Source organism: Pristiophorus japonicus, chromosome 13, assembly GCF_044704955.1.
Source record: "Pristiophorus japonicus isolate sPriJap1 chromosome 13, sPriJap1.hap1, whole genome shotgun sequence".
Lineage (NCBI taxonomy): Eukaryota > Metazoa > Chordata > Chondrichthyes > Pristiophoridae > Pristiophorus > Pristiophorus japonicus.
In genome coordinates, this window is record NC_091989.1 from 195,398,897 (window position 1) to 195,462,349 (window position 63,453).

General features: G+C 52.1%; 1 protein-coding gene across 3 annotated transcripts; it reads right to left on the bottom strand.

Moving 5' to 3' along the window:
* Positions 1-7,612: 7,612 nt before the first annotated feature.
* On the bottom strand, positions 7,613-52,097 carry LOC139279020 (low-density lipoprotein receptor-related protein 3-like). Of its 3 annotated transcripts, none has more exons than XM_070898342.1 (7): positions 51,801-52,097; positions 35,314-35,355; positions 30,724-30,862; positions 22,402-22,610; positions 17,446-18,532; positions 16,235-16,367; positions 7,613-13,057 (listed from the first exon to the last, which is right to left on the bottom strand). In XM_070898342.1, exons 1-7 carry the CDS (start codon positions 51,859-51,861, stop codon positions 12,164-12,166), a joined length of 2,565 nt encoding a protein of 854 aa, XP_070754443.1. In that variant the 5' UTR covers positions 51,862-52,097; the 3' UTR covers positions 7,613-12,163. The 3 variants fall into 3 exon arrangements, with proteins under 3 accessions (XP_070754443.1, XP_070754444.1, XP_070754445.1); XM_070898343.1 differs by lacking the exon at positions 51,801-52,097 and adding an exon at positions 39,531-39,617; XM_070898344.1 differs by lacking the exons at positions 35,314-35,355; positions 51,801-52,097 and adding an exon at positions 25,730-25,973 and having other exon boundaries at positions 30,724-30,783.
* Between the last annotated feature and the right edge of the window lie 11,356 nt (positions 52,098-63,453).

Here is a 63,453-nt window from a genome sequence, read left to right on the forward strand (position 1 = left end):
GCCTTACCAATACCTTATACAGTTGCAGCAACACCTCCCTGCTTTTGTACTCCATCCCTTTCGCAATGAAGGCCAACATTCCATTTGCCTTCCTGATTATCTGCTGCACCTGCAAACTAACTTTTTGGGTTTCTAAAAGAGTTTCATGCACAAGGACCCCCAGGTCCCTCTGCACCACAGCATGTTGTAATTTCTCCCCATTCAAATAATATTCCCTTTTACTGTTTTTTTTCCCCAAGGTGGATGACCTCACACTTTCCGACATTGTATTCTATCTGCCAAACCTTAGCCCATTCGCTTAACCTATCCAAATCTCCTTGTAGCCTCTGAGTCCTCTACACAACCCGCTTTCCCACTAATCTTAGTGTCATCTGCAAATTTTGTTGCACTACACTCTGTCCCCTCCTCTAGGTCATCTATGTATATTGTAAACAGTTGTGGTCCCAGCACTGATCCCTGTGGCACACCACTAACCACTGATTTCCAACCGGAAAAGGACCCATTATCCCGACTCTCTGCTTTCTGTTCGCCAGCCAATTCTCTATCCATGCTAATACATTTCCTCTGACTCCGCGTACCTTTATCTTCTGCAGTAACCTTTTGTGTGGCACCTTATCGAATGCCTTTTGGAAATCTAAATACACCACATCCATCGGTACACCTCTATCCACCATGCTCGTTATATCCTCAAAGAATTCCAGTAAATTAGTTAAACATGATTTCCCCTTCATGAATCCATGTTGCGTCTGCTTGATTGCACTATTCCTATCTAGATGTCCCGCTATTTCTTCCTTAATGATAGTTTCAAGCATTTTCCCCACTACAGATGTTAAACTAACCGGCCTATAGTTACCTGCCTTTTGCCTGCCCCCTTTTTTAAACAGAGGCGTTACATTAGCTGCTTTCCAATCCACTGGTACCTCCCCAGAGTCCAGAGAATTTTGGTAGATTATATCAAATGCATCTGCTATAACTTCCACCATCTCTTTTAATACCCTGGGATGCATTTCATCAGGACCAGGGGACTTGTCTACCTTCAGTCCCATTAGTCTGTCCAGCACTACCTCCCTAGTGATAGTGATCATCTCAAGGTCCTCCCTTCCCACATTCCCGTGACCAGCAATTTTTGGCATGGTTTTTGTGTCTTCCACTGTGAAGACGGAAGCAAAATAATTGTTTAAGGTCTCAGCCATTTCCACATTTCCCATTATTAAATCCCCCTTTTCATCTTCTAAGGGACCAACATTTACTTTAGTCACTCTTTTCCGTTTTATATATCTGTAAAAGCTTTTACTATCTGTTTTTATGTTTTGCGCAAGTTTACCTTCGTAATCTATCTTCCCTTTCTTTATTGCTTTTTTAGTCATTCTTTGCTGTTGCTTAAATTCTTCCCAATCCTCTAGTTTCCCACTAACCTTGGCCACCTTATACGCATTGGTCTTTGATTTGATACTTTCCTTTATTTCCTTGGTTATCCACGGCTTGTCGCATCAAACACTCCAGGGCAGGTACAGCACGGGGTTAGATACAGAGTAAAGTACCCTCTACACTGTCCCATCAAACACTCAGGGCAGGTACAGCACGGGGTTAGATACAGAGTAAAGTACCCTCTACACTGTACCATCAAACACTCTCAGGGCAGGTACAGCACGGGGTTAGATACAGAGTAAAGCTCCCTCTACACTGTCCCATCAAACACTCCCAGGGCAGGTACAGCACGGGGTTAGATACAGAGTAAAGTACCCTCTACACTGTCGCATCAAACACTCCCAGGGCAGGTACAGCACGTGGTTAGACACAGAGTAAAGCTCCCTCTACACTGCCCCATCAAACACTCCCAGGGCAGGTACAGGGGGTTAGATACAGAGTAAAGCTCCCTCTACACTGTCCCATCAAACACTCCCAGGGCAGGTACAGCACGGGGTTAGATACAGATTAAAGCTCCCTCTACACTGTCCCATCAAACACTCTCAGGGCAGGTACAGCACGGGGTTAGATACAGATTAAAGCTCCCTCTACACTGTCCCATCAAACACTCTCAGGGCAGGTATGGCATGGGTTAGATTTGAATCCGTGAGCCAGAGATGAAAGGTCAGTTTCGAACGCAATTTCAGCCCCTGCCTTTGCTGTTTCTGAGAATATCCAATTGAATACTTTAAAGTGGGATCCATAGAATCACACAAGGGAATACAAGCCCCGGCTTTGCAAACTGTCCTCATAATTTAACCCTTTAGCCCCGGTATTATGCTGGTGCCGCACCCCGCCAAGGCTAATGTATCCTGAATTGATGTGGCGCCCAGAACGGAATACGGTGTGCCCAATGGAGTCTAATCACAGCTCTGTACAGCTGTAACTTCTGCACCTTTCTCCAATACACCCTCCTCCCTTCACCACACCCCTAACTTCAAACACCAAGACAAGCAGGGAAGTTGCGAGAATGCCACAGCTTCAAGTCACACACCACGCTGACTTGAACATATATCGCTGCTCTTTCATCGTTCCTTGAGTGAACACCATTACACGGTTCCCGCGGTTTAAGACGGTATGGGTAATAAACACATCACCTACATCCAAATATACAAAACCCATCCAGAACTCTGCTGCCCGCGCCCTATTGCGTACGGGCTCTTCAATCGCCCTTCCTTGCTGACCGACATTGGCTCCTCCTCCAACATGCAAATATAACGCTGTCATTGTCGTGTTTAAATAACTCCGTATGCTCACCCCTCCTGTCTCTGGAACCCCTACCAGTCCTCCAAACTCCCCTCAGCTCTTTCGGATGAGACGTTAAACCGAGGTACAGTCTGTGCTCTCAGGTAGACGTGAAACATCCCATGGCCACTATTTAAAGGAGCGGGGGAGTTATTCCTGGTGCCCTGGGCCAATATTTATCCCTCAATCAACATCACTAAAACAGATTAGATGTTCTTTATCATTGCTGTTTGTGAAAGCTTGCTGTGCGCAAATTGGCTACCACATTTCCTACATTACAATAGTGACTACTTCAAAAGTACTTAACTGGCTGTAAAGCACCTTGGGACATCTTGAGGTTGCGTAGGGCTGCTTTAGAAATTCAAGTTTTTTCTTTCGAGCTTCTCGTGCAACACCTCTCCCCTACTCCTACCACAGATAACTGCACTTTCAGCCCCCTATATCCCAACCAAAGGAATTCCCTCACTAAAACCCTCCACCTCACTCTTCCGTTAAGGCCCATCTTTGACTTGGCTTTGGCTCGGGCTCCTTTTTATTGCCTGGTTCCATTCTTATCCGTTAGCCAGAAAATCACCCGCAATAGCCATAGTTTTCGGTCCCCGCCACAAACTCCGCTCCCTAGACACCGACTCCATCCCTCTCCCCAACATCTGTCTGAGACTGAACCAGACTGTTCGATACCTTGGTGTCATAGAAACATAGAAAATAGGTGCAGGAGCAGGCCATTCAGCCCTTCTAGCCTGCACCGCCATTCAATGAGTTCATGGCTGAACATGAAACTTCAGTACCCCCTTCCTGCTTTCTCACCATAACCCTTGATCCCCCGAGTAGTAAGGACTTCATCTAACTCCCTTTTGAATATATTTAGTGAATTGGCCTCAACTACTTTCTGTGGTAGAGAATTCCACAGGTTCACCACTCTCTGGGTGAAGAAGTTTCTCCTCATCTCGGTCCTAAATGGCTTACCCCTTATCCTTAGACTGTGACCCCTTGTTCTGGACTTCCCCAACATTGGGAACATTCTTCCTGCATCTAACCTGTCTAAACCCGTCAGAATTTTAAACGTTTCTATGAGGTCCCCTCTCATTCTTCTGAACTCCAGTGAATACAAGCCCAGTTGATCCAGTCTTTCTTGATAGGTCAGTCCCGCCATCCCGGGAATCAGTCTGGTGAATCTTCGCTGCACTCCCTCAATAGCAAGAATGTCCTTCCTCAAGTTAGGAGACCAAAACTGTACACAATACTCCAGGTGTGGCCTCACCAAGGCCTTGTACAACTGTAGCAACACCTCCCTGCCCCTGTATTCAAATCCCCTCGCTATGAAGGCCAACATGCCATTTGCTTTCTTAACCGCCTGCTGTACCTGCATGCTAACCTTCAATGACTGATGTACCATGACACCCAGGTCTCGTTGCATAGTCTGTCTCTCTGTTTTTACCACCAAAGTGGATAACCTCACATTTATCCACATTATACTTCATCTGCCATGCATTTGCCCACTCACCTAGCCTATCCAAGTCACTCTGCAGCCTAATAGCATCCTCCTGGCACCTCACACTGCCACCCAACTTAGTGTCATCCGCAAATTTGGAGATACTACTTTTAATCCCCTCGTCTAAATCATTAATGTACAATGTAAACAGCTGGGGCCCCAGCACAGAACCTTGCGGCACCCCACTAGTCACTGCCTGCCATTCTGAAAAGTACCCGTTTACTCCTACTCTTTGCTTCCTGTCTGACAACCAGTTCTCAATCCACGTCAGCACACTACCCCCAATCCCATGTGCTTTAACTTTGCACATTAATCTCGTGTCGGACCTTGTCGAAAGCCTTCTGAAAGTCCAAATATACCACATCAACTGGTTCTCCCTTGTCCACTTTACTGGAAACATCCTCAAAAAATTCCAGAAGATTGGTCAAGCATGATTTCCCTTTCACAAATCCATGCTGACTTGGACCAATCATGTCACCATTTTCCAGATGCACTGCTATGACATCCTTAATAATTGATTCCATCATTTTACCCACTACCGATGTCAGGCTGACCGGTCTATAATTCCGTTTTCTCTCTCCCTCCTTTTTTAAAAAGTGGGGTTACATTAGCTACCCTCCACTTCATAGGAACTGATCCAGAGTCAATGGAATGTTGGAAAATGACTGTCAATGCATCCGCTATTTCCAAGGCCACCTCCTTAAGTACTCTGGGATGCAGTCCATGAGGCCCTGGGGATTTATCGGCCTTCAATCCCATCAATTTCCCCAACACAATTTCCCGACTAATAAAGATTTCCTTCAGTTCCCCCTCCTTACTAGACCCTCTGACCTCTTTTATATCTGGAAGGTTGTTTGTATCCTCCTTAGTGAATACCGAACCAAAGTACTTGTTCAATTGGTCTGCCATTTCTTTGTTCCCCGTTATGACTTCCCCTGATTCTGACTGCAGGGGACCTACGTTTGTCTTTAGTAACCTTTTTCTCTTTACATACCTATAGAAACTTCTGCAATCCACCTTAATGTTCCCTGCAAGCTTCTTCTCGTACTCCATTTTCCCTGCCCTAATCAAACCCTTTGTCCTCCTCTGCTGAGTTCTAAATTTCTCCCAGTCCCCAGGTTCGCTGCTATTTCTGGCCAATTTGTATGCCACTTCCTTGGCTTTAATACTATCCCTGATTTCCCTTGATAGCCACGGTTGAGCCACCTTCCCTTTTTTATTTTTACGCCAGACAGGAATGTACAATTGTTGTACTTCATCCATGCGGTCTCTAAATGTCTGCCATTGCCCATCCACAGTCAACCCCCTAAGTATCATTCGCCAATCTATCCTAGCCAATTCACGCCTCATACCTTCAAAGTTACCCTTCTTTAAGTTCTGGACCATGGTCTCTGAAATTACTGTTTCATTCTCCATCCTAATGCAGAATTCCACCATATTATGGTCACTCTTCCCCAAGGGGCCTCGCACAATGAGATTGCTAATTAATCCTCTCTCATTACACAACACCCAGTCTAAGATGGCCTCCCCCTTAGTTGGTTCCTCAACATATTGGTCTAGAAAACCATCCCTTATGCACTCCAGGAAATCCTCCTCCACCGTATTGCTTCCAGTTTGGCTAGCCCAATCTATGTGCATATTAAAGTCACCCATTATAACTGCTACACCTTTATTGCATGCACCCCTAATTTCCTGTTTGATGCCCTCCCAAGCATCCCTATTACTGTTTGGAGGTCTGTACACAACTCCTACTAACGTTTTTTGCCCTTTGGTGTTCTGCAGCTCTACCCATATAGATTCCACATCATCCAAGCTAATGTCTTTCCTAACTATTGCATTAATCTCCTCTTTAACCAACAATGCTACCCCACCTCCTTTTCCTTTTATTCTATCCTTCCTGAATGTTGAATACCCCTGAATGTTGAGTTCCCAGCCCTGATCATCCTGGAGCCACGTCTCCGTAATCCCAATCACATCATATTTATTAACATCTATTTGCACAATTAATTCATCCACCTTATTGCGGATACTCCTTGCATTAAGACACAAAGCCTTCAGGCTTGTTTTTTTAACACCCTTTGTCCTTTTAGAATTTTGCTGTACAGTGGCCCTTTTTGTTCTTTGCCTTGGGTTTCTCCGCCCTCCACTTTTCCTCATCTCCTTTCTGTCTTTTGCTTTTGCCTCCTTTTTGTTTCCCTCTGTCTCCCTGCATTGATTCCCATCCCCCTGCCATATCAGTTTAAATCCTCCCCAACAGCACTAGCAAACACTCCCCCTAGGACATTGGTTCCGGTCCTGCCCAGGTGCAGACCGTCCGGTTTGTACTGGTCCCACCTCCCCCAGAACCGGTTCCAATGCCCCAGGAATTTGAATCCCTCCCTGTTGCACCACTGCTCAAGCCACGCATTCATCTGCACTATCCTGCGATTCCTACTCTGACTATCACGTGGCACTGGTAGCAATCCCGAGATTACTACTTTTGAGGTCCTACTTTTTAATTTAGCTCCTAGCTCCTTAAATTCGTTTCGTAGGACCTCATCTCTTTTTTTTACCTATGTCATTGGTACCAATGTGCACCACGACAACTGGCTGTTCTCCCTCCCATTTCAGAATGTCCTGCAATGATCTTCCGACCACATATCCACGGCATAACTAAAACCGTCTATTTCCACCTCCGGTACATCGCCCGTCTCCACCCCTGCCTCAGCTCTTCCGCTGCGGAAACTCTCATCCATGCCTTTGTTACCTCTAGACTTGACTATTCCAACACACTCCCACAATCTACCCTAAACTTGAGGTCATCCAAAACTCAGCTGCCCATGTCCTAACTCACACCAAGTCCCATTCACCCATCACCCGTGTTCGCCGACCTACACTGGCTCCTGGTTAAAGCATCGTATCAATTTTAAAATTCTCATCCTGGTTTTCAAATCCCTCCATGGCCTCACCCCTCCCTATCTCGGCAATCTCCTCCAGCCCCACAAGATATCTACGCTCCTCTAACTCTGCCCTCTTGAGCATTCGATTATAACCGCTCAACCATTGGTGGCCGTGCCTTCTGTTGCCTAGGCCCTAAGCTCTGGAATTTCCGGTCTAAACCTCTCCATTCCTTTAAGACGCTCCTAAAAAACCTACCTCTCTGACCAAGCGTTTGGCCATCTGACCCAGTTTCTCCTTATGTAGCTGGTGTCAAACTTTTGTCTATAACACTCCTGTGAAGCACCTTGGGACCTTCTATATAAATACAAGTAGTCGTTGGTGTGTCTTGGTGAGGCATCTTGGGACGTTTCACTACATTGTAAAGAGCAATACCAATGCCGAGAATTGTTGTATCTGTAAGGAGATTGGAATTGGTAACCCAATCACCACTCGCCACTCTTGGAAGGTCATTGAAGCTCCACACGAAAATTTGTGAAGTTGAAATATTAAGCAATTTATTGATCCATTGCCACAATAAAACTTGTTTTCAGGGGTCAACCCCACTTTTGGCACTTCCCTATTTCACAATTCCAGTGCTGTCACGAGGCATGTTTAGTGTACTGGTCGATCACAGGGTTATCACACACACCAATTTAACACGCTAATCGTGTGACATTCTTATTTAATTCACTCAGATTAGTCCCACCCCCAATGACAGACCTGTACCCACCAGTACTGTACCCCAGTGTTATACAGTGACAGACCTGTACCCACCAGTACTGTACCCCAGTGTTATACAGTGACAGACCTGTACCCACCAGTACTGTACCCCAGTGTTATACAGTGACAGACCTGTACCCACCAGTACTGTACCCCAGTGTTATACAGTGACAGACCTGTACCCACCAGTACTGTACCCCAGTGTTATACAGGGACAGACCTGTACCCACCTGTACTGTACCCGTGTTATACAGTGACAGACCTGTACCCACCAGTACTGTACCCCAGTGTTATAGTGACACACCTGTACCCACCAGTACTGTACCCCAGTGTTATACAGCGACAGACCTGTACCCACCAGTATTGTACCCCAGTGTTATACAGTGACAGACCTGTACCCACCAGTACTGTACCCCAGTGTTATACAGTGACAGACCTGTACCCACCAGTACTGTACCCCAGTGTTATACAGGGACAGACCTGTACCCACCAGTATTGTACCCGTTATACAGTGACAGACCTGTACCCACCAGTACTGTACCCTAGTGTTATACAGGGACAGACCTGTACCCACCTGTACTGTACCCCAGTGTTATACAGGGACCTATACCCCCGGTGTTAGTGACAGACCTGTATCCACCAGTACTGTACCCCAGTGTTATACAGCGACAGACCTGTACCCACCAGTACTGTACCCCAGTGTTATACAGTGACAGACCTGTACCCACCTGTACTGTACCCCAGTGTTAGTGACAGACCTGTACCCACCAGTACTGTACCCCAGTGTTATACAGTGACAGACCTGTACCCACCAGTACTGTACCCCAGTGTTATACAGTGACAGACCTGTATCCACCAGTACTGTACCCCAGTGTTATACAGTGACAGACCTGTACCCACCAGTACTGTACCCCAGTGTTATACAGTGACAGACCTGTATCCACCAGTACTGTACCCCAGTGTTATACAGTGACAGACCTGTATCCACCAGTACTGTACCCCAGTGTTATAGTGACAGACCTGTACCCACCAGTACTGTACCCCAGTGTTATAGTGACAGACCTGTACCCACCAGTACTGTACCCCAGTGTTATACAGTGACAGACCTGTACCCACCAGTACTGTACCCCAGTGTTATACAGTGACAGACCTGTACCCACCAGTACTGTACCCCAGTGTTATACAGTGACAGACCTGTACCCACCAGTACTGTACCCCAGGGTTATTCAGTGACAGACCTGTACCCACCAGTACTGTACCTCAGTGTTATACAGCGACAGACCTGTACCCACCAGTACTGTACCCCAGTGTTATACAGGGACAGACCTGTACCCACCAGTACTGTACCCCAGGGTTATTCAGTGACAGACCTGTACCCACCAGTACTGTACCTCAGTTATACAGCGACAGACCTGTACCCACCAGTACTGTACCCCAGTGTTATACAGTGACAGACCTGTACCCACCAGTACTGTACCCCAGTATTATACACTGACAGACCTGTACCCCAGTGTTATACAGTGACAGACCTGTACCCACCAGTACTGTACCCCAGTGTTATTCAGTGACATACCTATACCCACCAGTACTGTACCCCAGTGTTATACAGTGACAGACCTGTACCCACCAGTACTGTACCCCAGTTATACAGTGACAGACCTGTACCCACCAGTACTGTACCTCAGTGTTATTCAGTGACATACCTATACCCACCAGTACTGTACCCCAGTGTTATACAGTGACAGACCTGTACCCACCAGTACTGTACCCCAGTTATACAGTGACAGACCTGTACCCACCAGTACTGTACCTCAGTGTTATACAGGGACAGACCCTGTCCCCACCAGTACTGTACCCGTGTTATACAGTAACAGACCTGTACCCAATAGTACTGTACTGCAGTGTTATACAGTGATAGGCCTGTACCCACCAGTACTATATCCCGGGGTTGTACAGTGACACACCTGTACCCATCTGTACTGTACTCGTTATACAGTGACAGACCTGTACCCACTGGTACTGTACCCCAGAGCTATACTGTGACAGACCTGTACCCACCAGTACTGTACCCCAGTGTTATACAGGGACAGACCTGTAACCACCAGTACTGTAGCCAGTTATATAGTGACAGACCTGTACTGTACCCCAGTGTTATAGTGACAGACCTGTACCCACCAGTACTGTACCCGTGTTATACAGTGACAGACCTGTACCCACCAGTACTGTACCCCAGTGTTATACAGGGACACACCTGTACCCCTCAGTACTGTACCCCAGTGTTATACTGCGACAGACCTGTACCCACCAGTATTGTACCCGTTATACAGTGACAGACCTGTACCCACCAGTACTGTACCCTAGTGTTATACAGGGACAGACCTGTACCCACCTGTACTGTACCCCAGTGTTATACAGGGACCTATACCCCCGGTGTTAGTGACAGACCTGTACCCACCAGTACTGTAATGCAGTGTTAGTGACAGACCTGTACCCACCAGTACTGTACCCCAGTGTTATAGTGACAGACCTGTACCCACCAGTACTGTACCCCAGTGTTATAGTGACAGACCTGTACCCACCAGTACTGTACCCCAGTGTTATAGTGACAGACCTGTACCCACCAGTACTGTACCCCAGTGTTATACAGTGACAGACCTGTACCCACCAATACTGTACCAGTGTTAGTGACTGCCTTGTACCCACCAGTACTGTACCCCAATATTATACAGTGACAGACCTGTACCCCCCAGTACTGTATCCGTGTTATACAGTACCCCAAGTGTTATACCGGGACAGACCTGTACCCCTCAGTAACTTTACGCCGGTGTGATTAAGCTGTAAATGCTCTCTCCGGGCCGAGCCCGGGTTTGGATGGGCTAAATCTAGAATCGTGGCACTGGGTGTTTGTCACAATTCACATGGACATGGTGGGATTTTGACTCCCCTTGTTGCACCTAACAGAAATGCCAATGACAACACATGGATTGGGTAGGGCACGTTGCTGGCGAGAGCGCTGCCACAGCTGCGAGTGACAACTGAGTGATTTAATGGTCAGTTAATGTGCCTGGATAGATCTCTGTCTTCTCGGTAGAAATCTACATCGGACAATTGTGTAAAGTTTAGCATCAAAAAGGGGAAGATTTGAATCAGAGAATGACACCGACAGGGCACAAGCTTCACATCCCCAATTCCACACAGCACCCTCCGAACCCGATCAGCACGGATGTGTGGGAGGAGGCTTCACTCAGTGACAGGTTCTGATCCTCACCGTCACGATGACACACTTCAGATCCTCTGACACAAACCCCACAAAACGGCATTTCAATTTGGCTTCTTCGTGTTTTTTGATTTACAGATTCATCGGCTGCGTAGCAAAGATTCAATCCAGCCAGGGGACGAGTAGAGGGGAACGGGAGAGATGAAGAGTTCCAAACACAGGCAGTGACGATGAGAAGCCGCTTTCAGTGGCCTCTCACACTGGACAGGCCGACAGACAGACAAGACAGATGGATAGACACCAGGCAGAGAGGCAGACAGAGTGGGACAGGCAGACATGCAAAAAGGGAGATGTATATAGACAGAACAGAGAGACACAAAGCAACAGATAGATAGAGAGATAGACACACAGTGAGACAGACAGTAGAGAGACAGATGAGGAGACGTATGGAGAAAGGCACCAGATAGAGGCACAGAGAGGGACCAGATAGAAAGATGGATAGAAGACAAAAAGATAGGGAGGAAAACAAACAAAGTGAGGGTCCGAACGAGTAGCCTGCAAGACTGCAGAGGGAACCTGGCTCCAAACCTGCCCGTGAAAAGGGACCTAAATATCTCATTACGGTGACAAGCTAGCTGGACTTCTTTGCAATCCTAGATTCATCGCATAAACACTTTGATACATTCTCCAAATATTGACCAAAAATTACATCTTTAGAGGTGAGCAAGTTAACAATGGCACGGCGCTATAGTCACAGCAACTTCTGGGAATCACTCACTCTTTTGGACGACGTGTTCGGCTGTATAAATAGTACATCTCAAATTCTCGTCTACACTTGCTGCCCTGTATTAAGCCACACAATGACCGAAGGTTTTAAATAACAGATTGTAAATGCCGGCGGTGTCCGGCAGGAGGGCTGAGCACAGACACCAGCCCCACGGCCCGGTTAATGTATCACCTTTAAAGCAGCTTTGTTGATATGTGGTTCTTTTTTTTTTTGGTTGAATGGAGAATGAAATAATCGGTTTTAAAAATACTGCAGCGATAAAAATACCGGACAGCGTTCAGCATTTGAATGTCTCTGTGGCGATCGGGACCATTCCTCAGCAGTCGAGCAGAGCTTCATCATCGCCCCTGTGGGTGGGCTGCCGGAAGGGGTTGGGGAAGGAAGGGTCTGACGGAGGGGTCTCTGCGGAGAAGTGTTTGTGACGAGGCACCGACAGGGAGCACGGTCTTTCCGTCACAGAGTCCGGGCGACGGCAGCACTGACTCCTGCGTGCGGGAGGAGCCGAGGTCAGTCTCTGCCGATTGGGATCGCGGCGACGGTCAGGAGGGGAGCACCCGGCCTGCCCTCTCTCGAGCGCCGTTACCTCCACCACCCCCGAGCTCCTGGCCCTGCTGCCCCCGGACCCCGAGGGGCGTGAGCACGGACGCTGTCGCGGGCTACCGAAGCCCCGCTCCGGGCTGCCGGACAGCGGGTGGCGGGGGAAGAGGTCTCGGGGACGGGCTTCTCCCGACGCCCACTCCAGGGGGAAGTCCAAGTCGCTGCTGCAGGTTTCCTCGGAACTCGAAGAGCAGAGCGGGCGGGCCGTCTGCAGCCCCGTCTGGCAGTCTGCGGCGGGGGACGGCGAGGGGGAGGATTTCAGCACCGGGTTTTCCAGGGGCGCCGTCGGCAGTCCGTCCCCTGCGGCCCCACGAGCCTCGCCGACCTGCCGATCGGTCTCCGTGTCGGTGTCCGAATCTGGCTCCTCGCGAGGTCCCGCGCTGCTCCGGCCGCCCTCCTCCCGCGGGCAGCCCCGTGCCGTCTCGCCACGGCCCAGCCGGGTGGACGAGGAGGCCGAGGTGGGGGTGAGCAGGGGGATAAGTCCCCAGCCCCGGGGTCGGTGGAAGAACCGGTTCCAAATCCTGCTGAGGCGGCCACGCGAGGTCATCCTGCGCGTAGAATGGCGGCGGATTTGGCGTCTCATAGCCGTGCGAATGTTCTGCAGGACGGAGGCCTGGAAACAGACAGAAAGCGTTAGAATCTCCGCAAGGGCTGGCTGGCCATTCATACTGGCGCTGACGCCTGCAGGTTCCGCAATCTATAGCAAGATAACCCCTTTGCCTCCCTTCAGGGCAACAACTTGCCGTGGGGGGCGAGTTACACAGGCCCTTGCCACCTCCGGTACCTCGAGCAAGCAGCCGGGCAGGGAATTGGACCCGAGTCCATGATCGGATCAGCCATGATCTTATTGAATGGCGGAGCAGGCTCGAGGGGCCGCGTGGCCGACTCCTGCTCCTATTTCTTATCTCACATCTCCATGCACAAGCTTAGTCTTTCGGGCTGAGAGTTTAAACCTCTCAGGCAGACGTAAAAGAACTCGCGGCATTATTAGCAGGGGAGGGAAGTTCTACTCAAGTGTCCTGGCCAATATTTATCGCTCAACCGACGTAACTAAAACAGATTATCTGCTCATTATCACATTGCTGTTTGTGGGAGCTTGCTGTGCGCAAATCGGCTGCCTTGTTTCCCACATTACAACAGTGACTACGCTCCAAAAAGCACTTAATTGGCTGTAAAGCGCTTTGGGACGTCCTGAGGTGGTGAAGGCGCTCTAGAAATACCGGTCTTTCTTTCAAGAGTAAATGTTAGTGGACTATTCAACTGTGGGTGGCACCACAGCCAATCCTGCCCTCACACACACACACACACCTGCTAGGGTTGATTGATGGGCAGTGATTAAGAGTGGGAAGGTCCACCTCACTATTCCGGAGGGGGTGGGGGGGGTTGACGTTAATGGCGGAGCCCCCGACTGTCCGGTAGACCTGGTCTGAACGGCTCAGTAACCACAACTTTCCCCCACTGGGACCCAGTGAGCCATCGGGGGAGCCACATCAGGATCAGTCGGGAAAGGTATTGGCCTGCCTCACCCGTAACAACAAGGGCACCTTTTTGGGAGAGATGTGGGCATCGCTGGTAAAGCCGCCATTTATTGCCCATTCCAGGAGCTGGCTGGCTCAGAGTGGTACTGGCAGAGCCCACACGATCGCTTAGCTTCACATCGTGCGGAGCCCAGGGGGATGGGGCAAAAAAAAAGGTTGGAAAGAAGATGAAGTTGCCATCTCTCACTCGCTCTCCATCTGTTAGTGTGTACTGAGTTAACTGTGTGAAGGGATATGGATCAGGGATTTTTTTTAATGTATTTATTCATGGAATATGGGCATCACTGGTGAGGTCAACATTTATTGCCCATCCCTAATTGCTCCTGGAGAAGGTGGTGGTGAGCCGCCTTCTTGAACCGCTGCAGTCCGTGTGGTGAAGGTGCTCCCACAGTGCTGTTAGGGAGGGAGTTCCAGGATTGTGACCCAGCGACGATGAAGGAACGGCCAATATATTTCCAAGTCGGGATGGTGTGTGACTGGGAGGGGAACGTGGAGGTGGTGGTGTTCCCATGCGCCTGCTGCCCTTGTCCTTCTAGGTGGTAGAGGTCGTGGGTTTGGGAGGTGCTGCCGAGGAAGCCTTGGCGAGTTGCCGCAGTGCATCTTGTAGATGGTGCACACTGCAGCCAGGGGGCGCCGGTGGTGGAGTGAGTGAGTGTTTAAAGTGGGGTACTGTGTGGCGGGGTCAGGTTGGTACAGGACCTTTGTCTTACGGGTGTTTAGTGTAAAGCCCATGCTCTCGTACGCCTCGGTGAAGGTGTTGACGATGGTTTGCAGTTCGGCCACCGAGTGTACCCAGTCACAAACGTTGTCTGCGTACTGCAGTTCGATGACAGAGGATGGGACGACCTTGGATCTGGCCTGGAGGCGACGGAAACGCAACAATTTCTCGTTTGTTCTGCAGATTAGCTCTACCCCAGCGGGGAGCTTATTGAGGGTGAGATGGAGCATTGCAGCAAGGAAGATCGAGAAATGCACTGGTGCGATGACACAGGCCAGCTTGACCCCAGTCCACACATGTATTGGGTATCCCCAGCATGGAAGCATTGGCCTCGCTCAACCAGCTCCAATGGATGGGCCACATCGTCCGCACGCCCGATACTGGACTCCCTGTCACAGGAGGGGCAGATAACTGTCCCACCTGTGACAGGGACTGTGGCTCTCGTATCGGACTGTTCAGCCACCTGAGGACTCATTTTTAGAGTGGAAGCAAGTCTTCCTCGATTCCGAGGGATCGCCTATGATGATGACTAGACTCCCAAAGAAAGCACTCTACTCAGAGCTCCGACACGGCAAGTGAGCCCCAGGTGGGCAGAGGAAATGCTTCAAGGACACGCTCGAAGCCTCCTTGAAAAAATGCAACATCCCCACCAGCCTGGGACCTGGGAGTCCCTGGCCCGCGATCGCCCAAAATGGAGGAGAAGCATCTGGGAAGGCGCCGAACACACGCAAACAGCAGAAGGAGCGCACGACCCACCCGTCCCTTCAACCACCGTCTGCCCCACCTGTGAGACACCGTAATTCCCGCATTGGACTCAGTCACCTGGGAACTCATTTAACTGTGGAAGCAAATGATCCTCGACTCCGAGGAACTGATGGGGTGCCAATCAAGCGGGGTAGGACGGTGTGTTGGGGCAGGGGGGGGGGGAGGAGGGGGGAGCGGGAGGGGGGAGAGGGGCGGGAGCAGGAGGGGGAGGGGAGCGCGGGGGCGGGAGGAGAGCGGGAGGGGGAGCAGAGGCTGGGAGCAGGGGGCAGGGACCGGGAGCGGAGAGGGGCCGGGGCAGGAGTGGGGGGGGCCTGGAGCGGGCCAGGTAGGGGGGGGGGGGGGGGTGGGGGGTGTGGTAAGGGGGGCCAGGTGCGGGAAAGGTGCCGGGGGCGGGCAGGGTCGGGTTCGTCCTTCAGGTAAGATGCGGCTCTATACTTCCAGCATTCTGGACTTTTATTTTAGAAACCAAAACAACCAGGAGTGAAGCGTTGTAAAAATCCCTTCAGACTGATAGAGCACAGGAGGAGGCCATTGGACCCATCGTACTTGTGCCAGCTCTGTGAAACAGCGATCCAATCAGTCCCACTCCTCCCGCTCTTTCCCCACAGCCCTGCACATTTCCCCCTTCAAGTATTTATCCAGTTCCCTTTTGAAAGTTACTACGGAGAGCATTCCAGATCTCAACAAGTCGCTGTGTAAAAGCATTGCCCCCCTCAGATCTCCCCGGGTGGTTTGCCCGCCCGTGGTCTGAACGGAGCAGCCGCTGTACCTGAGCCGGGTTGTAGACGGGGAAATCATCGACAGGTGGGATGAGGCCCTGGGCAATTAGCTGGCCGTAGGAGGGCGGAGCCTCACGCTGCACAAAGTCCGCCTCCAGGCGGGTCATCGGGGTGTCAAACGCTCTAAAACAAAAACACAAATTCATCTGTGAAAGTAGTTGTGTTTTAGGAATATCATTTCAAAATACATCTAACTCCAGATGTACACAATCCAAGCTGACACAGAGCGAGCGCCGCACTGTCGGAGGGGCAGTACTGAGGGAGCGCCGCACTGTCGGAGGGGCAGTACTGAGGGAGTGCTGCACTGTCGGAGGGGCAGTACTGAGGGAGTGCTGCACTGTCGGAGGGGCAGTACTGAGGGAGCGCCGCACTGTCGGAGGGGCAGTACTGAGGGAGCGCCGCACTGTCGGAGGGGCTGTACTGAGGGAGCGCCGCACTGTCGGAGGGGCTGTACTGAGGGAGCGCCGCACTGTCGGAGGGGCAGTACTGAGGGAGCGCCGCGCTGTCGGAGGGGCAGTACTGAGGGAGCGCCGCGCTGTCGGAGGGGCAGTACTGAGGGAGCGCCGCGCTGTTGGAGGGGCAGTACTGAGGGAGCGCCGCGCTGTCGGAGGGGCAGTACTGAGGGAGCGTCGCGCTGTCGGAGGGGCAGTACTGAGGGAGCGCCGCGCTGTCGGAGGGGCAGTACTGAGGGAGCGCCGCGCTGTCGGAGGGGCAGTACTGAGGGAGCGTCGCACTGTCGGAGGGGCAGTACTGAGGGAGCGCCGCACTGTCGGAGGGGCAGTACTGAGGGAGCGCCGCACTGTCGGAGGGGCAGTACTGAGGGAGAGCCGCACTGTCGGAGGGGCAGTACTGAGGGAGCGCCGCACTGTCGGAGGGGTAGTACTGAGGGAGCGCCGCACTGTCGGAGGGGCAGTACTGAGGGAGCGCCGCGCTGTCGGAGCGGCAGTACTGAGGGAGCGCCGCACTGCCGTTGGGGCAGTACTGAGGGAGCGCCGCGCTGTCGGAGGGGCCGTATTTCGGATGAGACGCTAACCCGAGGCCCCCCTGTCTGCCCTCCGGTGGATGCAAAGGCTCCCATGTTCTGACCCGCCATTGAACATCTGCCACAAATGTTCTAGCTGCAAACTTCGGGCGCTTTGACTTTTTCCCGCGCGCGTGGGACTGCGACCGAGCTGCGCGGACTGCGGCTCGCTGCGGTTACCTGTACTCGCGTGTTCGGAGGGAGTAGAGTTTAAACGCACAGCCCAAGGCGATGACGAGCAGGAGCCCGCAGATCAGGCTTCCGATCAGGGCGGCCGTGATCACCTTCCGCGGCACCACCACCAGGCAGTGGTGCTCGTCGCTGCCGTCCTGGCAATCCTCCTGCCCGTCACACCGCCACTGCTCGAAGATGCAGATCTTGGTGCCGCAGTGGAAGTTGCCCGGCTGGCAGGAGAAGCAGTTCTTCTCGTCGGAGCCGTCGGGGCAGTTCTTCTGGTTGTTGCAGCGGTCGGCCGGCGGGTAGCACATGCCGCTGGTGCCCCCGCACGGGTACTCGTCCTTCTGGCAGGCCGCGCAGCTCTCCTCGTCCTTGCCGTCCGGGCACTGCCACCACCCGTCGCAGCGCTGCGCGTCGGCGAAGCAGCCCCCGTCGTTGCCGCACGGTCGCTGCCGCGGCAGGCAGTAGCCCTTCACCTGGTAGGTGGCGTTGAAGCCGTGGCCGCTGCTGCCCGGCTCGGTGCGGTAGGAGACGGCGATCTGGCCCCGGGAGGACTCGAGGGTGACGGGCCGCCGGTTGTTGCGGAAGGAGAGGGTCTGGAGCAGCCGGCCCCGTTCCGGGGCCGCCCCGTCGTACACGCGCAGCCGGTCGCTGTAGCCCAGCTGCAGGCTGAGCTGCAGCACGATGCGCCGGCTGTCCTGCGTGTCCACCACCCAGGTGCAGTCCAGCTGAGCCGCGCCGCGCGCCGGCCGGAAGTAGTCGGGCGAGGCGAAGGAGCCGTAGAAGTTGCCCAGCCTCTTGCCGCAGCTGGTGTCGGGGCAGCTCTCCTCGTCCGCGCCCTCCTCGCAGTCGGCACTGCCGTCACACCGCACCGCCAGCGGGAGGCACAGGGGGGCGCGCTCCACCAGGCAGCCGAAGGTTCCGGCCGGGCACAGGCTGGCCTGGGGCACCGTCGCCGGGGCCTGGCACTCCTGCTCGTCGGAGTTATCGCCGCATTCGTCCATCTGGTTACACCGCCAGGCGCTCAGGATGCACTTCCCGTTCCCGCACAGGAACTCGTCCGCCTTGCAGCTGCTCTGTGCCAGCTTCCCTGTGTGAACAGCGAAAGATTCACAAGCTCAGACTCCCCGGGTACATCACACCCGCAGCACACACTCCCCGGGTACATCACACCCACAGACCGACTCCCCGGGTACATCACACCCACAGACCGACTCCCCGGGTACATCACACCCACAGACCGACTCCCCGGGTACATCACACCCACAGCTCACACTCCCCGGGTACATCACACCCACAGCACACACTCCCCGGGTACATCACACCCACAGCACACACTCCCCGGGTACATCACACCCACAGACCGACTCCCCGGGTACATCACACCCACAGCACACACTCCCCGGGTACATCACACCCACAGACCGACTCCCCGGGTACATCACACCCACAGCACACACTCCCCGGGTACATCACACCCACAGACCGACTCCCCGGGTACATCACACCCACAGCACACACTCCCCAGGTACATCACACCCACAGCACACACTCCCCGGGTACATCACACCCACAGACCGACTCCCCGGGTACATCACACCCACAGCACACACTCCCCGGGTACATCACACCCACAGACCGACTCCCCGGGTACATCACACCCACAGACCGACTCCCCGGGTACATCACACCCACAGCACACACTCCCCGGGTACATCACACCCACAGACCGACTCCCCGGGTACATCACACCCACAGCACACACTCCCCGGGTACATCACACCCACAGCACACACTCCCCGGGTAATCACACCCACAGCACACACTCCCCGGGTAATCACACCCACAGCACACACTCCCCGGGTACATCACACCCACAGACCGACTCCCCGGGTACATCACACCCACAGCACACACTCCCCGGGTACATCACACCCACAGACCGACTCCCCGGGTACATCACACCCACAGCACACACTCCCCGGGTACATCACACCCACAGCACACACTCCCCGGGTAATCACACCCACAGCACACACTCCCCGGGTAATCACACCCACAGCACACACTCCCCGGGTACATCACACCCACAGCTCACACTCCCCGGGTACATCACACCCACAGACCGACTCCCCGGGTACATCACACCCACAGCACACACTCCCCGGGTACATCACACCCACAGCACACACTCCCCGGGTACATCACACCCACAGACCGACTCCCCGGGTACATCACACCCACAGCTCACACTCCCCGGGTACATCACACCCACAGACCGACTCCCCGGGTACATCACACCCACAGCACACACTCCCCGGGTACATCACACCCACAGCACACACTCCCCGGGTAATCACACCCGCAGCACACACTCCCCGGGTACATCACACCCACAGCACACACTCCCCGGGTACATCACATCCACAGACCGACTCCCCGGGTACATCACACCCACAGCACACACTCCCCGGGTACATCACACCCACAGCACACACTCCCCGGGTAATCACACCCGCAGCTCACACTCCCCGGGTACATCACACCCACAGACCGACTCCCCGGGTACATCACACCCACAGCACACACTCCCCGGGTACATCACACCCACAGCACACACTCCCCAGGTAATCACACCCACAGCACACACTCCCCGGGTACATCACACCCACAGCACACACTCCCCGGGTACATCACACCCACAGACCGACTCCCCGGGTACATCACACCCACAGCACACACTCCCCGGGTACATCACATCCACAGCACACACTCCCCGGGTACATCACACCCACAGCACACACTCCCCGGGTACATCACACCCACAGCTCACACTCCCCGGGTACATCACACCCACAGCACACACTCCCCGGGTACATCACACCCACAGCACACACTCCCCGGGTACATCACATCCACAGCACACACTCCCCGGGTACATCACATCCACAACACACACTCCCCGGGTACATCACACCCACAGCACACACTCCCGGGTACATCACATCCACAGCACACACTCCCCGGGTACATCACACCCACAGACCGACTCCCCGGGTACATCACACCCACAGACCGACTCCCCGGGTACATCACACCCACAGCACACACTCCCCGGGTACATCACATCCACAGCTCAGAAACAGGCCATTGGGCCCACCGCTCCGTGCCGGGGTTTATGCTCCACACCAGTCCCCTCCCACCCCTCTTCATCTCACCCTATCACCATATCCTCTATTCCTTTCTCCCTCATGTGTTTATCCAGTTTCCCCTTAAATACATCGATACTATTCACCTCAACCCCTCCCTGTGGCAGCGATTTCCACATTCTCACCCCTCTCTGGGTAAAGAAGTTTCTCCTGAATTCCCCGTTGGATTTATTAGTGACGATCTTGTATTTATGGTCCCTAGTTTTGGGCTCCTTCACAAGTGGAATAATTTCCTCTACATCACCCTATCAAACCCTTTCATAATCCTAAAGACCTCTATCAGATCACCCCTCGGCCTTCCTTTTTCTAGAGAACAGTGCCCCAGCCTGTCCTAATGGGTGTAACCTCTCAGTTCTGGTATCATTCTAAATAAAACTTTTTTGTAATTTCTCCACCGCCTCAGTATCCTTTTTATAAACAGTTCAGAGTTTCCCCGAAGTTCCCCACTCGCTGTAATGCTGCACGCCCGGGTTACAATCCCAGCTTTGCTCCCAGGGTGCGCTGGTTAGCTGCTATCAACCAGGACAGCAGCCAGGACACTACGATCGCCCCTCAGTGTCGCTGAGATGGGGGGCGATTCCATTCCTTTGACAAACCTCCCCCCCCACCACCACCACCTTTGATGACACTCTGTTGGGAAGCAGCACACGTTGACAGCACCAGACCCGATTGCCAAACCTTTATAAAACACGGGTTCGGCCCCAGCTGGAGTATTGTGTCCCATTCTGGACACCGCACTTTAGGAAGCATGTCAAGGCCTTGGAGAGGGTGCGGAGGAGATTTACTACAATGTTCCCAGGGGTGAGAGACTTCAGTTACGTGGAGAGACTAGGGAAGGAGTCAGCATCTGAGGAGGCGGATACAAATCCGCCCAATTCCAATAGAACAGCAAAATCAACGAGTGGCATTACAGAGCTGCAGGGAGGTGATTGGTGGGTGAGTATTAGCGTTTTATTCTCCCCAACTTAACTAGATAAACTAATCAATATAACTATAAATAATCATGTGACTAAAGATTTTAACAGAGCGAGAGAAACGGTCAGATATAAACGTAGGCCCGACTTTTAAAACTATATGTTTTAAGCTTATTTCTGTAAGTTACTTAATAGTCAAATAAAGAGAGGGATGGCAGGGCAGCTGAGTCCCGTGGAATACACAACCTGTGCCATGTGGGGAAATCCAGGACGCTTCCCGTGTCCTGGACAACCGCATGGGCAAGAAGTGTTGTCGGCTGGAGGAGCTCGAGCTCCGGGTTTCGGAGCGTGAGCAGCGGCTGGCACCAGCGCAGTGCATTCCGTGAGGCCAAGAGCTACGTGGACAGCACTTTTCAGGAGGTGTTCACCTTGCAGCGTCAGAGTACGCAGACAGAGAGAGGGAATGGGTGACCACCAGACAGACAAGGAGGACTAGGCAGGTAGTGCAGGAGTCCCCTGAGTACATCTTGCTCTCCAGCAGTAGTCAGTGCTGAATACTGGCGAGGGCGATCGTTCCTCTGGGGAGTACAGCCAGAGCCGAGTCCATGACACCACGGCTGGCTCAGGGTCAAAGATGTCACTGAATGGCTGCAGAACATTGACGGGGGGGAGGGTGAACAGCCAGGGGTCACGGTCCATATTGATACCAATGACATAGGTAGAAAGAGGGATGACGTCCTGCAGGCAGAATTTAGGGAGCTAGGCAAGAGGTTAAAAATCAGGACCCCCCACCCCCCAGAGACACGGTCCCCGATGGCGGGCTAATTAGACGTTACCTCGGATATAAGACAATCGGAATCCACGAGAGCGGCCCGAGCTGGAGCGATGGGAATGGAAGAAGACCCAAGCGTGATCCCGGGTGGAGATGAAGGGCTGGGGGATGTAGGAGCCGCACATTCTGTACTCCTCTCGCATTGGTGCCGGGCCCACCATCAGCCAGTCCACCGTGCACTTGTGCGAATTCTCCAGCTCGAAATTCTGAAAGCTGCAAAATGAGAGAGAGAAAGTCACCCTCTTATTCCGGGAAACCCCCAAGAAGGAGCAGCTACCACTCTACACCAGACACCTCCCCCCCCCCACCCCCACCCCAGTGCGATCATTCATTCCCAGGGGTTTGGGCCTCGCTGACAAGGCAAGCCTGCTCCTGAATGACTGCTGGCCGTGTTGTGATGTTTGTGGCTCACTTCAATACAGTTGAAGACAACATTAATCATCATAGGCGCTCCCTCGAAACGAGGATGACTTGCTTCCACGCCAAAAAAAAAGGTTGAGTTCACAGGTGTTTCGAATGAACAACCCGAACTACAGTCTGAAGGGGGGAAGGTGCCTGTGGGTGGATTTTTTTAACGTGGGGTGACCGTTGCACACCAGCCACCACACGGGCTTGACAGAGCTAGGTCTTGGTCCAGTGGCAAGGGTTATCTAAGACGGCTGGAGACCAGCTCTGCTGCACGGGCCTAGTGCGCTCACATATCGCAGTGTGGGCTGGGCCCGTTGTACCCCTGGGCCCTCGCCTCCCCTGGGCCCTGATCACATCCCCTCCACAGTCTCTCACAGCATTAATATGATATTGCCAATTCATTGTTACTAAATAGTTCTGGGAAGGGTCCAGATCGAAAACCCTGACCACGGGAAATGTTAACTCCAGTCCGTGACACACTTTCAGCAAACTGTTGCTGCAGATGTATAGAAGTGTGAATTGTATGCTAATGGTGGGGCATCAACGCAACGAGGTTTTAAGTGCACATCAATGAAAAATGCAGACCGTTTCCAGACACACTATAGCTGGACGGTGCCATACTCCTTTCAAGGAGCCCTTCGCAAATCATTTTCTGTTCACGGTGATTGTAGTATAACTCCAGCCTTGCATTAATTAATTCTTATTCCTGCTATTAGTCAAAACAAACACTACTGTGGCATAATTTGCTTCATTTTATATTAGCACAATGACATGATCAAATGGCAATGAATAACACATATATAATTCCATTGCTTTGATCTGAGCTTTTTTTTTTACATTTTATAAAAGCAGTTATTTTCAGTCTTTTAAGGGCTGATTTTAAACCCACGCAACCAAAGGAAGATTGTTGCCGGGTCAGGCCAGTCATTACAGCACTAGAACATGGCTGCAGGGGCTCCTCATCGAATCATCTTCAACTGCTTCATCAATGGCCTGTGCTCGGCCTTAAGATTAGGAATGGGGCTGTTCGCTGATGACTATGATGATGACCGACTGAATCCCTTCTCAGTTGGAGCAGGTGTACGGTCTCTCCCCAGTGTGAACTCGCTGGTGTCTCAGCAGGTGGATGACAGAGCGAATCCCATCCCACACTCGGTCATCCCAGCTGCTGAGACACGAGCGAGTTCTCAAGTGACTGCAAGGGTTGTATTCTGCTGTTAATCACATCCTGGGCTGAATCGAGAACACCACCGCAGGGCCCTGGAACATCGTGGGCGAAGGTGCGGCGAATGAGGGTACGGGGCCCAGAAGAGCCAAGGGCCCAGGGGCAGCACGGGCCCAGCCCACACTGTGCAGCAGAGCAGGTCTCCAGTCGCCCTGGTTAACCCTTGCCACTGGACCAAGACCTCGCTCTGTCAAGCCCCGTGTGGTGGCTGGTGTGCAACGGTCATCCCACGTTAAAAAAATCCATCCACAGGCATCTTCCACCCCTGGAGTTCAGGACTGGAACATCGGGTCCTTCATTGAAACATCTGTGAATTCATGTGGAATCAAGTCATCCTCGTTCGAGGGATGCCTATGATAATTCCACAGTGATCAGTTCCATTCACAACTTCTGATAATGGGCAATGCAGCCTACAACAGGATGTGGCTAACATCCAGGCCTGGACTGACAAGTGACAGGCAACATTAATGCCACATCTGTGCCAGATAATGACCGTCTCTAACAAGAAAAGGCCCTGCGATCTTCCCTTGACCTTCAACAGCACCACCATCACCAAGCCTGTGCCATTTTAAGGAGTCACCAATGACTAGAAATGTAAACTGACTGGGAATATCAGCACAGCGAGTTCAAGAACAGGGCCCTGGTGAAAACACACCTGGAGCATTGCTTTTGCTCACCTTTCCTAAGGAAGGATATACTTGCCTTAGGGGGAGTGCAACGAAGGTTCACCAGACTGATTCCTGGGATGGGGGGATTGTCCTATGAGTCGACTAGGGCTGTAGTAATACCTGCCCTCCTGCATGGCTCAGAGACAGGGACCATGTACAGCAGATACCTCAAGTTGCTGGAGAAATATCATGAACGATGTCGCCACAAGATCCTACACATTCCCTGGGAGGATAGACGCACCAACATCAGCGTCCTCGTCCAGGCTAACATCGCCAGCATTGAAGCACTGACAACACTCGATCAGCTCCGCTGGGCAGGGCACATTGTCCGCGTGCCAGACACAAGACTCCCAAAGCAAGTGCTCTACTCGGAGCTCCTTCACGGCAAATGAGCCAAAGGTGGGCAGCGGAAATGCTACAAGGACACCCTCAAAGCCTCCCTGATAAAGTGCGACATCCCCACTGACACCTGGGAGTCCCTGGCCCAAGACCGCCCCAAGTGGAGGAAGTGCATCCGGGAGGGCGCTGAGCACCTCGAGTCTCATCGCCGAGAGCATGCAGAAATCAAGAGCAGGCAGCGGAAGGAGCGTGCGGCAAACCAGTCCCACCCACCCCTTACCTCAACGACTGTCTGTCCCATTTGTGACGGGGTCTGTGGTTCTCGTATTGGACTGTTCAGCCACCAAAGAACTCACTTCAGGAGTGAAAGCAAGTCTTCCTCGATTCCGAGGGACTGTCTATGATGATGATGGATAAGAGTAGAAACATAGAAAATAGGTGCAGGAGTAGGCCATTCGGCCCTTCGAGCCTGCACCACCATTCAATAAGATCATGGCTGATCATTCACCTCAGTACCCCTTTCCTGCTTTCTCTCCATACCCCTTGATCCCTTTAGCCATAAGGGCCATATCTAACTCCCTCTTGAATATATCTAACGAACTGACATCAACAATTCTCTGCGGTAGAGAATTCCAGAGGTTCACAACTCTGAGTGAAAAAGTTCCTCCTCACCTCGGTCCTAAATGGCTTACCGCTTATCCTTAGACTGTGTCCCCTGGTCCTGGACTTCCCCAACATCGGGAACATTCTTCCTGCATCTAACCTGTCCAGTCCCGTCAGAATTTTATATTTTTCTATGAGATCCTCTCTCATTCTTCTAAACTCCAGTGAATAAAGGCCCAGTCGATTCAGTCTCTCCTCATATGACAGTCCAGCCATCCCGGGAATCAGTCTGGTGAATTTTCGCTGCACTCCCTCAATAGCAAGAACGTCCTCCTTCAGATTAGGAGACAAAAACTGAACACAATATTCCAGGTGAGGCCTCACCAAGGCCCTGTACAACTGCAGTAAGACCTCCCTGCTCCTATACTCAAATCCCCTAGCTATGAAGGCCAACATACCATTTGCCTTCTTCACCGCCTGCTGTACCTGCATGCCAACTTTCAGTGACTGATGTACCATGACACTCAGGTCTCGTTGCATCTCCCCTTTTCCTAGACTGTTGCCATTCAGATAATATTCTGCTTTCACGTTTTTGCCACCAAAGTGGATAACCTCACATTTATCCACATTATACTGCATCTGCCATGCATTTGCCCACTCATCTAACCTATCCAAGTCACCCTGCAGCCTCTTAGCATCCTCCTCACAGTTCACACCGCCACCCAGCTTAGTGTCATCTGAAAACTTGGAGATATTACACAATTCCTTCATCTAAATCATTGATGTATATTATAAATAGCTGGGGTCCCAGCACTGAGCCCTGCGGCACTCCACTAGTCACTCCCTGTCATTCTGAAAAGGACCCGTTTATCCCGACTCTCTTCTTCCTGTCTGCCAACCAGTTCTCTACCCACGTGAATACATTACCCCCAATACCATGTGCTTTAATTTTGCACAACAAAAGCCTTTTGAAAGTCCAAATACATCACATCCACTGGTTCTCCCTTGTCCACTCTACTAGCTACATCCTCAAAAAATTCTAGAAGATTTGTCAAGCATGATTTCCCTTTCATAAATCCACGCTAACTTGGACCGATCCTGTCACTGCTTTCCAAATGTGCTATTTCATCTTTAATAATTGATTCCAACGTTTTTCCCACTACCGGTGTCAGGCTAACCCGTCTATAATTACCCGTTTTCTCTTTCCCTCCTTTTTTGAAAAGTGGTGTTACATTAGCTACTCTCCAGTCCATAGGAACTGATCCAGAGTCGATAGACTGTTGGAAAATGATCACCAATGCATCCACTATTTCGAGGGCCACTTCCTGAAGTACTCTGGGATGCAGACTATCAGGCCCCGGGGATTAATCGGCCTTCAATCGCATCAATTTCCCGAACACAATTTCCTAATCATGATTTCCTTCAGTTCTTCCTTCTCGCTAGATCCTCTGTCCCCTATTTCCGGAAGGTTATTCATGTCTACCTTCGTGAAGACAAAACCAAAGTATTTGTTCAATTGGTCTGCCATTTCTTTGTTCACCATTATAAATTCACCTGATTCTGACTGCAAGGGACCTACGTTTGTCTTCATTAATCTCTTTCTCTTCACATATCTATAAAAGCTTTTGCAGTCAGTTTTTATGTTCCCAGCAAGCATCCTCTCATACTCTATTTTCCCCCTCCTAATTAAACCCTTTGTCCTCCTCTGCTAGATTCTACATTTCTCCCAGTCCTCAGGTTTACTGCTTTTTCTGGACAATTTATATGCCTCTTCCTTGGATTTAACACTACCCCTAAATTCCCTTGTTAGCCACGGTTGAGCCACCTTCCCCGTTTTATTTTTACTCCAGACAGGGATGTACAATTGTTGAAGCTCATCCATTTAAATGTTTTCCATTGTCTATCCACCGTCAACCCTTTAAGTATCATTCGCCAGTCTATTCTAGCCAATGCACGTCTCATACCATCGAAGATACCTTTCCTTAAGTTCAGGAACCTAGTCTCTGAATTAACTGTGTCACTCTCCATCTTAATAAAGAATTCTACCATATTATGGTCACTCTTCCCCAAGGGGCCTCGCACAACAAGATTGCTAATTTGTCCTTTCTCATTACACATCACCCAGTCTAGGATGGCCAGCCCTCTAGTTGGTTCCTTGACATAATGGTCTAGAAAACCATCCCTAATACACTCCAGGAAATCCTCCTCCACCGTATTGCTACCAGTTTGGTTAGCCCAATCTATATGTAGATTAAAGTCGCCCATGATAACTGCTGTACCTTTATTGCACGCATCCCTAATTTCTTGTTTGATGCTGTCCCCAACCTCACTGCTACTGTTTGGTGGCCTGTACACAACTCCTACTATCGTTTTCTGCCCTTTGGTATTCCGCAGCTCTACCCACACAGATTCCACATCATCCAAGCAAGTGTCCTTCCTTACTATTGCATTAATTTCCTCTTTACCCCGCCTCCTTTTCCTTTCTGTCTATCCTTCCTGAATGTTGAATACCCCTGGCTGTTGAGTTCCCACAGCCTTGGTCACCCTGGAGCCATGTCGCCGTGATGCCAATTATATCATATTCGTTAATAGCTGCCTGCACAGTTAATTCGTCCACCTTATTCCGAATACTCCTCGCATTGAGGCACAGAGCCTTCAGGCTTGTCTTTTTAACATACTTTGCCCCTTTAGAATTTTGCTGCAATGTGGCCCTTTTTGATTTTTGCCTTGGGTTTCTCTGCCCTCCACTTTTACGTTTCTTCTTTCTATCTTTTGCTTCTGCCCCCATTTTACTTCCCTCTGTCTCCCTGCATAGGTTCCCATCCCCCTCCCGTATTAGTTTAACTCCTCCCCAACAGCACAAGCAAACACTCCCCCTAGGACATTGGTTCTGGTCCTGCCCAGGTGCAGACCGTCCGGTTTGTACTGGTCCCACCTCCCCCAGAACCGGTTCCAATGTCCCAGGAATCTGAATCTCTCCCTCCTGCACCACTCCTCAAGCCACGCATTCATCTTAGCTATCCTGCCATTCGTACTTTGACTAGCACGTGGCACTGGTAGCAATCCTGAGATTACTACCTTTGAGGTCAGCTTATATTCTCTAGTTTAGAAGAATGAGAGGTGATCTCATTGGAATATACAAAATTCTTACAGAGCTTGACAGGGTGGATGCACGGTGGCTGGGGAGAACCAGGGGTCACAGTCTCAGGAGTCGGCCATTTAGGACTGAGATGAGGAGAAATGTCTTCACTCAGAGGGTGCTGAATCTGTGGAATTTTCTACCCCAGAGGTCTGTGGATGCTGAATCGTTGAGTATATTCAGCATATGTATATGTATATGTACGACAGAGACAGATAGATTTTTGGATATTAAGGGAATCAAGGGAAATGGGAACAGTGCAGGAAAGTGGAGTTGAGGTGGAGGATCAGCCGTGATCTCATTGAATGGAGGAGCAGCCTCGAAGGGCTACTCCTGCTCCTATTTCTGATGTTATGATGCTTGCTGTTCTTTGTAGCGGTTTGATACAGATTGTCTTGCTAGGCCACTTCAGAGGGCAGTTATGAGTCAACCACATTGGTGTGGGACTGGAGTCACGTATAGGCCAGACCGGGTAAGGACGGCAGATTTCCTTCACATCAGTGAACCAGTTGGGTCTTTAACAACAGCTTCACGGTCACTTTTACTGAGACAAGCTTTTATTTACAGATTCTTTTAAAAACTAAATTCAAATTAGGTTTGTTCAAATTACGTACCGGTACACACACACACACACACACATTCCAGTGCATCACTGGATGGTGATCAGGAGCAGCAAATGTAGCCTCCCTAACCGGACACTGAGGCGAACTGCAGCAGGTAATATGTTAGCGTGGATAGAAGATTGGTTAACTAACAGAGTCGGGATAAATGGGTCATTTTTAGGTTGGCAAACAATAACTAGTGGGGTGCCACAGGGATCAGTGCTGGGGCCTCAACTATTTATAATCTATATTAATGACTTGGATGAAGGGACTGAGTGTAATGTAGCCAAATTTGCTGATGTTCCAAAGATGGGTGGGAAAGCAAGTTGTGAGGATGCAAAGAATCTGCAGAGAGATATAGTGGGCAAAAATGTGGTACATGGAGTATAATGTGGGAAAATGTGAGGTTATCCACTTTGATAGGAAAAATAAAAAAACAAATTATTTAAATGGGGAACAATTACAAAATGCTGTAGTACAGAGGGATCTGGGGGGTCTTGTACATGAAACACAAAAAGTTAGCATGTAGATACAGCAAGTAATCAGGAAGGCAAATGAAATGTTGGCCTTTATTGCAAGGGGGATAAAAGTAGGGAAGTCCTGCTCCAACTGAACAGGGCGTTGGTAAGACCACGCCTAGAGTACTGCGTACAGTTTTGGTCTCCTTATTTAAGGAAGGATATACTTGCATTGGAGGCAGTTCAGAGAAGATTCATGAGGTTGATTCCTGAAATGAAGGGGTTGTCTTATGAAGAAAGGTTGAGCAAGTTGGGCCTATAGTCATTGGAGTTTAGAAGAATGAGAGGTGATCTTATTGAAAAATATAAGATTCTGAGGGGGCTTGACAGGGTAGATGCAGAGAGGATGTTTCCCCTCGTGGGGGAATCTAGAACTAGGGGGCATAGTTTCAGAATAAGAGGTCGCCCATTTAAAACGGAAATGAAGAGGAATTTCTTCTCTCAGTGGGTCGCGAATCTTTGGAATTCTCTGTCCCAGAGAGCTGTGGGGGCTGGGTCATTGAATATATTTAAGGCGGAGATAGACAGATTTTTGAATGATAAGGGTGTAAAGGGTTATGGGGAGCGGGCAGGGAAGTGGATCTGAGGCCAGGATTAGATCAGCCATGATCGTATTGAATGGCCGACTCCTATTTCTTATGTTCATTGCCCTATCGGGATCCTGGCTGGGCACACTCGGGCTCGGAGCCGCCATGGGGAGTGCAGTCACTCAGTGAGTCACAGAGTGAGCAGATCGCCCGTCCTGCTCAGGACCCCGTGAACAGGACGGGAGGGCAGGTCACAGTGAAACATTCCGACCAACGTAAAGCTCGCAGAGTGCTCACCTGATGGTGATGAGGTCTCCGTAGCCCCCCTGGATGTACCAGCTGCAATTCATGGATGGGGGATAGTTGGTGGGCCAGGAGGGGCTGTAAATGACACCGCGTTGTTCTTTGTGCGGCTCCAGTCTCCCGTGACAGGCGGCTGAAAGAACAGTAAACACACTGAGATCAAACATTGCGACACGGTGTACACCAGGAGTGTGCGGGGATTAAATCCTTTATAGTCCTCCCCCACCCAGTGAACCCAACAATACGGGCCTCACTCCAAACTCAGCCGGTACCCCGCGGCTCAACCTGCATCCATCGTGCAGCCCTGCGCGGCAACCAACACACTGCTCCCTTCCCCTCCCCCAGCAACCAACGCCTAAAGGACATCAGTGAACCCATTGTATTTTTACGACAATCAGACAGCTTCACGGGTATTTTTACTGGTAGGAGCTTTTATATTGCCAGGATTTCTTGAACTGAATTTGCCCATGGCCAAGCCCTTCACAAACTATCTGCTTGCAGGACCAAGCAGCAATCGCAGTTAACCTGCCTCACGATCTAAATCTGTGAACCAGTCGCCCACTCTGGCAACTTCCAGCAACCCACGAGGAAGGTGGAATTTTAATCCCAGCTCTAAAAGCAAAACAGTAACACAAAATTAAAGCGACCAGCCACATCTCAGAAATAAATATGGATATTAACAATCTTTCAGTGGACCAATAGCTGTAATGTAGGCCATGTGACTGTAGCTGTGGCAACGGTTTTTCAGCAGGAATAAGCTTCAGAATCAAGTGATTTTATCCACTTCAGAAACACTGGAGATATCAGTCGTCACTTTGCCTGCTGCAGATTGGAGCTGTTCCAGGTGCTGTGGAAGATAGCACTGTGGAACTTTGTCGAGGGATGGTTCATACAATGACTTTGCATACCGTTCTTGGAGTTTGAATCCAGTCCACACTATTGAGACTAAGGCCTCCCTCTCCAACAACAACTTGTATTTATATAGCGCCTTTAACATAGTAAAACATAAGAACATAAGAAATAGGAGCAGGAATAGGCCATACGGCCCCTCGAGCCTGCTCCGCCATTCAATAAGATCATGGCTGATCCGATCATGGACTCAGCTCCACTTCCCTGCCCACTCCCCATAACTCCTTATCGATTAAGAAACTATCTATTTCTGTCTTAAATTTATTCAATGTCCCGGCTTCCACAGCTCTCTGAGGCAACAAATTCCACAGATTCACAACCCTCAGGAGAAGAAATTTCTCCCCATCTCTGTTTTAAATGGGCAGCCCCTTATTCTAAGATCGTGCCCTCTAGTTCTAGTCTCTCCCATCAGTGGAAACATCCTCTCTGCATCCTCCTCATAATCTTATACGTCTCGATAAGATCACCTCTCATTCTTCTGAATTCCAATGAGTAGAGGCTCTACCTACTCAACCTTTCCTCATAAGTCAACCCCCTCATCTCCGGAATCAACCGAGTGAACCTTCTCTGAACTGCCTCCAAAGCAAGTATATCCTTTCGTAAATATGGAAACCAAAACTGCACGCAGTATTCCAGGTGTGGCCTCACCAATACCCTGCATAACTGTAGCAAGACTTCCCTGCTTTTATACTCCATCCCCTTTGCAATAAAGGCCAAGATACCATTGGCCTTCCTGATCACTTGCTGCACCTGCATACTAACCTTTTGTGTTTCATGCACACGCAAACATCCCAAGTCACTTCACAGGAGTGTTATAAGACTAAACAGATAAATTTGACACAGGCTCTCCAGCTGTAAAGGTCCGAAGTAACTGGATTTGGGACTGCATGCACTTCTTGATGACTTCGGCTATCAAAAATCCCTGTCCACATTTATTATATACAATGCGTGTAAATTCATCACGCTGTAGCTACACCCTCCCACCAGGAGGGGCGCTGCAGTATCTGGTGCAAGCCCATCGTGACGTGTTTACATCTGCATTCTCCACATAAAAGTGGCAGCTTTACTTATACGGCAAAAATGAAAATCAGAATAAAACACAAGAGATTAAAATGGTGACTGAATTTCACGGATATATCCTGGCTGAGCCCGGTCTGCTTGTGCCCTTGAAATGGTGGGATCTGGGAATCCTGCTGGATTCAGAAACATTTGTTTTTTTCCCCCCCCAGAGTTGACCGCTCACTGACAGATTTCCTGTGCCATTGCTCAAGGAAGATGCACTGCTGTACAAGGGTTGGGAGTGTTATACCAAGTAAAGCACAATGTATTATTCTGCTGCTATGGTGAAGCAGTGTCGCTTTAATACTGTAAACTCCAGTTGGTCATTAATTAAACTACGGCTCAGGACTACCAGTTTAACTGGAGCGATTTCCATCGCTCCACCATTGGCGGCCGTGCCTTCAGCTGCCTGAGCCCTAAGCTTTGAAACGCCATCCCTAAACCTCTCTACCTCTCTTTCCTCCTTCAAGACGCTCCTTAAAGCATAGAAACATAGAAAATAGGTGCAGGAGTAGGCCATTCGAGCCTGCACCACCATTCAACATGATCATGGCTGATCAGGCAATTTCAGTACCCCATTCCTGCTTTCTCTCCATACCCCTTGATCCCTTTAGCCGTAAGGGTCACATCTAACGCCCTTTTGAATATATCTAACGAACTGGCCTCAACAACTTTCTGTGGTAGAGAATTCCACAGGTTCACCACTCTCTGGGTGAAAAAGTTTCTCCTCATCTCGGTCCTAAATGGCTTACCCCTTATCCTTAGACTGTGACCCCTGGTTCTGGACTTCCCCAACAACGGGAACATTCTTCCTGCATCTAACCTGTCCAATCTCGTCAGAATGTTATATGCTTCTATGAGATTCCCTCTCATTCTTCTAAATTCCACTGAATACAGGCCCAGTCGATCCAGTCTTTCTTCATATGTCAGTCCTGTCATCCCGGGAATCGGTCTGGTGAACCTTTGCTGCATTCCCTCAATAGCAAGAATGTCCTTCCTCAGATTAGGAGACCAAAACTGTACACAATACTCCAGGTGAGGTCTCACCAAGGCCCTGTACAACTGCAGCAAGACCTCCCTGCTCCTATACTCAAATCCTCTTGCTATGAAGGACAACATGCCATTTGCTTTCTTAACTGCATGCTGTACCTGCATGCCAACTTTCAATAACTGATGTACAATGACACCCAGGTCTCGTTGCACCTCCCCTTTTACTAATCTGTCACCATTCAGATAATAATCTGTCTTCCTGTTTTTGCCACCAAAGTGGATAACCTCACACTTATCCACATTATACTGCATTTGCCCACTCACCTAACCTGTCCAAGTCACCCTGCAGCCTCTTAGCATCCTCCTCACAGCTCACACTGCCACCCAGCTTAGTGTCATCTGCAAACTTGGAGATATTACATTCAATTCCTTCGTCTAAATCATTAATGTACATTGTAAATAGCTGGGGTCCCAGCACTAAACCTCGCGGTACCCCACTAGTCACTGCCTGCCATTCTGAAAAGGACCGGTTTATTCCTACTCTTTGCTTCCTGTCTGCCAACCAATTATCTATCCACGTCAATACATTACCCCCAATACCATGTGCTTTCATTTTGCACATTAATCTCTTGTGTGGGACCTTGTCAAATGCATTTTGAAAGTCTATAAATACACCACATCCACTGGCTCCCCATTGTCCACTACTCGTTACAGCCTCAAAAAATTTTAGAAGATTTGTCAAGCATGATTTCCCTTTCGCAAATCCATGCTGACTTAGACTGATTCTGTCACTGCTTTCCAAATGTGCTGCGATTACATCTTTAATAATTGATTCCAACATTTTCCCCACGACCGATGTCAGGCTAACCGGTCTATAATTCCGTGTTTTCTCTCTCCCTCCTCTTTTAAAAAGTGGTGTTACATTAGCTATCCTCCAGTCCATAGGAACTGATCCAGAGTCCATGGATTGTTGGAAAATGACCACCAATGCATCCACTATTTCTAGGGCCACTTCCTCAAGTACTCTGGGATGCAGACTATCAGGCCCTGGGGATTTATCGGCCTTCGATCCCATCAATTTCCTGACTCATAAGAATTTCCCTCAGTTTCTCCTTCTCGCTAGACCCTTAGTCCCCTAGTATTTCGTGAAGGTTATTTGTGTCTTCCTTAGTGACGACAGAACCAAAGTATTTGTTCAATTGGTCTGTCATTTCCTTGTTCCAACCTCTTTCACCTGCCCTAACATCTCCTTGTGTGGCTCGCTGTCAGATTTTGTTTGACAACGCTCCTGCGAAGCGCCTTTAGAGGATTTACTGCGTTAAAGGCGCTATATAAATACAAGTGGTTGTTTGATCAGAAAAGTGCAGATTGGAAAATGCTCGTTAGTTTCAGGCTGCCGGGGACTGACTTTCTCGTCTTCTTAAAAGATGGTTTTGCGTCTATAGGTGTGACAGCTTGGAGTGTGACAGATAAAACAAGCATTATTTGAGATTGCTGATGCCTTACATTTCCCCCTCAAGGCGCTGGTGAGCAGGATCGAAACTTTATTTGAGGGTTATAAAAATTTATAAATGGAAAGTTTAAAAAAAAAGTATGACCATGTAACGAAGAGGAAATTATTCTTACCCATTCCGGAACATTCTGCTCCTCCCAGAAAGAATGAACCAGCTGCGAAGAAAAAAATAGATTGTCAGCAAAATCAAACCAGTTTCGTAAAAAGAAGCGTATTGTTAGCTACAGGACGGGATAGAATCTCCCCGCCCGGGCTATGGGGCCTCACATCCAACCCATGGTCCTAGTGTACGGGGGCGGGAGGGGGAGGAGGGGGAAGATAAGGTTGAGTCAATAAATCACAGGCCCTCAGTCATCTGGACAGCTCACAGCTCCAGTAACACGCTACCCCTCCCCATCAGCAAACGGCACGCGTGGGGAAAAAAACGCTGGATAAAGGGGAACTCGGAGATAAGCACCAACTGCTCGTTCAGCTTATGTACAAATGGGATTGAAAGTGTGCATTTCTATCATGCCTTCCACCGCCTCAAGATGTCCTGAAGCGCTCTACAGCCAATGAAGTGCTTTATGAAGTGTAGTCACTGTTGTAATGCGGGAAACGCGACAGCCAGTTTTTGCACAGCAAGCTCCCAACAAACAGCAATGTGATAATGAGCAAACAATCAGTTTTAGTAATAATTAGCGATAAACATTGGCCAGGACACTGGGGAGAACGCCCCTGCTCTTCTGCAAATAGTGCCATGGGATCTTTTATATCCGCCCGTGTGTAGACGGGGCCTCAGTGTAATGGATTATGGATCCTGTATTTCAAGACTGTGCACAGTCACAGGTGCGTTGAGACAGACACCGGGACGAGATCACAGCAGGTATCGATACAGAATGCACTTTGCTCTGAAAATCCCCAGAGAAAACCCACCAAAATGGTTTGAATGACTTGGATGAAGGGAACGAGTGTACTGTAGCCAAGTTTGCTGATGATACAAAGATGGGTGGGAAAGCAAGTTGTGAGGAGGACACAAAATATCTGCAAAGGGATATAGACAGGCTAGGTGAATGAGCAAAAATTTGGCAGATGGAGTATAATGTGGGAAAGTGTAAGGTTATCCACTTTGGCAGAAAAAATAAAAAAGCAAATTATTTAAATGGAGAAAAATTGCAAAGTGCTGCAGTACAGAGGGACCTGGGGGTCCTTGTGCATGAAACACAAAAAGTTCGTGTGCAGGTACAGCAAGTGATCAGGAAGGCAAATGGAATGTTGGCCTTTATTGCAAGGGGGATAGAGTATAAAAGCAGAGAAGTCCTGCTATAACTGTACAGGGTATGAAGCCACACCTGGAGTACTGCGTACAGTTTTGGTCTCCATATTTAAGGAGGGATATACTTGCATTGGAGGCTGTTCAGAGAAGATTCACGAGATTGATTCCGGAGATGAGGGGGTTGACTTATGAAGATAGGTTGACCCTACACTCATTGGAGTTCAGAAGAATGAGAGGTGATCTTATTGAAACATACAAGATAATGAGGGGGCTCGACAAGGTGGTTGCAGAGAGGATGTTTCCACTCATAGAGGAAACTAAAACTAGGGGACATAGTCTCAAAATAAGGGGCTGCCCATTTAAAACTGAGATGAGGAGGAATTTCTTCTCTCTGAAGGTTTGTAAATCTGTGGAATTCCCTGCCCCAGAGAGCTGTGGAGGCTGGGTCATTGAATATATTTAAGGTGGACAGATTTTTGAGCGATAAGGGAGTAAAGGGTTATGGGGAGTGGGCGGGGAAGTGGAGCCGAGTCCATGATCAGATCAGCCATGATCTTATTAAATGGCGGAGCAGGCTCGAGGGGCCGAATGGCCGACTCCTGCTTCTATTTCTTATGTTCTTATGATAAAACTAATACAGGTTATATTAAGGCCGTCCCTTTAATGCACCACTCCCATGTCTTTTACCCGCTGTGCAGGCTGGGTAGGTTAGCATCACTGCAAACTGTGTTTCCCCGCATAAGAACATGCGTGGAAATATCCTCGCTACATCCACGTCAAGCCCCTCATTATCTTACATATTTGGTAAGATCCCACAGACTAATCTAACAGGCTCTTCTGTGCTCTAACCATTCTATGATTCTACAATTGTTAGGCAAGGGTATTCAGGGTTATGAAATCAAGGCAGGTAAATGGAAGATAGGATACAGATCAGCCAGGATCTAATTAAATGGCGGAACAGGCTCGAGGGGCTGAATGGCCTCATCCTGTTCCTTTTACAACAGTGACTGCACTTCAAAAAAAGTACTTAATTGGTTGTAAAGTGCTTTGGGACAGTCTGAGGCTGTATTGGGAGACGAGGAGAATTTCTTGAACACAGCGAGTTATGATCAGGACCGCGCTGCCTGAAAAGGCGATGGAAGCAGACTCAATGGTGACTTTCGAAAGGGAATTGGATAAATACTTGAACAGCAATATTTGCAGCGCTGTGGGGAAAGAGCGGGGGGAGTAGGACTAATTGGATCGCTCCTGCAAAGAGCCGGTACAGGCACGATGGGCCGAATCGCCTCCTTCGATGATGTCGGATTGTATTCTATGAACGCAAGTTGTTCTTTCTTTCATAGAACCATAGAAAATAGGTGCAGGAGTAGGCCATTCGGCCCTTCTAGCCTGCACCGCCATTCAATGGCTGATCATGCAACTTCAATGATCAGCAATAATGAACCAAGAACTTGGAACAGAAAAACAGGACAGTGCCGGTAGCCTGAGGGACACAGCTTGATTTCAGTCAGCAGTTACTGGCACTGGTGCGGGAGTCCTGGGGGTGGGAATTAATCCAACCACTCCCAGCATCACACCAACAAAGCAGCAGTAAACACGGAGCAAGCTGACTCGTGTAAACAGCTTTCAGGAGCCAATGCATTGAAATACCACAGGGAGTCTTTACGTCACAATAAAGTAGAAAGCAGGAAATCAAAAGCAGGCGATCAGGGCCGAGTCAGCTTTTATCCCTCGGGTCCAGCGCTACTGAAAATACTCAGCACATCTGTGGACTGTCCAAATAGGCAACCTCAAATTCAGCCCCACAGCTCTGACCATCGCAGCCAGAATTTGGCACCGGCAATATTCAACTATGCTCACACCATTATCTCTGTGCTTCGAATGAATTTAACATTTTCTGCTAAAAGTTTCAGCAAATCTAAATACAGATCAAGGCAGTTTCTGCCTTGTTACACCCTTAACTTTTCACCCAATAATCCTGAATCGGACAGGCTGAAGAAAGAACTCGCATCTAGATCGTGCCCTCGAATCCACACCCAATGAAGTACTTTTGAAATGCAGTCACTGTTGTAATGTGGGAAACGCAGCAGCCAATCTGTGCACAGCAAGCTCCCACAGCAATGCGATAATGACCAGATTATCTGTTTTAGTGATGTTGGTTGAAGGATAAATATTGGCCAGGACACCGGGGAGAACTCCCCCTGCTCTTCTTCAAATAGTGGCTGAGGGATCTTTTACGTCCTCCTGAGGGGGCAGACGGGACCTCGGTTTAACTTCTCAACCGAAAGACAGGACCTCCGACAGTGCAGCTCTCCCTCAGTACTGCCCCTTCAACAGTGCAGCACTCCCTCAGTACTGCCCTTCCGACAGTGCAGCTCTCCCTCAGTACTGCCCCTTCAACAGTGCAGCTCTCCCTCAGTACCGCCCCTCCGTCAGTGCGGCACTACTTCAGTACTGCCCCTCCGACAATGCGGCGCTCCCTCAGTACTGCCCCTCCGACAATGCAGCGCTCCCTCAGTACTGCCCCTCCGACAGTGCAGCTCTCCCTCAGTACTGCCCCTCCGACAGTGCAGCGCTCCCTCAATACTGCCCCTCCGACAGTGCGGGGCTCCCTCAATACTGCCCCTCCGACAATGCGGCGCTCCCTCAGTACTGCCCCTCTGACAGTGCAGCACTCCCTCAGTACTGCCCCTCCGACAATGCGGCGCTCCCTCAGTACTGCCCCTCCGACAATGCGGCGCTCCCTCAGTACTGCCTCTCCGACAGTGCAGGGCTCCCTCAGTACTGCCCCTCCGACAGTGCAGAGCTCCCTCAGTACTGTCCCTCCGACAGTGCAGAGCTGCCTCAGTACTGCCCCTCCGACAGTGCAGAGCTCCCTCAGTACTGCCCCTCCGACAGTGCAGAGCTCCCTCAGTACTGTCCCTCCGACAGTGCAGAGCTCCCTCAGTGCTGCACTGGGACTGTCTGCCTAGATTCTGTGCTCAAGTCTCTGGAGTGGGGCATGAATCCACGACCTCCACATCAGGTACTGGTGTGTAATTGTAGATCTAGTTATCTGTTCCCACACACACTCACCAATTGCTCAGCACGAGGATGGGCCCAAGGCTGCTCACTCTTCACTTTTGCTCCCTTTCCAACTCATTATGGGGGGAGGAAAGATGTTTAAGTCACAATGCACCTTAGCAAAGAGGAAGGACAGGGTGTGGGTAAAGCCCAACTGCAGCCACTTAGTGAACAGCAGCAAGTCATCATCATCATAGGCAGTCCCTCGAAATCGAGGAACATAAGAACATAAGAAATAGGGGCAGGAGTAGGCCATACGGCCCCTCGAGCCTGCTCTGCCATTCAATAAGATCATGGCTGATCTGATCATGGACTCAGCTCCACTTCACCTGCCCGCTCCCCATAACCCCTTATCGTTTAAGAAACTGTCTATTTCTGTCTTAAATTTATTCTATGTCCCAGCTTCCACAGCTCTCTGAGGCAGTGAATTCCACAGATTTACAACCCTGAGAGAAGAAATTTCTCATCTCTCTTAAATAGCCAGCCCCTTATTCTAAGATTATGCCCTCTAGTTCTTGTCTCCCCCATCAGTGGAAACATCCTCTCTGCATCCACCTTGTCAAGTCTCCTCATAATCTTACACATTTCGATAAGATCATCTCTCATTCTTCTGAATTCCAATGAGTAGAGGCCCAACCTACTCAATCTTTCCTCATAAGTCAACCCCCTCATTTCCGGAATCAACCGAGTGAACCTTCTCTGAACTGCCTCCAAAGCAAGTATATCCTTTCGTAAATATGGAAACCAAAACTGCACGCAGTATTCCAGGTGTGGCCTCACCAATACCTTATATAGCTGTAGCAAGACTTCCCTGCTTTTATATTCCATCCCTTTTGCAAAAAAGGCCAAGATCTTCCTGATCACTTGCTGTACCTGCAAACAATCCTTTTGTGTTTCATGCACAAATACCCCCAGGTCCTGCTGTACTGCGGCATTTTGCAATCTTTCTCCATTTAAATAATAACTTGCTCTTTGATTTTTTTTCTGCCAAAATGCATGACCTCACACTTTCAGACATTATACTCCATCTGCCAAATTTTTGCCAATTTAGCCTGTCTATGTCCTTTTGCAGATTTTTCGTGTCCTCCTTGCTTTTTCTCCCATCAGCAAACTTGGCTACGTTACACTCAGTCCCTTCTTCTACTTGCTTCCACTCAAAACGTGAGTTCTCAGGTGACTGAACAGTCCAATACGGGAATTGCAGTCCCTGTCACAGGTGGGACAGACAGTGGTCGAGGGAAAGGGTGGGTGGGGAGTCTGGTTTGCTGCACGCTCTTTCCGATGACTGCGCTTGGTTTCTGCTTTCTCTCGGCGATGAGACTCGAGGTGCTCAGCACCCTTCTTCCTCCATTTAAGGCGGTCATTGGCCAGGGACTCCCAGGTGTCGGTGGGGATGTTGCATTTTATCAAGGAGGCTTTGAGGGTGTCTTTGAAATGTTTCCTCTGCCCACCTGGGACGCGCTTGCCGTGCAGGAGCTCCGAGTAGAGCGCTTGCTTTGGGAGTCTTGTGTCAGGCATGCGGACAATGTGGCTCGCCCAACGGAGCTGGTCGAGTGTGGTCAGTGCTTCGATGCTGGCCTGACCCACAGTCTCTGTCACAGGTGGGACAGACAGTCGTTGAAGGAAAGGGTGGGTGGGACTGGTTCGCCGCAAGTGGAGAGACCGTCTGTTTCGGGCGGGGCCGGTGGCGGGAGGACAGAGATCGCAGGAGACACGACTGTGTGGGGGGTCCGGGCTCCCATCGACAGAGGCACTGTCAGCAGTCCGAAAAACACCAACACTGTCCCCCCCCAGGTGAGTTACACCAACACTCTGCCCCGCCCCCCAGGTGTGTCACACCGACACTCTGCCCCGCCCCCCAGGTGTGTCACACCGACACTCTGCCCCGCCCCCCAGGTGTGTCACACCGACACTCTGCCCCGCCCCCCAAGTGTGTCACACCAACACTCTGCCCCGCCCCCCAGGTGTGTCACACCGACACTCTGCCCCCCCTCCCAGAGTGTGTCACACCGACACTCTGTCCCGCCCCCCAAGTGTGTCACACCGACACTCTGCCCCGCCCCCCCAAGTGTGTCACACCGACACTCTGCCCCCCCCAGGTGTGTCACACCGACACTCTGCCCCCCCCCCCAAGAGTGTGTCACACCGACACTCTTTCCCCCCCCCCCAGGTGAGTCACACCAACACTCTGCCCCGCCCCCCCCAGAGTGTGTCACACCGACACTCTGCGCCCCCCCCCCAGAGTGTGTCACACCGACACTCTGCGCCCCCCCCCAGAGTGTGTCACACCGACACTCTGCGCCCCCCCCCAGAGTGTGTCACACCGACACTCTGCCCCCCCCCCCCAGGTGTGTCACACCGACACTCTGCCCCCCCTCCCAGAGTGTGTCACACCGACACTCTGCGCCCCCCCCCAGAGTGTGTCACACCGACACTCTGCCCCGCCCCCCCCAGAGTGTGTCACACCGACACTCTGCCCCCACCCCCCCCCCCAAGAGTGTGTCACACCGACACTCTGCCCCGCCCCCCCAGAGTGTGTCACACCGACACTCTTTCCCCCCCCCCAGAGTGTGTCACACCGACACTCTGCCCCGCCCCCCCAGGTGTGTCACACCGACACTCTGCCCCAGTTTTATTGTTCCTCTCCTGCACGTTTTCCCACAGTTTGTCGTTGTGGCACCGTACAGTGAGCAGAGAAGACGAGCGGCCTGCGATGAGGAGCGGTGTTGCCTATGGTCACGGATTGCTGTAGCCAGTGAATGCCCACGTGTCATGTGCCCAGGTGCAATCTGTACAGCGAAGGTCACCCTAACTCAGGCACACAGACTGCAAGCCAATGTTTGCTGTAAACCTCGATAAAAGTTAATTTTTAAAATGAAATAGTATTTGCTGTATGTCGGCGTGCACTCAGGCGGGGAACAGAAAGAGTACAACATCTGCATTCGACCAACCTCCAGAGCTGGGACTGCAAACAAATGCTAACAAACGCAAAGGCAATCTGACCTCAGGGGCAGCCGTGGCTAATTCCCCCGCCAAAACAATCACGCAAAGTTTGCCGTGACGTTCAGCGGTTGGTGTGTGAAGTGAGCATGATGTGGGATGCAGCTCCATCACCGGTAGCCTGGCACAGCTCCACAGCCCCTGAACAGGACAGGTAAATATGGCATACACAGCAATAACCCACTCAGGTTACAGTGCCCATGTAACCTGGAGACACAGAGCAGGTAACTCAGGGCACACCACGAGACTGGTGAGCACTCACACATTCACAACAATTCGTATAGAGGGACTGCAAAACATTAACAAAACAGGCCCCTTCCACCGTCAAAAACAGCCCGCACCACAATTCTCAGTTTCAGCTTTCAAACTTGGACTGCATTTGGAGGAAGTACTGGGGTACAGTACTGGTGTGTACAGGTCTGTCACTGTATAACACTGGGGTACAGTACTGGTGGGTACAGGTCTGTCATTGTATAACACTGGGGTACACTACTGGTGGGTACAGGTCTGTCACTGTATAACACTGGGGTACAGTACTGGTGGGTACAGGTCTGTCACTATATAACACTGGGGTACAGTACTGGTGGGTACAGGTCTGTCACTGTATAACACTGGGGTACACTACTGGTGGGTACAGGTCTGTCACTGTATAACACTGAGGTACAGTACTGGTGGATACAGGTCAGTCACTGTATAATACTGGGGTACAGTACTGGTGGGTACAGGTCTGTCACTGTATAACACTGGGGTACTGTACTGGTGGGTACAGGTCTGTCACTGTATAACACTGGGGTACAGTACTCGTGGGTACAGGTCTGTCACTGTATAACACTGGGGTACAGTACTGGTGGATACAGGTCTGTCACTGTATAACACTGGGGTACAGTACTGGTGGGTACAGGTCTGTCACTGTATAACACTGTTGTACAGTACTGGTGGGTTCAGGTCTGTCGCTGTATAACACTGGGGTACAGTGCTGGTGGGTTCAGGTCTGTCACTGTATAACTATAGGGTACTGTACTGGTGGGTACAGGTCTGTCACTGTATAACACTGGGGTACAGTACTGGTGGGTACAGGTCTGTCACTGTATAACTATGGGGTACTGTACTGGTGGGTACAGGTCTGTCACTGTATAACACTGGGGTACAGTACTGGTGGGTACAGGTCTGTCACTGTATAACACTGTTGTACAGTACTGATGGGTTCAGGTCTGTCGCTGTATAACACTGGGGTACAGTGCTGGTGGGTTCAGGTCTGTCACTGTATAACTATGGGGTACTGTACTGGTGGGTACAGGTCTGCCACTGTATAACACTGGGGTACAGTACTGGTGGGTACAGGTCTGTCACTGTGTAACACTGGGGTACAGTACTGGTGGGTACAGGTCTGTCACTGTATAACACTGGGGTACACTACTGGTGGGTACAGGTCTGTCACTGTATAACATTGGGGTACAGTGCTGGTGGGTACAGGTCTGTCACTGTATAACACTGGGGTACAGTACTGGTGGGTACAGTACTGGTGGGTACAGGTCTGTCACTGTATAACACTGGGGTACAGTACTGGTGGGTACAGGTCTGTCACTGTATAACGTTGGGGTACAGTGCTGGTGGGTACAGGTCTGTCACTGTATAACACTGGGGTACAGTACTGGTGGGTACAGGTCTATCACTGTATAACACAGGGGTACAGTACTGGTGGGTACAGGTCTATCACTGTATAACACTGGGGTACAGTACTGGTGGGTACAGGTCTGTCACTGTATAACACAGGGGTACAGTACTGGTGGGTACAGGTCTGTCACTGTATAACACTGGGATACAACAAGCTCCCCGCTGGAGTGGAGCTAAACTACAGAACCAGTGGGAAGCTGTTTAACCTATGCCGCCTCCAGGCCAGGTCCAAGATCACCCCAACCTCTGTCGTTGAGCTACAGTATGCGGACGACGCCTGCGACTGTGCACATTCAGAGGTTGAAATCCAGGATATAGTCGATGTATTCACAGAGGCATATGAAAGCATGGGCCTTACACTTAACATCCGTAAGATAAAGGTCCTCCACCAGCCTGTCACCGCGGCACAGCACTGCCCCCCAGTCATCAAGATCCACGGCGCGGCCCTGGACAACGTGGACCATTTCCCATACCGCGGGAGCCTCTTATCAACAAAGGCAGACATTGATGCGGAGATTCAGCATCGCCTCCAGTGCGCCAGTGCAGCCTTCGGCCGTCTGAGGAAAAGTGTGTTTGAAGACCAGGCCCTCAAATCTACCAACAAGCTCATGGTCTACAGGACTGTAGTAATACCCGCCCTCCTGTATGGATCTAAGGCATGGACGATGTATAGAAGGCACCTCAAGTCGCTGCAGATATATCACCAACAATGTCTCCGCAAAATCCTGCAAATCCCCTGGGAGGACAGGCACACCAACATCAGTGTCCTCGACCAGGCCAACATCCCCAGTATTGAAGCACTGACCACACTCGATCAGCTTCGCTGGGCAGGCCACATAGTTCGCATGCCAGATACAAGACTCCCAAAGCAAATGCTTTATGCGGAGCTCCTTCATGGTAAACGAGCCAAAGGAGGACAGCGGAAACGTTATAAGCACACCCTCAAAGCCTCCCTGGTAAAGTGCGACATCACCACTGACACCTGGGAGACCCTGGCCGCAGACCGCCCGAGGTGGAGAAAGTCCATCCGGGAGGGCGCTGAGCACCTCGAGTCTCAACACAAAGAGCGTGAAGAGGTCAGACGCAGGCAGCGGAAGGAGCGCGCGGTAAACCAGCCCCACCGATCCCATCCCTCGACGAATGTCTCCCACCTGTAACAGGGTCTGTGGCTCTCGTATCGGATTGTTCAGCCATCAAAGAACTCACTTTGGGAGTGGAAGCAAGTCTTCCTCGATTCCGAGGGACTGCCTATGATGATGGATACAGTACTGGTAGGTACAGGTCTGTCACTGTGTAACATGGGGGTACAGTACTGGTGGGTTCAGGTCTGTCGCTGTATAACACTGGGGTACAGTACTGGTGGGTACAGGTCTGTCGCTGTATAACACTGGGGTACAGGTCTGGTGGGTAAACATAGAAACATAGAAACATAGAAAATAGGTGCAGGAGTCGGCCATTCGGCCCTTCTAGCCTGCACCGCCATTCAATGAGTTAATGGCTGAACATTCAACTTCAGTACCCCATTCCTGCTTTCTTGCCATACCCCTTGATCCCCCTAGTAGTAAGGACCTCATCTAACTCCTTTTTGAATATATTTAGTGAATTGGCCTCAACAACTTTCTCTGGTAGATAATTCCACAGGTTCACCACTCTCTGGGTGAAGAAGTTCCTCCGCATCTCGGTCCTAAATGGCTTACCCCTTATCCTTAGACTGTGACCTCTGGTTCTGGACTTCCCCAACATTGGGAACATTCTTCCTGCATCTAACCTGTCTAACCCCGTCAGAATTTTAAATGTTTCTATGAGGTCCCCTCTCATTCTTCTGAACTCCAGTGAATACAAGCCCAGTTGATCCAGTCTTTCTTGATAGGTCAGTCCCGCCATCCCGGGAATCAGTCTGGTGAACCTTCGCTGCACTCCCTCAATAGCAAGAATGTCCTTCCTCAGGTTAGGTGACCAAAACTGTACACAATACTCCAGGTGTGGCCTCACCAATGCCCTGTACAACTGTAGCAACACCTCCCTGCCCCTGTACTCAAATCCCCTTGCTATGAAGGCCAACATGCCATTTGCTTTCTTAACCGCCTGCTGCACCTGCATGCCAACCTTCAATGACTGATGTACCATGACACCCAGGTCTCGTTGCACCTCCCCTTTTCCTAATCTGTCACCATTCAGATAATAGTCTGTCTCTCTGTTTTTACCACCAAAGTGGATAACCTCACATTTATCCACATTATACTTCATCTGCCATGCATTTGCCCACTCACCTAACCTATCCAAGTCGCTCTGCAGCCTCACAGCATCCTCCTCGCAGCTCACACTGCCACCCAACTTAGTGTCATCCGCAAATTTGGAGATACTACATTTAATCCCCTCATCTAAATCATTAATGTACAGTGTAAACAGCTGGGGCCCCAGCACAGAACCTTGCGGTACCCCACTAGTCACTGCCTGCCATTCTGAAAAGTACCCATTTACTCCTACTCTTTGCTTCCTGTCTGACAACCAGTTCTCAATCCATGTCAGTACACTACCCCCAATCCCATGTGCTCTAACTTTGCACATCAATCTCTTGTGTGGGACCTTGTCGAACGCCTTCTGAAAGTCCAAATATACCACATCAACTGGTTCTCCCTTATCCACTCTACTGGAAACATCCTCAAAAAATTCCAGAAGATTTGTCAAGCATGATTTCCCTTTCACAAATCCATGCTGACTTGGACCTATCATGTCACCTCTTTCCAAATGCACTGCTATGACATCCTTAATAATTGATTCCATCATTTTACTCACTACCGATGTCAGGCTGACCGGTCTATAATTCCCTGTTTTCTCTCTCCCTCCTTTTTTAAAAAGTGGGGTTACATTGGCTACCCTCCACTCCATAGGAACTGATCCAGAGTCAATGGAATGTTGGAAAATGACTGTCAACGCATCCACTATTTCCAAGGCCACCTCCTTAAGTACTCTGGGATGCAGTCCATCAGGCCCTGGGGATTTATCGGCCTTCAATCCCATCAATTTCCCCAACACAATTTCCCGGCTAATAAGGATTTCCCTCAGTTCCTCCTCCTTACTAGACCCCCCGACCCCTTTTATAACCGGAAGGTTGTTCGTGTCCTCCTTCGTGAATACCGAACCAAAGTACTTGTTCAATTGGTCCGCCATTTCTTTGTTCCCCGTTATGACTTCCCCTGATTCTGACTGCAGCGGACCTACGTTTGTCTTTACTAACCTTTTTCTCTTTACATACCTATAGAAACTTTTGCAATCCGTCTTAATGTTCCCTGCAAGCTTCTTCTCATACTCCATTTTCCCTGCCCTAATCAAACCCTTTGTCCTCCTCTGCTGAGTTCTAAATTTCTCCCAGTCCCCAGGTTCGCTGCTATTTCTGGCTAATTTGTATGCCACTTCCTTGGCTTTAATACTATCCCTGATTTCCCTTGATAGCCACGGTTGAGCCACCTTACCTTTTTTATTTTTATGCCAGACAGGAATGTACAATTGTTGTAGTTCATCCATGCGGTCTCTAAATGTCTGCCATTGCCCATCCACAGTCAACCCCTTAAGTATCATTCGCCAATCCATCCCAGCCAATTCACGCCTCATACCTTCAAAGTTAGCCTTCTTTAAGTTCTGGACCATGGTCTCTGAATTAACTGGTCTGTCACTGTATAACATTGGGGTACAGTACTGGTGGGTACAGGTGTGTAACACTGGGGTACAGTACTGGTGGGTACAGGTTTGTCACTGTGTAACACTGGAGTACAGTACTGGTGGGTACAGGTCTGTCGCTGTATAACACTGGGGTACAGTACTGGTGGGTACAGGTCTGTCGCTGTATAACACTGGGGTACAGGTCTGTCACTGTGTAACACTGGGGTACAGTACTGGTGGGTACAGGTCTGTCACTGTGTAACACAGGGGTACAGTACTGGTGGGTACAGGTCTGTCACTGTATAACACTGGGGTACAGTACTGGTGGGTACAGGTCTGTCGCTGTATAACACTGGGGTACAGTACTGGTGGGTACAGGTCTGTCGCTGTATAACACTGGGGTACAGGTCTGTCACTGTGTAACACTGGGGTACAGTACTGGTGGGTACAGGTCTGTCACTGTGTAACACAGGGGTACAGTACTGGTGGGTACAGGTCTGTCACTGTATAACACTGGGGTACAGTACTGGTGGGTACAGGTCTGTCGCTGTATAACACTGGGGTACAGGTCTGTCACTGTATAACACTGGGGTACAGTACTGGTGGGTACAGGTCTGTCACAGTATAACACTGGGGTACAGTACTGGTCTGTCACTGTATAACACTGGGGTACAGTGCTGGTGGGTTCAGGTCTGTCACTGTATAACTATGGGGTACAGTACTGGTGGGTACAGGTCTGTCACTGTATAACTATGGGGTACAGTACTGGTGGGTACAGGTCTGTCACTGTATAACACTGGGGTACAGTACTGGTGGGTACAGGTCTGTCACAGTATAACTATGGCGTACAGTACTGGTGGGTACAGGTCTATCACTGTATAACACTGGGGTACAGTACTGGTGGGTACAGGTCTGTCACTGTATAACACTGGAGTGCAGTACTGATGGGTACAGGTCTGTCACTGTATAACTCCGGGGTACAGTACTGGTGGGTACAGGTCTGTCCCGGTATAACACTGGTGTACAGTACTGGTGGGTACAGGTCTGTCATTGTATAACTCTGGGGTACAGTACTCGTGGGTACAGGTCTGTCACTGTATAACACTGAGGTACAGTACTGGTGGGTACAGATCTGTCACTGTATAACACTGGGGTACAGTACTGGTGGGTACAGATCTGTCACTGTATAACACTGGGGTACAGTACTGGTGGGTACAGGTCTGTCACTGTATAACACTGGGGTACAGGTCTGTCACTGTATAGCCATGGGGTACAGAAAATTTGAGATGATTAATTCAGAATAATCAATTATTTTTGATGCTAACTGACCTGCTGTGTATTTCCAATATACATTTTTCACACCTAAAATGACTTAAAGATATTTGTGAATTGGAATATAAAACCCGAGATCTGTCGGTAACATTACAGACCAGTCTGAAACACAAAACCAGTATTACATCGCACTTTCAAAAACAAGCCCACATCGTCTCATTGTCCTTACAAAGGATCTGAAACAAACTGACGGTGTGAGATTGGACAGGTGTCTGTTCATTTCTGACTCGCAACATGCTATTTATATTTGATTTCTGCTAGGATTTAATTTGTAGCAATGCAGTTTAGATTAATTCGTCAACATGCAGCTTAAATTCAACGTGTCGTATATATTTGTACCATGCAGTGTGTAATTAATTTACAGCAAATCGGTGTTGCAGCGTGCAGGTTATATACACAGTTTAGAATCAATTTGCGGCGTGCCCTGACCCTGGGCATATAGTTGTGAACAAGTCTCCCTGGATCAGGGGCACGGACAGGTGGTACAGGAGGATGTTGGGGTGCAGCATGCAGAGGGAAGGATGTAGTGTGTAGGGTGCAGGGGGGGGGAGGTCGGGTACAGGGGGGGGGGGGGGGGGGGGGAGGTCGGGTACAGGGGGGGGGGGGGGGGAGGTCGGGTACAGGGGGGGGGGAGGAGGTCGGGTACAGGGGGGCGGAGGGGGTCGGGTACGGGGGGGGGAGGGGGTCGGGTACGGGGGGGGCAGGGGTCGGGTACGGGGGGGGCAGGGGGTCGGGTACGGGGGGGCAGGGGGTCGGGTACGGGGGGGCAGGGGGTCGGGTACGGGGGGGCAGGGGGTCGGGTACGGGGGGGCAGGGGGTCGGGTACGGGGGGGCAGGGGGTCGGGTACGGGGGGGCAGGGGGTCGGGTACGGGGGGTCGAGTACAGGGGGGGCAGGGGTCGGGTACGGGGGGGCAGGGGGTCGGGTACGGGGGGGGCAGGGGGTCGGGTACGGGGGGGCAGGGGGTCGGGTACGGGGGGCAGGGGGTCGGGTACGGGGGGGCAGGGGGTCGGGTACGGGGGGTCGGGTACGGGGGGTCGGGTACGGGGGGTCGGGTACGGGGGGTCGGGTACAGGGGGGGCAGGGGTCGGGTACGGGGGGTCGGGTACGGGGGGGCAGGGGGTCGGGTACGGGGGGGCAGGGGGTCGGGTACGGGGGGGGCAGGGGGTCGGGTACGGGGGGGCAGGGGGTCGGGTACGGGGGGGCAGGGTACGGGGGGGCAGGGGGTCGGGTACGGGGGGGCAGGGGGTCGGGTACGGGGGGGACAGGGGTCGGGTACGGGGGGGACAGGGGTCGGGTACGGAGGGGACAGGGGTCGGGTACGGGGGGGGGGGGGCAGGGGGTCGGGTACGGGGGGGTCGGGCAGGGGGTCGGGTACGGGGGGGGCAGGGGGTCGGTACGGGGGGGGGCAGGGGGTCGGGTACGGGGGGGGGCAGGGGGTCGGGTACGGGGGGCAGGGGGTCGGGTACGGGGGGGCAGGGGGTCGGGTACGGGGGGGCAGGGGGTCGGGTACGGGGGAGCAGGGGGTCGGGTACGGGGGGGGGGCAGGGGGTCGGGTACGGGGGGGGCAGGGGTCGGGTACGGGGGGGGAAGGGGGTCGGGTACAGGGGTCGGGTACGGGGGGGGGCAGGGGGTCGGGTACGGGGGGGGGGCAGGGGGTCGGGTACGGGGGGGGCAGGGGGTCGGGTACGGGGGGGGCAGGGGGCCGGGTACGGGGGGGGCAGGGGGCCGGGTACGGGGGGGGGGGGGCAGGGGGCCGGGTACGGGGGGGGCAGGGGGGCGGGTACGGGGGGGGCAGGGGGTCGGGTACGGGGGGGGCAGGGGGTCGGGTACGGGGGGGGCAGGGGGTCGGGTACAGGGGGGGGAAGGGGGTCGGGTACAGGGGGGGGAAGGGGGTCGGGTACAGGGGTCGGGTACAGGGGGGGCGGGGGTCGGGTACGAGGTGTCGGGGGTCGTGTACAGGGGGGTCGGGTACAGGGGGGCAGGGGTCGGGTACAGGGGGGGCAGGGGTCGGGTACAGGGGGGGCAGGGGTCGGGTACAGGGGGGGCAGGGGTCAGGTATGGGGGGGGCAGGGGGTCGGGTACGGGGGGGACAGGGGTCGGGTACAGGGGTCGGGTACAGGGGGGGACAGGGGTCGGGTACAGGGGGGACAGGGGTCGGGTACAGGGGGGGACAGGGGTCGGGTACAGGGGGGGCGGGGGTCGGGTACAGGGGGGGACAGGGGTCGGGTACAGGGGGGGCAGGGGTCAGGTACGGGGGGGGCAGGGGGTCGGGTACAGGGGGGGACAGGGGTCGGGTACAGGGGGGGACAGGGGTCGGGTACAGGGGGGGCGGGGGTCGGGTACAGGGGGGGCGGGGGTCGGGTACAGGGGGGGGCAGGGGTCGGGTACAGGGGGGGACAGGGGTCGGGTACAGGGGGGGGCAGGGGTCAGGTACGGGGGGGGCAGGGGGTCGGGTACGGGGGGGACAGGGGTCGGGTACAGGGGGTCGGGTACAGGGGGGGACAGGGGTCGGGTACGGGGGGGACAGGGGTCGGGTACGGGGGGGGCAAGGGTCGGGTACGGGGGGTCGGGCCCAGGACGCGGGGCGGGGGTACCGGGGACACAGGCCTCTCACCGCCGCCCAGCACCAGGCCCAGCCCGAGGAGCCGCGCCGCCCGCCGCTCGCTCTCCGCCATCTTCCCGTCACATCGCCGCCGCTCCGCCGCCCGCCAGCCGCTGGGCCTCGGCCGCCGCCGCCCCGGCCTCCGCGCAGCTCATGGTCGCCGAGGGCGGCCTCCCGCTCCGCCAGGGGCGGCCTGGCCTGTCCGCGCTCCGCTCTCGCGTTACAATCCGCGCCGGCTCCCGGACACTCGGCCCCGGACTTGCGGCTCGCACCGCAACATGGCGCCGCGCCTGCGTGCACCCGGCGGGCCGGTCAGGCTGCGCCTGCGCACACCTGCCCTCCGCTGGTCGCTCCAACTGCGTCGGCGCACATCCGCCAGCCGCTCCAACTGCGCCTGCGCATAACTGCCGGCCTGCCCGGCTCCAATTTTTGCCATTATGTCATCCACAAAGCATCATGGGACAGGCGCTCATTGAGCAAAAAGTGGGCTCTGCCATCTTTGATAAAGGAATTGTTCTGCCCATACCCTGATTACTGAATTACATAAGCTATACATTTTTCAATTTTTTTAAACATGATGATGTTTTGATAGCTGTACCTCAACATCATCATCCTAGGCAGTCCCTCGAAATTGACTTGCTTCCACTCTAAAAGTGAGTTGTCAGGTGGCTGAACAGTCCAATACAGGAATTACAGTCTCTGTCACAGGTCGGACTGACAGTGGTTAAAGGAAAGGGTGGGTGGGGAGTCTGCTTTGCCGCGCGCTCCTTCCGCTGCCCACGCTGGTTTTCTGCATGCTCTCGGCGATGAGACTCGAGGTGCTCAGCACCCTCCAGATGCACTTCCTCCACTTTGGGCGGTCTTGGAATGTTTCCTCTGCCCATCTGGGGCTCGCTTACCGTTTAGGAGTTCCAAGTAGAGCGCTTGCTTTGGGCGTCTCATGTGGGGCATGCGGACTATGTGGCCCGCCCAACGGAGCTGGTCGAGTGTGGTCAGTGCTTCGATGCTGGGGATGTTGGCCTGAGCGAGAACACCAACGTTGTTGCGTTTATCCTCCCCGTGGATTTGCAGGATCTAGCGGAGGCAGTGCTGGTGGTACTCCTCCAGCGCTTTGAAGTGTCTACTGTATATGGTCCATGTCTCAGCCATATAGGAGGGCAGGTATCACTATTGCTCTGTAGACCATGAGCTTGGTGCCGGGTTTGAGGTCCTAGTCTTCAAACACAACACTCTCTTCCTCAGGCGACTGAAGGCTGCACTGGGGCACTGAAGGCGGTGTTGGACCTCTTCGTTGATGTCTGCCCTTGTTGACAGTAGGCTCCCTCGGTTTGGAAAATGGTCCACGTTGTCCAAGGCCACACCATGGATTTTGATAACTGGGGGGAGGGGGGCAGTGCTGTGTGGCGGGGCAGGTTGTTAGAGGTCCTTTGTTTAGTGTAAGGCTCCGGACATGAGGTGGGGGCAGGGCCAGTGGAATGAGGTGGGGCCAGGGGGTTGGGGCGGGGCTATGGGGAATGGGGCCATCAGGAATAGGGCAGGGCCATGGGGAAATGGGGCGGGGCAAAGGGTTGACAGGAGGGGCAATGTGGATAATGGGGAGGGGAAATGTGGAGGAGCCAATGTGGAGGAGCCATGGGGCAATGTGGGTGGGGTCAGTGGGGCCCAGGAGAGTGGGGCCCATCGTGTCATAGGGTAGGGACAGATGCGGGAGGTCAGTCAACTTAATCCATCCAGAATGAAATAATTTATCATACAATGTTTCAGCACAGAAACAAGTCATTCAGCCCATCTAATATCGGCTGGTGTTTTTCTCCACAGGCCACCCAGTCTAATCCCACTCTCCCGACACCACTCGCCGCCCGAGGGACATGACCCACAGGCAGGGCTCAGCTCCCGATGTAGCTCCATTCCTCTGCTACTTAGAATCATAGAAGTTTACAGCATGGAAGGAGACCATTTCAACCCATCGTGTCCGTGACGGCCGACAAAGAGCTATCCAGCCTAATCCCACTTTCCAGCAGGTTGCAGCACTTCAAGTGCACATCCAAGTACTTTTTAAATGTGGTGAGGGTTTTTGCCTCTACCACCCTTTCAAGCCGTGAGTTCCAGACCCCCATAACTCTGTGAAGAAATTTCCCCTGAAATCCCCTCTAAACCTTCTAATTTAAATTTATGCCCCCTTGTTGTTTACCCCATTGCTAAGGGAAATAGGCCCTTTCTATCCACTATATCTAGGCTCCTCATAATTTTATACACCTCAATGAGGTCTTCTCCCCTCAGCCTCCTCTGTTCCAAGGAAAACAAACCCAGCCGATCCAGTCTGTCCTCGTAGCAAAGATTCTCCACTCCCGGCAGCATCCTCGTCAATCTCCTCTGTACCCTCTCCAGTGCAATCATGTCCTTCCTGAAATGCAATGACCAGAACTGCACGCAGTACTCCAGCTGTAGCCTAACCAGTGTTTTATACAGTTCAGGCATAACCCCCTGCTCTTATATTCTATGCCTTGGCTAATAAAGGCAAGTATTCCGTATGCCTTCTTACCCACCTTATCTACCTGGCCTGCTACCTTCAGGGGTCTGTGGACCTGCACTCTAAGGTCCCTTTGTTCGTCTACACTTCTCAGTGTCCTACCATTTAATGTGTATTCCCTTTCCTTATTAGCCCTCCCCAAATGCATTACCTCACACTTCTACAGATTAAATTCCATTTGCTACTGTTCTGCCCACCTGACCATCATTCTTCATCATTATCAACCACACAACCAATTTTAGTATTATCTGCAAACTTCTTAATCATACCCCCCTATATTCAAGTCTCATCATCATCATCATAGGCAGTCCCTCGGAATCGAGAAAGACTTGCTTCCACTCTTAAAGTGAGTCCTTAGGTGGCTGAACAGTCCCATGAGAGCCACAGTCCCTGTCACAGGTGGGACAGATAGTCGTTGAGGGAAAGGGTGGGTGGGACAGGTTTGCCGCACGCTCTTTACGCTGCCTGCGTTTGATTTCTGCATGCAGTCCTCCAGTCCTCCGGCACCACACCTGAAGCCAGAGAGGATTGGAACATGGTGAAAGCCTCTGCTATTTCCTCTTTTGCTTCGTTTAACAGCCTGGGATACATTGATCCTGGCCTGGGGACTTATTCACTTTCAAAGCTGCTAAACCCCTTAATACTTCCTCTCTCACTATGTTTATTTCCTCTAATATTTCACACACCTCCTCCTCGATAGCAATGTCTGCATCGCCCCTCTCTTTTGTGAAAACAGGCGCAAAGTATTCGTTAAGAACCATACCCACGACTCCCGCCTCCACACACACAGATTCCCTCATGTTCTCTTATCCTCTTTTAATATATTTATAAAACATCTTTGGGTTATCCCTGATTTTACTTGCCAAGAATTTTTCATGCTCTCTTTGCTTGCCTAATATCCCTTTTAATTGCACCCCTGGACTTTCTATACTCTAGACATTCTGCAGTATTTAGCCCTCAGTATCGGTTATAAGCTTCCCTTTTTATCTTTATCCTACCTGTCATGTATTCAACTGTCATTGTAACCCACGTATAAACTGAGCTAAGTTTTACACCGTGAGAACACTGACCACTAGGTGGTGAACTTGTGGGATACACTCCTAACCTGGACTTTCAGGTATAAAAGGGGAAGCTCCACCCACCTTCATCACTTCAGTGCTGGAATAAAGGTTACTGGTCACAGAGTGACCTTCTCTCAAGTATGGGCCTCGTGTGCATTTGTACTGGATAGTAAGGACATATTATTGGCGACGAGAAACTGGGATTTAAACCATGCGAGCATGGCCACTAGCAGCTCAGACGAGAGGTACTGTGTTGGTGATGATTGGGACGACTTTATTGAGAGACTACAGCAAAGTTTTGTCACTAAGGAATGGCTGGGACAGGATTCGGCCGACAAACGCAGGGCTCATCTCCTGACGGTTTGTGGATCCAGAGCGTACTCCCTGATGAAGGACCTTCTAGCGCCAGAGAAGCCGGCAGACAAGACTTTTGAAGAGCTCAGTCAGTTGATCGAGGAACACTTTAAACCGGCGAGCAGCATGCACATGGCGAGACACCGGTTTTACATGCACCGGCGGCGAGAAGGGCAAAGCGTTCCAGACTTCATGGCAGACCTCCGGCGATTGGTGAGCCTATGTAAGTTCCCAGATGCATGCAGAGCGGAAATGCTGCAAGACTTTTTTTATTGAGGGCATCGGGCACGCTGGGGTTTTCAGGAAACTGATTGAGACCAAAGACTTGACCCTGGAAACGAGGGCTTTGATGGCCCAGACATTTATCTCAGGGAAGGAAGAGACCAGAATGATGTTTGACAAAAATCTTGGTTTAAATGCAGCAAATGGACAGGGAGTCAACATTGTTAACGCGGGGCACAGTTCTCCAGGCAAACAAGGGCAATCGGACATGCCCAAGCAGGTAGTCGAACCAAAGGGGGAATTCAACAGAGACAATGGCTAGCTGAACGGCGATTCATGCCATCGCAAGGGACAATGCGGCCAGTAATAGGGTCATCAACACCTGTCAATGGTGCGTTTAAGGGCAGTTACAGAGACAGTCAGAGACGATCGACTGGTAATGGACTTTTTGTTTCCAACAACGGCTCATGTTGGAGGTGTGGAGGCAAACACACAGCCAGAGCTTGCAGGTATCAGCAATATACCTGCAGAAACTGCAACGTCAGCGGTCACTTGGCACATATGTGCAGGAAGCCTGCAGCCAGATTGATGTACGAGGAGGATGGGCCTGATGTAAGCCCTACGAGGCCAAGTGGACACTGGGGAAAATCGTTGGAAGCTGAAGTTGGAATGGTGAAAGTGCTCCTCAATGGCATCCCAGTATCAATGGAGCTAGACACGGGGGCCAGCCAGTCGCTGATGAGTATCAAACAGTTCGACAAGTTGTGGCATCCAAGGCCAGGAGGCCAAAATTATCGCCGATTGACGCACAGCTACGGACTTACACAAAGCAGATCATTCCAGTGCTCGGCAGCGCCACGGTAGTCGTGACCCACAAAGATTCGGAGAACAGGTTGCCACTCTGGATTGTCCCGGGGGATGGTCCCACACTACTGGGGAGGAGCTGGCTTGCTGTCATGAACTGGAAATGGGGTGATGTCAATGCAATTTCTTCTGTGGAGCGAATATCATGCTCACAGATCCTGGACAAATTTAACTCACTATTTCAACCTGTTATTGGCACTTTCATGGGGACCAAGGTAGTGATTCACATAAACCCGGACGCCAGGCCAGTACACCACAAGGCCAGAGTGGTGCCGTACGTGATGCGGGAAAAGATAGAAGGCGAATTGGACCGCCTGCTGAGGGAAGGCATCATCTTGCCAGTCGAATTCAGTGACTGGGCGAGCCCGATTGTGCCGGTGCTCAAAGCGGATGGGTCGGTCAGGATATGTGGTGATTACAAGGCCACCATCAATCGGGTGTCACTCCAAGACCAGTACCCGCTACCGAGAGCGGAGGACCTCTTTGCGACGCTATCCGATGGCAAACTTTTTTCAAATTTGGACCTGACCTCAGCTTACATGACCCAGGAGCTGGCGAGTGAGTCGAAGAAGCTGACCACCATCACGACACACAAGAGGTTGTTTGAGAACAACAGATGTCCATTCGGGATTCGCTCGGCCGCCGAGATCTTTCAACGAAACATGGAAAGTCTCCTCAAGTTGATTCCAGGGACGGTGGTTTTTCAGGACGACATCCTCATCACGGGTTACGATACTGAAGAACATCGCCACAACCTGGAGAAGGTGCTACGCAGACTGGACCGGGTAGGTCTGCGACTGAAAAAGGCAAAGTGCGTCTTCCTAGCTCCAGAGGTGGAATTCCTGGGGAGGAGGGTAGCAGCAGATGGGATCAGACCTACTGTGTCCAAATCGGAAGAGATCCAGAGAGCACCCAGACCCCGCAACACGACAGAGCTGCATTTGTTCCTGGGGCTCCTGAACTATTTTGGTAACTTTCTTCCCAAATTGAGCATGCTGTTAGAGCCGCTACACGTGCTCCTACGCAAAGGTCACAAATGGGTCTGGGGGGACAGCCAGGAAAAGGCTTTTGATGGAGTGTAACAAATTGCGTGCTCTTAACAATCTGTTAACGCTATATGACCCATGTAAGAAACTTGTTTTAACGTGCGATGCGTCATCCTGTGGGGTCGGGTGTGTGTTGCAGCATGTTAATGCCAAGGGTCAGTTACAGCCGGTAGCTTATGCCTCCAGAAGTCTGTCCCAGGCAGAAAGGGGCTACGGGATGGTAGAAAAGGAAGCGCTTGCATGTGTATATGCAGTAAAAAAAAAAATGCACCAGTACCTGTTTGGCAGGAAATTTGAGCTGGAGACAGATCACAAACCCCTTACGTCCCTTTTGGTCGACAACAAGGCCATAAATGCAAACGCATCGGCCCGCATACAGAGGTGGGCACTTGCGTTAGCCGCCTATGACTACACAATTCGGCACAGACCGGGCACTGAAAACTGCGCCGATGCACTCAGCAGGCTCCCACTAGCCACCACTGAAGGGGCAACCGAGCATGGTGCTGAGATGGTCATGGCTGTTGAAGCTTTCGAAAGCGAAGGCTCACCTGTGACAGCCCGTCAGATCGAAGTCTGGACTAAGAGAGACCCGCTACTGTCTTTAGTCAAGAAATGTGTCCTGAATGGGGACTGGGCAGCCACGTACAGGACATGCCCCGAGGAATTTAAACCATTTCACAGGCGCAAGGATGAAATCTCGATTCAGGCCGATTGCCTACTGTGGGGCAACTGAGTAGTCATGCCCCAGATGGGCAGAGAGGTGTTCATCAGAGAACTCCACAATGAGCACCCGAGCATTGTCATGATGAAGGCAATTTCCAGGTCACACGTTTGGTGGCCAGGGATAGATTCAGACGTGGAACTTTGTGTTTGCAGGTGCAACACGTGTGCCCAGCTGGGCAATGCGCCCAGGGAAGCCCCCCTTAGCCCCTGGCCCGCCAAGCTATGGTCTCGCATCCATGTGGTCTACGTAGGTCCCTTCATGGGAAAAATGTTTTTGGTTGTAGTAGACGCCTACTCCAAATGGATCGAGTGTGACATTCTCAATTCAAGCACATCCTCTGCTACGGTAGAAAGTCAACGGGCAATGTTCGCCGCTCATGGTCTACCAGACATCTTGGTCAGCGACAAAGGCCCGTGCTTTACAAGCATTGAGTTCCAGGACTTCATGGCAGGAACGGCCAGGTGGAACGAGCAGTGCAGATAATCAGGGGATGCTCAGAATCCAAGGGGGTTCCCTACAAAGCCGCTTATCACGCCTCCTGTTGGCCAATAGATCCCGACCACACTCGCTCACAGGGGTTCCACCCACAGAGCTGCTAATGAAAAGGACGCTCAAAACCAGGTTATCCCTCATACACCCCACCATGAAAGAAATTGTTGAAAGCAGGCGCCGGTCACAATGTGACTACCAAGACAGGAATGCGAGGGCGTGATGTATTGATGTCAATGACCCTGTCTTTGTCCTCACTACGCTGCAGGGCCCAAATGGCTCGCAGGCACTGTGATTGCCAAAGAGGGGAATAGGATTCTGGTAGTTAAACTTACCAATGGACAAATCTGCCGCAAACACATGGATCAAACAAAAAGGAGGTTCAGCAACCCCATAGAAGAAGCAGAGGAAGAACACGACGTAGAGTTTACTCCACCACAGGTGACCGAACACCGGAACCAAAGGGAGGAGAGCCCAGTCACTGTGGGCAGTCCGGACAGGCCTGAGGCACCACAAACAGCAGACACTCAGGCCAGCGCCCAACAACCGGAGCCCCAACTCAGGCGCTCTACAAGGGAGCATAAACCACCAGAGGGACTTAACCTGTGATCCCAATAAGACTTTGGGGGGGGGGGGGGGGGGGAGGGGGGAGGTGATGTCATGTATTCAACCGTCACTGTAACCCATGTATAAACTGACCTAAGTTGTACACCGTGAGAACACTGACCACTAGGTGGTGAACTTGTGGGAGACACTCCTAACCTGAACTTTCAGGTATAAAAGGAGAAAGCTCCACCCACCTTCATCACTTCAGTGCTGGATTAAAGGTTACTGGTCACAGAGTGACCTTCTCTCACGTATGGGCATCGTGTGCATTTGTACTGTATAGTAAGGACATATCACTACCCTGTACGTCCCTAGACATCCAGGGGGCTCTAGATTTGTTAGTCCCACCCTTTTTTCTTTAAGGGCACAAGTTTGGCCTGAGCTTTCCGGATCTCCTCCTTGAATGCCTCCCACTGTTCTGACATTTCTCTCAGCCCCGCAGCCAGTCCTGTGCTGTCACACACTGGGTTGCCATATCAACTCCTAGATAAGCCACAACTTCCTTCGGCTGAGCGTCGCCAAGAGTGAAGCCTTGGATACTCAGTTTGTCACTGACCCCGTGCCCTCCCAGGCCTCACATGGTTCATCAAGGTCGTGTGAACCTCGAGCGCAAATCCCACACCTGCTCCCTCACCAAGGCCATTTATTTCCACCTCGACACCTTTGCCCTTCCGTCAGCAACACCCACCATCCCCCCCATCCCTATCCCTCCCCCCACCCATCCCTATCCCTCCCCCCACCCATCCCTATCCCTCCCCCCACCCATCCCTATCCCTCCCCCCACCCATCGCTATCCCTCCCCCCCACCCATCCCTATCCCTCCCCCCCCACCCATCCCTATCCCTCCCCCCCCCACCCATCCCTATCCCTCCCCCCACCCATCCCTATCCCTCCCCCCCCCCCCCATCCCTATCCCTCCCCCCCCCACCCATCCCTATCCCTCCCCCCCCCACCCATCCCTATCCCTCCCCCCCCACCCATCCCTATCCCTCCCCCCACCCATCCCTATCCCTCCCCCCCCACCCATCCCTATCCCTCCCCCCACCCATCCCTATCCCTCCCCCCCACCCATCCCTATCCCTCCCCCCACCCATCCCTATCCCTCCCCCCCCACCCATCCCTATCCCTCCCCCCCCACCCATCCCTATCCCTCCCCCCCCCACCCATCCCTATCCCTCCCCCCCCACCCATCCCTATCCCTCCCCCCCCACCCCTATCCCTCCCCCCACCCATCCCTATCCCTCCCCCCACCCATCCCCTATCCCTCCCCCCACCCATCCCTATCCCTCCCCCCCACCCATCCCTATCCCCCTATCTCCCCCCCCACCCATCCCTATCCCTCCCCCCCCACCCATCCCTATCCCTCCCCCCACCCATCCCTATCCCTCCCCCCCACCCATCCCTATCCCTCCCCCCCACCCATCCCTATCCCTCCCCCCCACCCATCCCTATCCCTCCCCCCACCCATCCCTATCCCTCCCCCCACCCATCCCTATCCCTCCCCCCCCACCCATCCCTATCCCTCCCCCCCCACCCATCCCTATCCCTCCCCCCACCCATCTCCCTCCCCCCCACCCATCCCTATCCCTCCCCCCCACCCATCGCTATCCCTCCCCCCACCCATCCCTATCCCTCCCCCCCCACCCATCCCTACCCCCCCACCCATCCCTACCCCCCCACCCATCCCTATCCCTCCCCCCCCACCCATCCCTATCCCTCCCCCCCCACCCATCCCTATCCCTCCCCCCCCACCCATCCCTATCCCTCCCCCCCCACCCATCCCTATCCCTCCCCCCCCACCCATCCCTATCCCTCCCCCCCCACCCATCCCTATCCCTCCCCCCCCACCCATCCCTATCCCTCCCCCCCCACCATCCCTATCCCTCCCCCCCCACCCATCCCTATCCCTCCCCCCCCCCCCACCCATCCCTATCCCTCCCCCCCCCCCACCCATCCCTATCCCTCCCCCCCCCCACCCATCCCTATCCCTCCCCCCCCCCCCCACCCATCCCTATCCCTCCCCCCACCCATCGCTATCCCTCCCCCCCACCCATCCCTATCCCTCCCCCCACCCATCGCTATCCCTCCCCCCCACCCATCCCTATCCCTCCCCCCCACCCATCGCTATCCCTCCCCCCCACCCATCCCTATCCCTCCCCCCCACCCATCGCTATCCCTCCCCGACCCACAATTGCAGAAAACCTGAAGCCTTCATTGTCACCTCCTTCTTTGATTATTCTGCAACTGCTCTTCCTCTAACTCTGACATAGCCACAATGCAGCCGTCCTGACAGTCAAGCGCTGGCTCCCTCTCCCTGTCCCATACTGGCTCCCTCTCCATCCACTGTCCCCTCCAGCCTCGTGTTGCCGTCCCCTCCATTGTCGCTGGAGCCTTGCCTGCTCCCTCCGACTGACTGGGAGATGGCTGGATGTTGTTGAAGGGATTAGGTTCCTTGCCGAGATAGATGAGCGGGGGTGGGCCGAATGGCCTCCCTCAGCCCTGCCTGTCTTGTGATGTGACCTGTTCCAAAGTCAGGCGGCAGGAATGTTGCAGGCACCGCTTCAGCTGACCCTGGAGGTGGTGTGACTTGGCCCAACCCGAGCTGATCCACGAGGGCTGGAGAAACCCAGCACACTGACCGACTCCGATTAAACTCCATATCTGCAAAAGTTCAAGTGAGATTCAGGAGCATAAACAGTGCGAGAGATTACAACCCCAGTTAGTTTGTCAATTGTTTTATTTGAGAATGAGAACGCAATTATATTTTGACAGCAGAGTGTTATTCCCAATGAGTGATCGATCTTGTTAAATCGAAGGCACCACATATATGGGGTCAAAATTCATTAATACTGCAATTCAACAATATTCACTTCTTACAAGAGAAATTACTGGTTTAAAATAAAATACAAACAGGAACTGGGAGAACTAAACAACAGGAACATCAGCATTGGGGGATTTATGGGTTGGGTTGGGTTGAGATCAGTTCTGACTCCATGGTCTAGAAATTGGCCCCTTATCGCCTCCCGTGATCGTCTCCAGGGGGCCAGAACGGGTCAACAAACACGCGCTGACCGGGCGCGACGAGATCGACTCCACTAAATTCAGCGAGAGGTTTGTGGTGCGCCCAATCGCCTTCGGCCAGAGATGCTGGCATCATCGACCCGCACATCACCCCAGACCCGAACTTGGGTTCCAGCCTCTGCAGCATTGGCGGGCGACAACACCGACAGCTACAGGTGTCCATCGGGAGGCTGGACGCTTCGGGAGTGAGGGTTAAAGGCCAGGGGGCAGAGGCAAGTAAAAAAATTCAAAAATGATATTTTGCACTGTGCTGCAGTGCGCTGAGCTGATTGGGCCGGATCAGGGGGAGTGCGTGGGGCCGGATCGGGGGAGTGTGTGGGGCCGGATCGGGGAGTGCGTGGGGCCGGATCAGGGGGAGTGCGTGGGGCCGGATCGGGGGAGTGAGTGGGACCGGATCGGGGGAGTGAGTGGGGCCGGATCGGGGGAGTGAGTGGGACCGGATCGGGGGAGTGCGTGGGGCCGGATCGGGGAGTGCGTGGGGCCGGATCAGGGGGAGTGCGTGGGGCCGGATCAGGGGGAGTGAGTGGGACCGGATCGGGGGAGTGAGTGGGGCCGGATCGGGGAGAGTGTGGGGCCGGATCAGGGGGAGTGCGTGGGGCCGGATCAGGGGAGTGAGTGGGGCCGGATCGGGGGAGTGAGTGGGGCCGGATCGGGGGAGTGAGTGGGACCGGATCGGGGGAGTGAGTGG

Bases quoted from the DNA above. Each gene is read 5' to 3' on its own strand.
- LOC139279020 (XM_070898342.1), bottom strand. From the start codon at position 51,861: ATGGCGGAGAGCGAGCGGCGGGCGGCGCGGCTCCTCGGGCTGGGCCTG. The intron at 35,356-51,800 runs GTGAGAGGCCTG...TTTTCTTCGCAG, and splicing joins GGGCCTGGTGCTGGGCGGCG to CTGGTTCATTCTTTCTGGGA. The intron at 13,058-16,234 runs GTACAGCGGCTG...GTCTGTTTCCAG, and splicing joins CCGTCTACAACCCGGCTCAG to GCCTCCGTCCTGCAGAACAT.